This window comes from Psammomys obesus, unplaced genomic scaffold, assembly GCF_907164565.1.
Source record: "Psammomys obesus unplaced genomic scaffold, mPsaObe1.curated_primary_1811, whole genome shotgun sequence".
Classification (NCBI taxonomy): Eukaryota; Metazoa; Chordata; class Mammalia; order Rodentia; family Muridae; genus Psammomys; species Psammomys obesus.
This window is the reverse complement of record NW_026596234.1, coordinates 13,221,340-13,291,622: the sequence shown is the minus strand read 5'-3', so window position 1 is coordinate 13,291,622 and position 70,283 is coordinate 13,221,340. Positions and strand designations below refer to the sequence as shown.

At 45.8% G+C, this 70,283-nt stretch overlaps 4 protein-coding genes across 5 annotated transcripts in view; 2 read left to right on the top strand and 2 right to left on the bottom strand.

The window, feature by feature from the left end:
* Nucleotides 1-9,309, top strand: part of LOC129668149 (WAP four-disulfide core domain protein 6A-like) — an 11,090-nt gene extending 1,781 nt beyond the window's left edge. Inside the window, exons 3-4 of the mRNA XM_055595934.1 lie at nucleotides 1,563-1,733; nucleotides 9,272-9,309. Of these exons, the coding sequence (XP_055451909.1) occupies nucleotides 1,563-1,733; nucleotides 9,272-9,309 (209 nt within the window). The remainder of the gene's footprint in view (nucleotides 1-1,562; nucleotides 1,734-9,271) is intronic.
* Nucleotides 9,310-36,723: 27,414 nt separating this feature from the next.
* Nucleotides 36,724-38,781, bottom strand: Wfdc9 (WAP four-disulfide core domain 9). The gene is made up of 3 exons (XM_055595933.1): nucleotides 38,703-38,781; nucleotides 37,474-37,615; nucleotides 36,724-36,754 (listed from the first exon to the last, which is right to left on the bottom strand). The coding sequence occupies exons 1-3, from the start codon at nucleotides 38,779-38,781 to the stop codon at nucleotides 36,724-36,726; spliced, it is 252 nt and encodes an 83-aa protein (XP_055451908.1).
* A 6,208-nt stretch (nucleotides 38,782-44,989) lies between these two features.
* Wfdc10a (WAP four-disulfide core domain 10A) lies at nucleotides 44,990-46,740 on the top strand. Of its 2 annotated transcripts, none has more exons than XM_055596242.1 (2): nucleotides 44,990-45,116; nucleotides 45,949-46,740. In XM_055596242.1, exons 1-2 carry the CDS (start codon nucleotides 45,023-45,025, stop codon nucleotides 46,230-46,232), a joined length of 378 nt encoding a protein of 125 aa, XP_055452217.1. In that variant the 5' UTR covers nucleotides 44,990-45,022; the 3' UTR covers nucleotides 46,233-46,740. The 2 variants fall into 2 exon arrangements, with proteins under 2 accessions (XP_055452217.1, XP_055452216.1); XM_055596241.1 differs by having other exon boundaries at nucleotides 45,002-45,116; nucleotides 45,952-46,740.
* Nucleotides 46,741-49,200: 2,460 nt separating this feature from the next.
* Nucleotides 49,201-52,320, bottom strand: LOC129668147 (protein WFDC11-like). The gene is made up of 3 exons (XM_055595932.1): nucleotides 52,224-52,320; nucleotides 51,043-51,185; nucleotides 49,201-49,224 (listed from the first exon to the last, which is right to left on the bottom strand). The coding sequence occupies exons 1-3, from the start codon at nucleotides 52,318-52,320 to the stop codon at nucleotides 49,201-49,203; spliced, it is 264 nt and encodes an 87-aa protein (XP_055451907.1).
* Nucleotides 52,321-70,283: the final 17,963 nt, after the last annotated feature.

The window sequence follows — 70,283 nt, the reverse complement described above, 5'->3', positions numbered from 1 at the left end:
CTTAAGTATTTACTGTGCTTAGGATACCCATGAGGGGCTCAACTTTCTCACTGTGGCCAGAAAAAAAAAAAACTTTTCCTTGGAAAGACATGCAGGACTTGGAATCTGAGGGTTGGGTAGTTTGCAGGCAAGCATGAGGAGGAGGAGCTTTACAGACACCAGCAAGTGCTCATGGGAAGGCCTTGAGTTAGGAGACATATGATCAGGCCTGGAAACCCTGGCAACTGGAGAAGGTGAAGCTAAACTAGAAAGAGCACTTGGAGCTCTGGACTTTATCCCCCCCTCCCCGGGCTCCTGACCCCTGACTGGGGTCATCTTAGGTTCTGGGTGTTGGATGACCGAATCACTGGTAAGCCAGGCTGACCCCAACCTTGACATCCTCCTGCCTTAGCTTCCTCACCAGCTATGTGACAAAAGAGTCACTTCCCCCCCACCTCGCATGATCCCTACCTGCATAATGAGGATAGTAAGAGGGCGCCACACAGGAGGAAACCTTAGTGTGGGCTAACCCCCGTGGCCAATGTGGTAATAGCTAAACTTGTGTTACTGTGACGGTATTTAACAGTGCAGAGGTCAGCTGTCTGTTAAATGCTTCTTTGAAATCCTTCTTTCCTTTTTCTGAGAACCTTCCTGAAACATTCATTTCTTGTCAAAAGATCTGCTCAGAACTGCTGCACCAGGCTAAGACACGGTCGTTGCCCTTGAAAAGTTCACATTCTCAGGTCATCAAAAAATATGAGCAAACCCATGATAAGTCTTTATCACAGACATACAAGGCGTGCATGGTGTGCCTAAAGGGGTAAAGAGTGGAGCAGAAGGTGACAGAAAGGCGTTGACCCCTGGGAGAGTTTTGATATTGGAGACACGGTCTTCTACATAGCTCAGGGCAGCCTTGAAGCCATTGTAATCCTCCTGCCTCAGCATCCCAAGTGCTGAGACGTCAGGCAAATGCCATCATGCCTGGCTGTGGGAAGGGTTTTGAAGAGTGACTAGCTGTGTGCCCTGTTAGCAAGAGCAGCTCGGGCACTGAGCAGGCGTGTTGCCGTGGAGATGGGAAGACAAGGTGACTTCCAGACATGAGACTGAAAGGACGAGCGTTGGGAGCAGCAAAAGAGGGGAGCTGTGGAGGTGGACGACATGCCCTTTGAGGTTTGGGGACAACTTTGTCCTGAGCTAGTGGATCAGTTTCTATGGACCCTGGCGTCCAGTAAACTGGAGAAGTTTGAATTTAGATAGTGGCCATTCCTGGCAGAGAGGAAAGAAAGGAGGACGGACCATTTATGAGGCAAAACCATCAAGATGTCATCATTCAGATGCTGAGGAGAAGCAGGGAGAGAGCTCCCGAGATGGTCCTGTCCCCACAAGCACAGTGGTCCTTGGTGTTATCATCTGCGGATAAGAAAACAGAGACCAAAGAGGTTCATGTGACTGGTCACAGTTCTCACAGACCTGGGAGCACAGCTCTGAGCTAGACAAGGGGAGCAGTGGACAGAGGGAGGGGGCAGGATTCTCCCCTAGGGAGACAGCCATCCACATATCTGTCTCCTGTGATTTCCCCACAGATGTATGCAGTCTGCCACAGGATTCTGGCCCTTGCTTGGCTTACTTTCCACGCTGGCGGTATGACCAAGAAACCAAGCTCTGTACCCAATTCATCTATGGCGGTTGCCAAGGGAATTCGAACAACTTCCTATCCAAAGATGTCTGTGTATCCATTTGCATAAACAAAAAACGTAAGTGCTAAAGGTCCCTAACCTCCACTTTTACTAAGTCCAATCAGCCATCTGAGTATTGGTCCTTTCCAAGACCTGGCAGTCCTGGGGGTGGAAATGGAAGAACCTGGGATTGGGAGGATGGGAGGGAGGCAGTAGACAAAGGGAAGCCTGCAAGTCTAAGGTGATTCCTAAGAGTACAAACAAGTGCTGAACTCCCAGACCAACTCAGAGGAGGGGCACGAGGGCTGCCATGCTCACCACCCTGAAACAATGGGTATAGAATGGCAAATCAGAAGGTGTGATCGCTCTGAGTCTTGCACTCACAGCACTTCTGGTTTCCCTGCTTGCCAGAGGAGGTGAAAATGATCCCATCCCCCTTTCCATTAACTGAAAAATCTGGTTCCTAATGTGACTGAAACCAAGCCTGCCCACCCTTACCCTTGTGTCTTGCAGATAGGTCTTCCTGGTTATGAAAAGGATGAGTGGGAGGAATCTCCAGGCCTTGGACCCTAGTCCAAGGCTTTCTTCCTGTGAGCCTAACACATGCTTTGGATTGGCCAAGTCTTAGCCACTAAGACTTGTTCCCAAAACAACGCCAGAGTTTCCTTATTCCCTCCTTGCACCCCAGCTTCTCTTCAGATGTTTTCTTCAACCTTTGACCCTCTTCTCAGTGTAAGGCCCCATCACCTCAACTTTCAGGGCTCTTGTTTATTCCTATGAAGGCTCTAGTTCCTCCCAATAAAGGATCCTGTGAGTTCTGATGTCTCAAGAGTCTGAATAACTCATCTGTTGTCTGCAGCTGTCCCCATCTGTCCGCAGCCCTCTGTGTTGCTGTTATTTTAAATGTATGGTCTAATAATTTTTATTATTATCCCTATAATTATCACAGCAGCATATCTAACCCACTATCACAATCAATAAAAGACACAGACACCTGATCGATTTTTAGAAAAGCCTCAGTTCACCTGGAACAAGGCAGATATTAACCCTCTAAGCTACCTTTACCTCCCAGCCCCATCCCAGGCTACCTACCATCCATAATTCCATAAACACTTGCTTATTCTTTGCCTGGACCACTTTTCTCCATCCACACCGGCCATGTGTTTCTCTCTCCACCCAACCCATTGCTTCCCAACTCCATCTCTGCTTCCTTCCTCTGCCTCTTCCAGGACCAGTCTCCTTCCCAAGTTCCTCCTGTCCTCAAAGCCCTGGAACCTTAGCCATGCCCACTGCTTTCTGCCCTGCCCAAGTGTAGGCCTTTTAATCAGCCAATCAGGGATAATTGGTGAACAGTCCTTCTCATCATGTGGGTATGGGAGATAGTTCAACATTAATAACAATGCCCATGGCTGGGCAGAAATCAAATCTCAAGGTGCTGAAATCAGCATTTGAACCCATAGCACCAGACCAACCCCAAACATCTCTGTATGCAGGTGTCCCCATCTGTCCATAGTCCTCCGTAGACAGATGCTCACAGTCCTCCATGTGCAAATCCTCCGTATGCAAAATCACAATGGTGAGTCAGGGCGTCAGTATCTGTCATAAGATGATAAAGGACTGAGCAAGAGAAGAATCAGTATCCCTAAAGCTGAGAGGCTCATTTTAAAAATGTTTAGAAATATGGTAGAAAATATTTCAAATAAGAACAGAATTCACAATCAACTTTTTAAGGATTTTGTGTGTGTATGTGTGTGCTCGTGTGCGCGCGTGTGTGTGCAGGTCTGCACAGGCCGGAGGTATTGATCCCCTGGGGCTGGCGTCACACTGACTATGAGCCCTCTGAAGAGGGTGCTAGGAACTACACTTGGTCTGCCACAAGAGCAGCGTATGCTCTTAATCACTGAGCCATCTCTGTAACCCCTTAACTTTGTTCTTACTTGTAAAAAAAAAAAAAAAAAAAGAACCGTCTTAATTAGGCTTCCATGAAAGCCAGCTAATGGGGTGTTTGCAAGATGGTTCCTCAGGGTAAAAGCCCTTGCCAGGCATAAAGGCATTTGTAATGCAAACCTGACACCCTAGTTCTATCCTTGCAACACTCATAAAAGCGGGAAGAGAGAATCGACGCCACAAGTGTCACCATCTGACCTCCACTTGTACACTCTGTCTAAAACACACACACACACACACACACACACACACACACACACGTGGCACACACATATACAATTGCAGAGGTGCCCTTCATTCACGTACAGCTATTAATTGCTGAACTAGCAGTGAGCTAAACGCTGACAGATTCCGGTATTGCCATTGCTGTTGAGGAGTCTCCTGTCACACAGCGTGTACTCTTTAATCATAATCAACATGGCTGCCAGTCATGTGGCTGCTTACATTCTGATGAGGTCACCAGCCAAGATGGGAGAGCCACATGGTTGCTATTTGAAAACATCTATTTTTCTAGACCTCTCTCTCTCTATCACTCTCTATATAATATATTCACATATATTATATATTTATAAATATATTATTATTTTTTTAAAAGTAAGAGTTAAATTCAAGTTACATATACACATAGAGAGAGTCAAATCTGAGTTACATATACACAAAGACACATACACGCAGAGTTGAATCCAGGTTACATACACGCACATACATGACTTAAGAAAGAATTGGATCACACACACATCCATGAATAGGTTTTTAATTATAAGCCTTTTGTTAAAAGTTTAAAGCCAAATTTTCTTACAGATTACATAGATTTTTTTTAACCACACCAGATGAACAACTTTCAAATCCTGAGATAAGAGTTTACAGCATAATCTTAAGAGAAAAAATTTTTTGACAGCAGAGTATAAAAAAAATTGTAGGGATAAAAGATTTTTAAGAGTGAGAAGTAGAGAAAGTGTGGAATGGAGCAAGTTTATATAGATGATGTTTGGGGGGTCATTGAAAATTCGTGACAATAGTAGTTGCTAACTATTTGTGAGAATTTGGAAAGCAAGTTCACCATTTTTTTTTTTTTTTTTTTTTTTTGGCTGTTGATTTGTACTGAGGCCAAGCTGCTGTAATAAAATCTGAGTCCGTGGAGGAAGAGAGAGTGGGGCAGCCACAAAGCAGAACACTGCATGGGTGTGTTCCTATAAGCTCCAGGAGCGTGGTAAGAGCCGAAGCTGCCGGACTGCTGGGTGGAGCTAGCGATAGCCAGGAGAGAGCAAGAGAGAATGTCCACGTGCAGTCAGCAGGACGCAGGACGCAGGAGCCAGAGCCACATGGAGGGCACCTGAAGAATCGGACTCTAGAGTTTAGAATCAAGTTCACAAATGATATGTACTTATGTTGGGCGGATTGGATCAGCAGCTCGGTTCTGACTATGGAGCAGACGGTTCAGGGAGAATACGTGTGTTCTGGGTGTGTATAAGCTGCAACTGGCCAGCTCCTCTGTTCTTCCGAAGATTGGGTTCGGCTCCCATTTTGCAGCTAACGTATTGATTCCTCAGCTGTAACTTAAAGACAAGATGCTTATGCAGTGTGGGGAAGGAGGTCAGACAGAAATGAAGGGGAAAAATAGGGAACGGGATTTTTTTCATTCCCTCTGATTGCTCCGTCGGTGGCATTTGGGTTGATTATCTAAGGGTTACTGAGGCCTGATTGGACTTCGAAGGCAGATAAGTTTAGAGGCCCTTACACTGGGATCTAGGTGGAACAGTTGGGGGCTCACCAAAATACATCCCAAGGGGTATCCTGGAGGTATACCCATGGGTGAGGGAGAGAGGGAGGTCCAAGGCCTGAAAGTCCAAGACGTCGCAACGACCCATGGAGGACTCAATAAGGAAGGTTCAAGTAATACAGAGAGTTGCCACCTCACAGCCAGAAAGCCAGTGATAGGAGCCCGAGGAGACACAGACGTCTGGTACCAGGACTTCTGAACAAAGCCTGGAGGTGGAAACCATGTTCAAACACTGAATCCTTATCCAAGAGAAAAGGTCAGAGGAGACCCAGGGAAGCGTTCATGTTGACTGAGAGGGATCACTCACCAATTGCCAGTGATGGATGGGGACCCAGCAACCTGTGGAAGGAGTCTGAGGCTGTTGCAGGTGGACTAAAGATAAAGGAGAGAGTCCTAGTGAGGCTCAGACCCCCAAAGGAGGAGCACATAGGCATCAGGAGAGCATACCTAGTCATTGGCACCAATATGAGAACTATGTGGCAAAAGGTACCCTGTCAGATCGGGCCAGGATGTGCCGCTAAGAGATCACACCACACAATGGATCTAATAAAAGAGGTTTATGGGGTGGGGGGAGAGGAAGGCTGTGTCAGAGTGGGGGCATGAGGGAGAGACAGAAGGAGGTAGAGACAGACAGGAGGAAAGACCAAGACACAGAGCAAGAACAAGATGAGAGAGAAAGAGAGAGAGAGAGAGAGAGATGGGGTGGCTGGGACCTTTTAAAGGGTTGGCAGCTAGCGGCAACTTAGCTACTGAGTCCCAGAGGGCATTCTGGGAGAGCACCTGATTCATAGCAGTTGGGATTTTAGAGAGCATCCCCTGCTGGGCTCTCAAGGTCCCCTTTATAGGAGAGAGAATGTGTTCACAGGGATGAGAGAGGAGGCTGTTATTTGTTGTCAGAAAGATAAAATGGAAGGGAAGGAACAAGAGTACAAGATAAATATGTCAATGGGGTCACAAGTTTAGTGTAGGTTGAAAAACATGCTTTGCAGTTTCTATCACATCTAAGAAACAGGAATTTATTAACTGCAACTAGAAACCTTAAGTTGCAAGGACTTAACACGGGACAAACAGAGACTTATTCTTTAATTGAAATAGAAACCTTTACCTGCACAGGAGAAACAAATAGGACCTTATTCTTCACTGTCTTAACTGCAAATAGAAAACTTAACCTGAAAGGGGTACTGTTCCTGTTTTGGTCTCACGACATGACAGTTTTAAAACAGGAGTTCAACATTCTCTCGTGTGCCTACTGAACAGAACCTTGAAGTCAGCCCAAGACTCCCCAAGACCAAGTTTTTGGCAAAAGGATATTTATTTGCCCCAGAGGGAAAGAGGTCAGGGAAAAAGAAACAAAGATATTTGAATAAATTATCAAAATAAATTAAAATTTTAAAATTTTAAAAAGAGAGAGAAAGACAGGAGATAGAGGACAAGGGAGAAGGGGAAGGGAACAAGGGAGAGGGGGCAGGGATATTTGCCCAGGAGGACTTTTTCTGGATAGAGAGGAGGCAGACATGGCCCATAGGAAAATGGAGGTTTATAAAAATAAAAGGGGAACCCTGTGTTAGGACAAGGTGTTTAATTTTAATTGGTCATGTTAATTAGGTGAGCCAAAGTGGGCTGTCGATTGCTGAACTTTAATACTTTCGGAGTTGGACCTTGGCAGCCAGCCTCAGGAGGATGAAGTGGCAAGTAAGGAATAGACCTTGGTGGCTAGCGTTAGGAATGTAGTCGAATGGTTTTTAGCAAGGAATTGGGTATGGGGGAGAAGGGCAAGACCTTCCAGAGCTATTTGCGAGCTGGCTAGAACCCTTCACTTCCCACCTACAAGTGGGGTCCAGGAGCCTTCACTGAAGCTAGGCATGCTCTGCTTTGACCAATAGGATGAAGCAAAAAAGGTGTCCTGTGAATTATCCCAGGCAGGCAGAGTTCCACTTCCTCTTAGCCCCAGGGGTGGGAGGGAAAGACTTGGGGGAGCAGACATGCCACACAACTTTAATCCTTCTGGCTGGAATACAGACGTGACCTTAATACACACCTTTAATCCCCAACAACGACTGTAAAGCTAGTTTGTAGGAGGAAGCACCGATGTTTGAAAGAGACGTCTGATTGAGAGGCAAAACAAAGTGACAAATCAGAGAACGATTTGACAGAATAGGATATGCCCAACTCCCGTAAAAAGAGAGAGCAGTTATACCAGGAGAATTTTACAGAGACAGGTTGCAGAGAGAACAAGCTAGACACAGTAGAGACAGAATGATCCAGACAATGAGTAGCACCAGAAAATTAGGTCAGATTGTTAGAGTTAGTTTGAGACCACGCAGAGCAATTCAGTCAGCAGCTGAAAGAAGCCAGACTGAATTAGTCAGCTTGGGGAAGAGTCTGAGCCAGAATAGCTGAGTTAAACCAGCCAGCAAGTGTTCAGAAAGAACTAAAAAAAAAAGGAAAAAAATTGAGCTTATTCAGCAGTAAGTCTGATCTTTTCAGTAAGAGGCTGAAAACATTCTAGGCCTCAATTAGATTGTACAGAGGCTAGAAGCTTCCAGCACTGGGCCCAGGTTAGCAGGTGGAGGCAGCAAGCCTCCAAGAGGACAATTAAACCAGGATGAAAGTTACATTTACTCTCCACAGTTAAGATCACTTGTTCTTGAAGAGAACCTGTGCTCTGATCCCAGCAGCCACATGGCAGCTCATGACCGTCTGCAGTTCCAGTTCCAGAGCATCTGCCTGCCTCTTCTGGTTTCTGTACATGTAATGCCAGGTTCATAGGACCCTCAGAGACCACCAGGAGACGACTCGATGCAATGGCAAGAGAGCAATTGAAGTCGGGACCCAAGTGTCACTGACGCAGCAGTAGAGAAGTGGGACCTTGAACTCTGAGTGAACAGGATTTTTAAAGGGAAAGTCTGTGAGTAGGAGGTTTCCATGGCAGCAAGCAGGGGGGCACAAGCCTTAGCGTTATAGAAGTGGGTGAAGTTTAGCAGGAGGGGGTGACCTTTTCTGAGGCACATAATCACAATGGCTAAGGCATTTAATCACAGTGGCTATTTTTCTAAACCATATCTGAAACATTGGGGAGAATTTTCCCACCTGATTTCCAACCAATTCCCATTGAGTATTGCCAGGGACTTTGTCTTTATTTTCTATGAAGCATTTATTCTGTTATTATTATTATTATTTCCTGGAGGCTGTTGCTAGGAGAGTTAACTTTGTTCTCTGCCAGGTGTACATTCTGTGATATTTCCTGGTACCTGAATTCAGCTCCCAGTCAAGATGGCTCTTTATTTTAAAATGGAGTTATACTCAGGCTAACTATACCCAGGCTGACTTAAACTCTTCATACACATGTGGTGCACATATATACATCCAGGCAAAACACTCACACATAAAATAAACATTAATCAGTCTTTAATGTACACACAGTTTGGCCACTTTGTAGGTCCCTCGATCTTCCAGGGCCTATAATTTCCCTAATCAGGGGCTTTTTATTAAGTTTATGGTACTAGACAAAGCATCCTTTCTGTATAGAAGGCTTCATATCAAATCAAATGTTTAGTTTTGAGAGCTGGTTACCCCTGTAACCTTCATGCCACTAATACCCCAGTAGACACATCTAGCCTGGTGAGTCCATATTATAGCATGCAGGGTCCAGTGCTGGGGAAAATGTCTGTCTTCTCCAGCAGCCTGCATAGCACCTTTTTGACCTTACGAAAGCTAGACAGCAGGGAGAGTTTCTCAACCAGATCAAGCTTAATTTGTTTATGTCATGTATCCAAAGTGAGTGGTGTCCACAGCAATAAGATCTCACCATGTCACTGTGGTGGGATCAAAGGCATGCTTGCATCCTGTTTCCTTATAGATGAGCTTTATTGTGTTCATCTCCTTCCAGGCATGTATCAGGATGAGTGGGTGGACTTTGTCAAATGACTTTTCCTTGCCTGAGTATATTAACATGATGTAGTATCTCTATCAGTTTGTGTGTGTTGAACCATCGTTGCATCCCTGGAATGAAGTCCACTTAGCCATTTTTTTTTGACGTATTGTGGAATTCAGTTCACAAGTGTTTTATTAATAATTTGGTATCTATTTTTATCAAGAAAAATAGCTTATAATTCTCTATGTGTGTGTGTCTCTCTCTCTGTCTCTCTGTCTCTATCTCTCTCTCTCTCTCTCTGTGTGTGTGTGTGTGTGTGTGTGTGTGTGTTGTATTGTGTCTCTATCTGATTTTGGAGTCAGAGTAATACTTGATTTGTAAAAGGAGCCCAGTAGCATTCCTTCACCTTCTAATTTGTGAAGAGTCCAGTTGTTGCTTCTTTACAGAATCAGAACGAAAGCACCTGGGCCTTGATTCTTTTCTGTTGGGATACTTACTATTATAATTTAATATAATTACTTATTTTGAATATGTTTAAGGTATTATGCTTTAAACATAAATTACTTTTAGTATGTCTGTCTAGAAATTGATCCATTTTCTTCTAGATTTTCCAGCGTATTAGAATACAAATTTTCAAAATATGCCTCAGTGACCTGAATCTCATTAATATCGGCTGTAATGGCTTCTTTCCCATGTCTAGTTTTACTCATCTAGATCTTCATTCATTTCAGTTTGTTTAGTTTGGCTAATGTTTTCTCAATATTGTTTATAATGTCAAGATCTGACTCTGTGTTTCATTGATAATTTTGTATTTTTATTTTTATACCATTATTTTCTACCTTGATATTCACTATTTCTTTCTATCTAATGATTTGAGGGTTGGCTTAGTCATGTGTTTTAAGGTCTTCAAGTGTGACATTAAGCTCTTTACCTGAAATTTCTCTGGTGTGTGTGTGTGTGTGTGTGTGTGTGTGTGTGTGTGTGTATGTGTCTATGTGTGTCTATAAGTATGTATGCATATGTACGGAGTCTTAGATATCATCCCAAAGATGCTGTTCATCTTGGTTTTTTGAGTGTAGGTCTCTCACTGGCCGGGAACTCATGAAGTAAGCTAGACTGGCTAGCCAGTAATCAGAGACCTGCCTATCTCTCCCTCCCTAGTATGGAGATTGCAAGTTCCCGCTGCTATGTCTGTCATTTTACATAGCAAAAAAACACTCCCAACTGACCTATCTCACCTGCCCCTTGATGTGTGTGTGTGTGTGTGTGTGTGTAAATGTAGGTGTTTGTAGTGATGAATGTTTCTTTCAGAATTGCTTTCATCATGCCCCAGAAGTTCCATTATGTTGTGTTTCTGTTTTTTTTCTCTTTCTTTTTTTATAGACAAGATCTCTGTGATGTAGCCCTTGCTGGTCTGGAACTTCAAAGCCGAGAGCTCACAGAGATTCTCCTGCCTCTACCTGTGCTTAGAGGCATGCGCCACCATGCCTCGCTTCTGTTTTCCTTTGATCCTAGAGATTTACATTTTCCCTATTGATGTTGCGATGATCCGTTTATCATGAAACTGTTTTGTGCCCTGGGGGGTGCACGTGGTTGCACACAGCTGCCTTCAGGTGGGTCATTCAGTCTTCACGAGTGTTTGCACTTTCTATGTTGTCTTTGCTACTGACATCTAGTTTTAGTCCATCAGGATCAGATAGAATGTGAAAAAAGTATTTCAGCTTCCTTTCTTTCTTTCGTGTTTTCCATGACAGGATTTCTCTGTGTAGCCCCTGGCTGTCCTGGAACTCGTTCTGTAGATTAAGCTGGCCTCAAACTCAGAGATCCACCTGCCTCTAGAGTGCTGGGACTAAAGACGTGCACTCCCACTCCCAGATTCAGTTATGCATTAAAACTTGCATTCTAAACAAAACAAAACAAAACCAAAAAAATTGCATTCTGTTTATTTTAGAGAAATCCCGATGTATCGCAGATAATATGTGTTCTGAAGTATTTGGATGGACTGTCTGTTAGGTTTGTTTTATGGCGCCGTTTAACTGTGATGTTACTTTGTTAATTTGTATCTTAATCACCCGCCAGCTGCTGGGAATGGATTATTACTATTAGTGGATTATCAACACCCACTGTTAATGTGTTGGGTCAGTCTCTGCTCTTACCTCTAGTATTGTTTGTCTAAAGGAACTGCATGCACGAATTTGGTCCATTTATGTTTAGGGATATACTATCCTCTTGATGGACTGTTTCCTTGGTGAATCTGAAGTGACCTTCTCTGTTTCCTCCGAGGTTGGTTTGAAGTCTCCTTTGTCAAGGGTTAGCACAGCTACATCCATCTGCTTCCTAGTTCCAGTTGGCTGGGCACCTTCCGCCCTCTCATGATGAGGCTGTGTTTATTTTTTACCAATCAGGTGTATCTCCCACAGACAACGAGAGATGCTGCTTCTTAGAGCCAGTCTGTCAGCGTGTGTCTTTTGACTGAATTCAGTTATTAATAGGTCATGGTGGCGCGTGCCTGTAATAACTTATCTGGGAGGCAAAGGAAGGAAGATGACTTGGAGTTCAAAGCCAGCATGAGTGACAGTGATTTTCAGGCCTCAGCTATGGGACCTCATCTTAAAAACAAAACAACATCAACAACAAAAGAAAAGTTGGTTGTTAGTCAAAGATGGTTAAAAACAATTTAACTTTATAGCATGGTCTATGCTAGTTATGCTGTTTTCTAATTACTGGTGGTGTATTGGTGGGTGATAACCGATTTGAAGGTTGTTTCTATGCCCTTACCAGCTGGATGCTGTTGCTGTTGTAACTTAGATTTGTTTCTCTTCACTGAGTGGCGCAGGGATTGGGGCATCAGGAGTGTGCTACTTGATAAGAAGACTCCCAAATAACACAAGAAGTGACATCAAAACCGCCAGGTGTCCAGAGCGTAGCACAAAAGGAAGGAAGCGTGAAAACGTCAAAGCAGCAGGCCTGCTACAAAAGACCCTACCTCCTTAGCTACGGAACTAAAGGTACTGAACCAGGTAAGAGGACGGGTGATGGAGCTGTGCACGTGGTTAGCTGTGTAAGAACGTTTGCTAGGCAAACGTGAGGGCCTGGGTCTGGCTCCCCAGCACCCAGGTGAAAAGCTAATTGCAGCCCGGCTTACTGTGGCACACCTGCCACCTCAGCGCTGATGCACAGCTGAGACTGGAGGGTTGCTAATGCTCGCCGTCTCCAGCCTGGCTGAAAAATCTGCAGGTTTGGTGAGAGGTGCTAGCTCAAGAGAATAAGGCAGAGAACTCAGAGGACACGTGACCACCTCCTCTAGCCTCTGTGCACACACACAGATGCACGCAGTCACACGCACACACGTGTACCTCACACATACAGACACAAACCCAAAGTTTATCAGTTAAAAATGACTGGTGCAGGGCTGAAGAGATGGCTCAGTAGCTAGGAGCTCTTGTTGCTCTTGCAGAAGACCCGGTTCACATCCCGGCACCTACATGGTAGCTCACAAGCAGTAAATCCACATCTAGGGGAACTGATGCCCTCTTCTAACCTCCAGGAGCCCAGGCACACACGATGTGCACCATTTACATTCAGACAGAACATTCACTCATACACATCACATATATAGATCTAACTTAAAAAGAATAGCCAATGTCTTCAGAAACTACACAAAAGAACACATGAATTCAGTGCAGGACCTGGAAAGGGAAGCCAGCATCATACAAGACAAAGCCAGCAGCATGGGAATGAAAAAAAGCGGCAGCATGAATGAACAAGCCAGCAACGTGGGCGAGAAAAAGCAGCAGTATGAATGAACAAGACAGGAACATGGAAGATACATCTCTCATGGAAATTAGAATTCTTGAAAAAGTGAAATGTTGAAAATCAAAATTTCAATAAAATAAATTTTAAAACATGGTGGAAAACATCACCAAGCGATCTGATCAAGCAGGCGAAAGAATATCAAGGATGGAGGAGAAGGGGCTGGAGAGATGGCTCAGTGGTTAAGAGCACTGGCTACTCTTCCAAAGGTTCCAGGATTGGTTCCCAGGACCCACATAGCAGCTGACATGTCCTTTTCTGGCCTCTGTGGGAACCAGGCACACACGTGGTACACAGACATACATGCGGGCAAAACACCTACACACATAGAAAATTTTAATTATATTTTTTAAATGGTGGACAAGATTGAACAAATTCTACATTCGAATTTTGGTAAAAAGTCAATTGCATTCACTTATTCTCTTGAATCATGTCAAGTGTTCTCAACACGGACCACAGAAGCCTTGGTGTGTGTCTGCAAGGACACACAATACGCCATACACTCACACAGACATACACGCACACACACACATGAATGAAAAATAAATATTTAAAAAGGTCCAGTGTGGCAATAGTTGTCCATTAATTGGTATCTATGGTTATTAATGACAAATCAAAGGACAACGTGTAGCCCTCTTGTGAATGGATAATTGTGATGAACGACATAACGTGTTATCATTACTTCCTTTTTAACTTCAAAAATGTTTTGTATGTATCACATAAAAACGTGTGTGTAACACAGGTGCACGAGAAAATACCCAGCTTTATCCGGATGGAGAGGGCTCTCTCCAGGACGTTCTCAGACCATCGCTGGAAATCAGTGCCCTCTTTGGTCTGCTTAGCTTAGTTCATGACACCCTGCTCTGGGAAAGCCCTCGCCATTATGCTTGGCCATTATTGCTCATGGCAGGCCATCCTGGCAGCTATGTGTTCACAATCTTCTGGGGCTCTGACGCGCCTCATCTGTGAGGGCTTTCTTTGGACCGAGCTGAGGTTCCGCTGCATTTACTGGGTCTTGCTCTCCCACAGTACACCCCAACGGACACCCTCCTTCTGCTACCACATTCCCTGCCAGGCCTCCTCTGATGTGAAGAACTTAATTGTCAAAGCTTCTTGCCTAGGCTGCTCTCATCCCAGTGTGACTTAGGTGTTTATCCTGTGCCAAGCTGTTCCCCCTGTTTCCCACCTCAGGTGGGTGCTTTCTCATCCTCCTCAGGGCAATGCTCCCTCTGAGCTGCTTCCTGCCCCGGCACTGGGCATTCTCCACATCTACCTGGTTCTGCTCCGATTGCCAGCAGCTCTCCCACACAGCTGCCCTCAGACCTGTTCCAGCTCTGCCGCCCACGCTGGGCCCTTTGCACCCTTATCCTTGGGGCACATACCTACCTTGATCTGCCCTATCTAATGGCTTTAGGGTTGACTAGTTCTGTTTCTGAGGAGAGGAAAAGGGCAGAAAGCCTTTTCTGAGAACGTGTGTGAAAAAAATGCTAAAATATTCATTAAAGATTAATGTTCAACCTAACAAATGTATGAGTGCTCCCCTCATTAAGTGATCATTGAGGCCAAAAGAAAGAGTACGTTCCACATTCAAAGAGCTTTGTTTCCTTCCAATCTCAGCTTCTCCCATCTTTCCAAAGGCTCTTTTCTTCATATTTTCAAAAATATATTGTCCAATATATTCAGGTGTTGATGGTTATAATATTTACTACTGATATATCTTTTAGTTAAGCAGCAGTTATTCCTAAACAGCTGTATAACCAAACCACCACACAGAGACTAGAATTTATTTAATTAACCTAGAGCACAATGCTGGGCAATAGTTACTCCATCCTAAACCTCCAAGTCTGCATAGTTTCCTACCATTCAGATTCACCCATTATACTTGCTTTTAGTGATATCTTAGGTCCGGTTCATTTCTCCACATGGTCCCAAGACCTCTCCTCCAGATTCTCCTCCTCTCCTCCCCTCCTGCTTCCTTCCTCTTCCTCCTACTCTGGACCAGGATGTCCCACCCAATCCTCTCCATTGCTCAGCATTATGGCTGGCTGTTTTAATTGACAATACAGAGAACAAATGGTGGCGTGTTTACACACACTTGAGACAGGTGATGCTTAGAGTAAACATCACAATGCAATGTCCAGATTGAAACCAGACAGTGAGGGAGAGAAATCATCATTTAAATGAGCAAGGGTAAATTGTATACATTTCAGAAGAACATTATACCACCATTTCGGCTTTTTGACAGACAGGGTTTTACTATGTAATCCTGATTGTCCTGCAACTCACTCTGTAGACTCTACTGGCCCAGAACTCACAGAGATCTATCTGCCTCTGCCTCCCTAGTGCTGGAATTACAGGTGTGCAACACCATGTTCAGCCAAATCTATCTTCTTTAATTACGGTCTCCTTCTGCTCTGTGTAAACAGAGTCATTTGGAAAATACTCTTTTGTTCCTCTTCCTCTGTCTCTGTCTCTGTGTGTGTGTTTGATTAATTTTTATTCCTGTGCCATCTATTGTACAGATAACCACAATCTTTCTATTCTGCCACCTAGACTGCTTACAGTTCTTTTTGGAGGTGCATGTGTGTGCTGGCATGCATGTGTGTATGCATGTTTGCATGTGTAAGTGAACATATGTGTGAGCGTGTGAGCTTGTGGAGGCCAGAGGTTGACATCGGGCTTCAATCACTCTTCACCTCACATATTGAACAAGGTCTCTCAGCTGAACCCAGAGCTCACTGATTCATCCAGGCTAGCGAGCCAGCTGCTCTACCCATCTCTACCTCCCAAGCCTGGGTCACAAGCAGGACACCACATCCCACCCAGCATATACCACAGAGCCATCTCCCAGTCCTTGGTTGCTTACACTTCTCTACATACTAAACACTGTGAGCAAGCGTGTGTGTGTGTGTGTATGTGTGTGTGTGTGTGTGTGTGTGCTGGGTACTCAGGTGGGGGATCTTGCAGGTTATACAGCCCAGTCTGGGGTGGGTAGATTGCTCGCTTTCTATGGCTTCAGCTTCTAGATATCAAACTGTTTCCCAAAGTATTTACATGAGTTCGCTGGCCGCTGCTGATAGTTGGAGGTTCTGTTGCTCCATTTCTGTTGGAGTGGTGATGCTTGCCTTTAATTCTAGCACTTGGAAAGCAGAGGCAGGCAAATCTCTGAAAGTCCAGTGCAAGCCTCATCTATGCAACAAGATCTAAGCCAGCCAGGGCTACCTAGAGAAGCCTTGTCTCAGTAAAAAGTATGCAAGTGCATAATTATGGGTGTAATTTGAATTTTTAATATTAATGAGGCTAAGTCCCCTGTCTTATCTCTGTTAGCCATGGAGCTATTTTCCCATAATTTCCTATTCAGATGTTTTCTTGCCTTCTCTGAGTTTGCCTGACTCTTCCTTGCCAGCTTCTGGATCTAGCCTTTCGTCAGTTGTAAGCATTATAAAAATTTCCAACAGTCAAGAAGAATCTCTTAAGGTTATTATTAGCTTATTATTTTTATATGTCTAGTATTTTTCAATGTTTGTTTATTGGGTTGGTTGGTTTTTAGAGATGGAGTTTCTCCATGTAACAGCCTTGACTGTCCTAGAACTCACTCTGTAGACCAGGCTGGCCTCAAACTCACAGAGATCTGCCTGCCTCTGCCTCCCAAGTGCAGGGATTAAAGGCGTGCACCACCACACTTGGAGATGCTTTTCTTTTCTTTCTTTCTTTTTTTTTTTTTTTCTTTTCTTTTTGGCGCAGGTAATCAAACCTAGGCGAACACATACTGGGCAAGCACTATAGCACAGAGACACATCCCCAGCCTCTGTGGTTTTGAAAAAACAAAAACAAACAACAAAAACTTACCTTCCCTACCCCAGACACAGGAATTTCCTGATAATAGCATTTCTTCAATACCTGTCGTTTCTAATTATTCCTTTAGTGGTGTTTTGTGTGGCCCAGATCCCAGTGTCTTTTGTCATAAAGGCCATGTTTCTTCTAACTCTCGAATGTTTCCCATTGAGTGGCCTAAGCCAACTGAATGGGGATTTTGAACAAACATTTAGAAACATTCTACTGTCTCCAGGTTCCCACTACTTCTCTACTGAGGACACTTTCCTCAATCAACTAAGTTGCCTTTTTTTTTTAAAAAAACAAAAAACAAAAAACACAGTTATACATAATATCTTTAGGGGTATTCTGCTTGGTGCTTCTAAAATATCTTTATCATTTTGCATTCCTTTTCTCAGCTATGGCATTAATGTTCTCTTTTAACTAATCTATGTTTGTTTCATTCTGATGATCTTGATCTTCATTGTTTTATTAAAATGCTTTTATTGCTGGTGAAATTTTTGGGTATGAATGCTGTAATGTAATGTGGTGTTTTGACCTGTGTAGCCATTAAATCAAGATAAATAAACATATCCAACACAGTTATCTATTTTGGTTGATCATGTTTGGGAGGGGGCACACACGCACCTGTCCATGAGAAGGTCAGAGAACAACTTTGTGTGTGGGTTTTTTTCCTCTCACCTTTGTGTGGGCTCAGGATCTTGGGCTCAGGTGGTCAGGCTTAGGCAGCAAGCATCTTGGCCAGCTGAGCCAACTCACGAGCCCCATCACCCTGTAAATGAGAACTTTAATATCTAGTATTAAAAGATTTCAGGTGCTTCTATTTGCTGGTCATGAATTTCTTCTTCTGAGACTTGTTTGTTCTTTAACCTTCATGTGCATAAATAAAAAAAATATAAAAAAGAGCAGTGCTTAAAATTTTAATCAATGGATTTTTCTAGATATTTTATTCTACCATTAGTTTAGTCACACATGGCCAGTTTAATGTCAACCTACTAGCACTGATTGAGACATTTTTTCAAATTTTCCATATGCTGATTTTTTTTTTGTTTTGTTTTGTTACTGGAGAGATATGTTAAAATTACCTGCTGTTCGGTCCTGCTGTGATGGCAAACCAGGCAACTTTACAACAGTGATTCTCAACCTTTCTGAGGCTGTGACCATTTCACACAGTTCCTCATGCTCTGGTGATCCCCCCCACACACCGTAAAATTACTTCATTGAGACTCCATAGCAGTAAGTTTGCTAGTTACGATTTGTAATGTAAATATCTGTGCTCTCTGATAGTCTTAGGTGACCTCTGTGATAAGGTTGTTTGACACCCCCCCCCCAAAGGGTCGAGACTCACAGGTTGAGAACCACTGCCTTAGACCATTCCAACCAGAAAAACTAAAATCAAATCCTCTGGGGCCTCCTACCCCACCCCTGTGGATACAGATGCCCTGGAGTGTATTAGGTCCAGGCTCTGAAGCAAGACCGCCATAGGCTCTGGATGATCCGTGGTGCACTGCAGGGGAAATGAGAGAAGTGGCCACAGGTGTTTCCCTCAGTGACTTCTTTTTAATTGCTCAACAGAAAACAACCCTTGGCTCCCGCCTAGAGCAAGACTTCAAGCTAGCCCAAGACCACGCTAAGGGTTTGGCCCCTGGTGCCCCTGTCAGTGCTCTTTCCGCCCAGTGCTCTCCCCTAACCCAATTCCTCACCCAGTTCTCTAATCTTACCCTTGCTTTGTGATGACGGACGTCCTGTGAGGGGGTTAAAGCAGGGGCTGCACGTCTCTTCATCACCATCCTGCTGAGTGGTCTCGTGTAGCTCAACCACAAGTTCGCACCTATTTATTCTCCCTTACTATTAAAAAAAGAACTATTTATTCGTTGTTATTTTATCTATACATGTGTTTTATCTAGATGTAGATACGTGCGACAAGTGCCTGCAGTGCCTGGGAGACCAGAAAAGGGTGTTGGGTCCCTTGAGGCTGGAATTAAAGATGGCTGTGAGGCGTCACGTGGCTGCTGGAAACTGAGCCTGCGTCCTCTGCAAGGGCAGCCAGTGCCCTTGACAGCCGAGTCCGCTCTCCAACCCCTGCCTTGCTATTTTTAACAAAATACTTGAGCTGCCCAGATGTATGGGTATAACACTGGAGGCCAGGAGGGAAGAAGGTTGACCAATGAGGATATGTCGTCCACAGCTTGGGACCCAGTTCGTCACTCCCCATTACTCGTAGCATTGTCTGTTGTTGGGTCAGGAACAAGGTGGGAGGAACAAGGGTGTCAACGCCTTTGACTTAAGCTGTCTTGCTCCTCACCCATGCCCTTTCCAACCCCATTCTATGTGTATGACTTTCACTCTGCCATGTAACAATTCTGTCTCCTCCTCCGGGGTAAAATGAAGCATTGCTTCTTCCAGCAGACTACCTGAATGCCACACCCCTCAGAACATCTCTCCCCCTTGGCCCCTGCTTGCCCACACCCCTTTCTAACTTCTACCTGTTTGAATCATCTGACTTTACCCTTCAAACAGCGACACCTAGTGACACCTTCACTCACAGGAGGTGGATTTGGACACAGTCTTCAGATAGTATATTCTTGATAACCTTCTGAATATCGTTTATTCTTTCTTTAGCACTGTCATACATTTGTGAAGATCCTTGCAACCCCCCCCCCGAAACAATTGACTGAATCAGGGTGACAAATAGGCATTGCTTTTTTTGTTTGTTTTGTTTTTTAATTTTATGAGCATTGGTGTTCTGCCTACACGTTTGTCTGTGTGAGACTCTCAGATCTGGGGATTACAGAGAATTGTAAGCTGCCATGTGGGTGCTGGGAATTGAACCCGGGTCCCCTGTTAGAGCAGTCAGTGCTCTTAACCCCTGACCCATCTCTCCAGCCCCCAAACAGGTATTGTTTAAGAGGAAAGCTTATTTAGAGTGACCAGAGTCATCTTTCAGTTATGACTCATTGATGTTGCCAACTGTAGTTAGGGTTTCACATCCGTGGACTGACTAATAGGGGAAGCAGCATGGAGGGGCCTGCTAAAATCAAGGGCCTGACATTATTTAAGAAGGGGTACACCCGTGTATAGAGAATTCAGAGTGCCAGTGTCCTCCCTGGCCAAAAAAAGCATGCCACAAATTAGCGGTTTTCTACGTATGTCATGTCAATAAGCAGAGATAAATAGATCTGGGAGTCCTGGTGAAAGAGACTGAACCTCTAAAGGGTGGGAAGGTACTGAAAATTCAAACCAGGAGGCAGGGTCTGGGGACTGGGGAAGGGGAGGAGTCAGAGGAAGTAGTCCTCTAACTCCATCAAAGGGAGGCTCTGTGTTCCTGGCACAGCTTGTAGGGGAGGCTCGAAAGCTACTACTGAAAGAATTCCTGGAGGAGTCAGTAGGCAGGGGAGACATTGTTCTGGGAACCGTTACCCCTACCCACACCTGATTCAAAAGGCTCTTCCAACCGGAGGTCGTGTTGTGGTCTTCCTAGACATACGAGCTCTCTGTGATGATTTATGATACAACCGAGGCCATCACGGTGCTGATTTCGTGGTTTGACTTGCGCCCTCTAGAGGAGAGAGGGATAGGGTGTTAGCAGTCACACAGAATAGAGAAACAGCAATCTCTCGTTGGAGACTGATCTCCTGGGGCACGGATGGGGGGTTTGAGAGATACCTGTAAATGGCTTCTCGTACGGGGTGATAACCCACCGATCATAGACAGGGGTGTGACACTTGGGGGTGGGGGGGGAGCTTGGCAGGATCAGGTAAGTCTGCAGGTGGAATGGGGGCGCCTGAGATCAGGATGAAGAAACAGGGTTCCCCCGGCTGGACTGGATGTGGGAACTCGGAGGCACGTTGTCTTCGGGAGCCGGCTGGAGAGGGGAAGCGCTTTTCGGAACCTACCCGCCTCTTCCAGGCTCAGGCAGACGTTGCCACAGAAGGCTCGGCAGCAGCGGCCTCCTCTCCGCAGTCCAAGTGCGCCTTGCACGAGCTTTTGCACTGTGCGCTGGTCGGACGCGTCAGGCAGGGCTGCGGTTTGGGCCTTGTTAAAACTGAGAAGGACAGCATAAGCAGCGATTCCCCTGACGAAGGGCATTTCCCACTATGGCCAGCACGCGTGGAGCTCAGAGACGCCCCTCATCAGCTTTTCTTCTTTTCTCTCCCCCTACCTAATATCCTAGGCGGTTCGTTTTGATTCTTGGAGGGAAAGCCCACTCCCCTGACACTCTCCTTACTCCCTGAAGGCACAGTAACGTTGTCCACATGTGGGATTTAAACTCACAAGCCTAAAAAATCTAGTACTTCGCTTTATTTTACAGGGTGTGAAGGACTGAGTCAAAGGGCAGGGAAAGCTACTACCTGCCTCCTGGTGTTTGACTTGTCAGTTCTTTTTATACACACTCAGGATGCTAGACCCTTCGTCAGAGGAGTAGCCTGCAGAGTTTCCTCCCAACCTTTGTTCTTCCTCGCGTTCCCTTTGCCTTGCAGAAGTTCCAGTTTCAGGCCCTCTGCTGGTTCTTTACGCCCTGAACTAGAGGAGTCCTTTTCAGAAAGGGGTTGCCTAAGCCTGCAGCCTTAAGCGTCTTCCCCACATTTTCCCTAGGTCAGTGGGTCTCAATCTTCCTAATGCTGCGACCCTTTAACTCAGTTCCTCTCCTTGTGGCGACCCCCAGCAGCAGTGAAATTATTTTTGTTGCTACTTCATAGTGGTCATTTTTGCTATTGTTACAAACTGTAACATAAATATCTGAAATGCAGGATAAATAAACTGTATATATACAGAACGGGATATTATTCATCCACAGAAAAGATTGAAATCACACCACTTAAGGGAAATTGAATGGAGGTGGCCGTCATCATGTTAAACGGCGGAACTGAGGCTCAGAAAGACCAGGGATGTCTCTTTTCTCCCATATGCAGAGTTCAGTTATTTCAGAGATATGAAAGTTAGAGTTTCTTCCTTGGGGGGGGAAAGACCCCATGGGAGAGAGGATGGAAAGGAGCTGGTGGGGGAGGGGAAGTGACGTGATTAAAGTACCTCATCTACCTTTGTGAAAAATGTCAGGTCAAAACCTGTTTGGTACAAATAATATGCTGTTTTCATTAATAATTTTTTTAAAAATCAAAGGCTTTTCAGAGAGCCAGTGTTAGATCCTCAGCGCCCATGCGATGGCTCACAACTGTCTGTAACTCCAGTTCTGTGGGATATGATGCCCTCTTCTGGCCTCTGTGGGCACTGCACACATGTGGTACACAGGCATTTATATAGGCAAAACACCCATTTAAAAAAAAAAACACAAAACTTCATGGTACTGGCATAGAAACAGAATGATGGATCAATGGAATCAAATAGAAGACCCAGAAATAAACCCACACACTTATGGACACCTGATTTTTTACAAAGATGACAAAACCATACAATGGAAAAAGGATACCATCTTCAACAAATGGTGCTGGTCTAACTGGATGTCTGCATGTAGAAAAATGCAAATAGATCCATACTTATCACCCTGCGCAAAACTAAAGTCCAAGTCGATCAAAGACCTCAATATAAAAACAGACACACTAAACCTGTTAGAAGAAAAAGTGGGGAAGAGCTTTGAACTCATTGGCACAAGAGACAACTTCCTGAACAGAACACCAGGCTCTAAGATCAACAATCAATAAATGGGACCTCATGAAACTGAAAAGCTCTGTAAAGCAAAGGACACTGTCATCAGAACAAAATGACAGCCTATAGATTGGGAAAGGATCTTCACCAGCCCTATACCTGACAGAGGGCTAATATCCAGTATATAAAGAACTAAAGAAGTTAAACAGCAACAAATCAAGTAACCCATTTTAAAAAATGGGGTACAGAGATAAACAGAGAATTCTCAATAGAGGAATATCGAATGGCAGAGAAACACTTAAAGAAATGTTCAACGTCCTTAGCTATCAGGGAAATACAAATCAAAACAATGCTGAGTTTTCACTTTACACCCATCAGAATGGCTAAGATCAAAAACTCAAGTGACAACACATGCTGGAGAGGATGTAGAAAAAGAGGAACCATCCTCCATTGCAGGTGGGAATGTAAACTTGTACAACCACTTTGGAAATCAACCCAGCTCTTTCTCAGACAATTAGGAATAGTGCTTCCTCAAGATCAAGCCATACCACTCCTAGGCATACACCCAAAAGATGCTCAAGTGTACAACAAGGACATTTGCTCAACCATTTTTCGTAGCAGCTTTATTTGTAATAGCCAGAAGCTGGAAACAACCCAGATGTCCCTCAGTTGAGGAATGGATACAGAAATTGTGGTACATTTACACAATGGAATACTACTCAGCAATCAACAATAAGGAAATCATGAAATTTGCATGCAAATGGTGGGAACTAGCAAAGATCATCCTGAGTGAGGAATCCCAGAAGCAGAAAGACACACATGGTATATGCTCACTTATAAGTGGATATTAGAGTATAATATAGGATAATCATACTAAAATCTGTACACCTAAAGAAGCTAAGAAAGAAGGAGGACCCTGGGTAAGATGCTCAGTCTTCATTCAGGAAGGCAAATGGGACAGACATTGGAAAAGAAAGAAAACAGGAAACAGGACAGGAGCCTACCACAGAGGGCCTCTGAAAGACTCTACCCAGCAGTGTATCAAAACATATGCTGAGACTCATAGCCAAACTTTGGGCAGAATGCAGGGAATCTTATGAAAGAAGAGGGAAATAGAAAGACCTGGAGGGGACAGAAGCTCCACAAGGAGAGCAACAGAACCAAAAAAAGGGGAGGGGGTCCAGGGGGGCCTTTTGTGAGACTGATACTCCAAACAAGGACCATGCGTGGAGATAACCTAGACCCCCTGCACAGAAGCAGCCCATGGCAGCTCAGTCTCCAAGAGGGTTCCATAGTAATAGAAATAGGAACTGTCTCTGACATGAACTCAGTGGCTGGCTCTTTGATCACCTCCACCTGAGGGGGAGCAGCCTTACCAGTCCACAGAGGAAGACAAAGAAGTCAGTCCTGATGAGATCTGATAGAGTAGGATCAGATGGAAGGGGAGGAGGACCTCCCCTATCAGTGGACTGGGTGCGGAACATAGGAGAAGAGGAGGAAGGGAGGGTAGGATTTGGAGGGCGTGTATAGGGGGCTACAGCTGGGATACAAAGTGAATAAACTGTAATTAATAAAAATAAAATTTAAATTAAAAAACATACATTAAATAAAAAATCAAGAAATCTCAAAAGACTAAAACGGAAAGAACCTGCCTTCCACCTCTACTTCTCCATTTCTGGCTGAAACAGCCCCCCCACCCACCCCTGCCTCACCCCTGAAACTCAGCTTTCTCTTGAATTGTTTCTCCTTTCAGTATTTACCCATCATCACCCTTCAGTTCTACAGAATTTCTTTTCTTTTTTCCTTAAATTACTTCAGGACTTCTGTCAAACACACATATTAATTTTGCTCACTGTGGCCAACATTTTAAAAAACTCAGTTCCCTGTGTGGATGTGTGGAGTGTACAATGAGAAATCATGAGAAGCCCTTATGCCAACTTGTGGTCGGTTTCTGGAGCTCATAGCCGAGAATTCTAGCCCCCAGCAGCCTGAGCTAGATACCTTCCAGGAAACCTCTGAACCTCCAGGAACTGTTCACAGATCAGTGTCCTCCTGGACAGAAACTCAGTGTGGCTGCCACATAAAAGCAGCATCTTCCTCGCAGCATCAGGGACACCCTCCAGGCAGAGACCTGAACATTGGGTTTCCCTCCAGTATCCTGGCTTTCAAAAGGAGGAATGCTCTGGGTGCACCAGCCCCCCCCCCCCGCGCTTCCTCCCTGTGTCAGGATGTGGGAAGGGTTAGAGTTATTGATTTCCTCTGAAGCCCCAATCCGAAATACCTACTGTAATCTGGAATTTGAATTTCAGAAAAAAATCTGTCTTTCCATTTCGCCACCACTGGCAGGCTCAACGCCTCAAGGAGCAGCAGCAACTGGAGAACAGGCCACTTCATGAGGCCAACTGTGGGCATCTGGCTTCGAGGCTGGCAGGAGACCCAGTGCATCATCAGATCCTGCTGGGGCACAAAGGGTTCCTGACAGGGAGGTGGACACACCGGTGTCCGGCCTCTCAGTGCCCCGCCTGGCTGTGTGCCAGTTACCCGTCAGTTCATACCATCTGGCCTGAGGTCAGCTATTTGCGAGTGCAAGAGCCGGTCACACCTTGACATGTTTGTGTCCTGGAAATTTTAAAAGCAGGAGAGCCCAAGTTAAAAAAGAGGCTCTTAGTTACTCATTACCCAGGGACGGTTGCTGTCGATCAGTTAGAGGCCACGGGTCCAGGCTTTCTGCTCTATCAAAATGTAGATCCTTCATCTACAACTAATTATTTTACACTTTTTTTTTCTTCATTAAATTGTCATCACATCACACCTGCTGTTTCTAATATTTGTCATTTCATCAAATATTTATTTTCTGGAATATGATTTGGGGGGACAAGTGCTACCTATATATTTTTTAATAACACACACACACACACACACACACAAATACATAATCCTTAACTGCATTTTCACTCAGTGATCACAGCCCTGTAGGCATCCCAAGGCTGTGGGTTTAGGCCCTAGGACTGGAAAAATAAAATCACATCAAGTTTAAGGCACAAGTCTGTATTGATGTAAACACAGGATGTGAGTTTGATGAACAAAGGACATACATAGGGTCAGGTGACAGAATGGTGTGGCACCCCAGGATAGTGTCTATGGCTCTCTAAGGAAAGGATGCCAGGCTTGAGCTGGCTTGCTTGTTCTGTCTCACCATGCCATGCCCGGTCATATGTTTGAAATTTTCTTTCATTAATTCTTTGAGAATCTCATACAAATGCATTTTGATCACGTTCACCCTTAACTGCTCCCAGGTCTGCCCCTCCCCCACACCACTAACCTCATGTCCTCTACTTCTTTTGCCCATAATTCTTCAAATCCAGTTTGCCACTCAGAGCTCTTGGATGTGGGGCCATCCACTGGAACACAGTTGGCCTACCAGGGACCACAGCCTTAAAGGCACAGTCCGTAGCTCTTCCATTAGGAGTGGGAGCTTGTGGACTCTCTCCCACTCCGTCCCACTCAGTGGTAGAATGCTGACTGGGTTGCTGTTGTGCAGGCAACCACAGCTACTGTGCATTGGTGAGTGAGGAGCCCTGGCATGTCCAGAAGAAGGTTTTACTTGGGCCTTTCCCAACCTCTGATGATCTAATACACCAGCACCCTGTCAGGAAGATAGAAGTGCTTTTGAAATCCACAGCCTCCAGAACCAGGAGCCAAAGAAATTGCTATTTTTTTTTCCAACCTCTGAGCCATATCTCCAGCCTGAAATTGCTATTCTTTATGAGTCACCTAGCCTGGGATACTCAGCTACACAACAGAAAAAAAACAAAATCAAGACAGTAATGGTAAACAGGTAATGGACAATTGGTAATGGGACAAATAATGGGCCAACTGCCAGGATGCAATGGGGTCCCAGCAGCACTTCTGTGATGGCCACGCCTAAGACCAAGCTCAAACCAATCGTGAGGAAAACACCAGACACTCTCACTCAGAAGACGTGACAAGGAAGTGCCATGCACAATTCTCCATAGGTGTGAAACTAACAAGACTGTAGAGTCCAGGATGGCAATGCATTACTTTCTTGTGCTGATGGTTGAATTGTGGCCATATCAAAAGTGTGTTCCAATACGGGGGAGGGGCACTAAAGACCTAAGATCATGACGAGTCACTCTGGTAATTATCAAATGTTTCCAAAAACAGTTCTCTACATTTTGTTTACAGCATTTCCAAAAACTTGAGACTGCTTCAAACGGGGAGGGGGGGTTGAACAATCAAAACACGGAGTTCAGACATATAAAATGCTGTATGTGGCGTCCACCATATAATATCAATAAATCCTCAAATAATGTAGAAAGTTCTTCTCTCTGGAGGTTTATACGTGCTTAATGTTTCCTATACAATTTTACTCCTTTAATGCTTCTTATTTATTTCTGGGATTGAGGATTGGACCCAGGACCTCTCTCCAGCCTTAGGCATGTGTTCTACTAATATGTGTTTGCATCCTTTTCTATTTTCTTTAGAGACAGGCCCTTGCTAAGTGCCCAGGCTGGCCTGGAGCTTGCCTGCAAAGCTGGGATTACGAGCAAGTTCTGCCGTGCCTGGCTTTTCATTTCAAACTCATTTGACTTGGTTTGGGCATACAGACCTGGGTCCCTCAGCCTCAGTGCAGTGAGTTCTTCAGTCAGATGGCTTTGCCGTGAGGGTCCGCCCTTGCTCTGCAGAACGCCCCAGGTCACTGGCCTCCACTCACTTCCACGGAAGCCCTGAGCAGGTCCCCAGAACTCAGGTGAAAACCCAGGCACAGCATCAGGTGGAAAGCGGAGCCAGCCAGACTCCTGGAGCTCACAGCCAGTCTAGCTGAGTCAATGAGCTTCACGTTCACGGAGGGACCCTGCCTCCAAAAATAAAGGTGGAAAAGGGTCAAAGAAAAACACCCGATGCCAACACACACACACACACACACACACACACACACACACACACACACAGACCACTAAGTACATATACCACACACGCACATATATGCATTCATGCATACACACACAAACACATACATACAAATCCACACATAGCAACTGCATGTGAGTCCAGATGCCGCCGCAGGTGCCTAGGGACGTTGGATTCCCTTGTGAGCTAGCTGTCTTCCATGGGTGCGGGAAACACAACTTGGATCCTCTGGCAGAGCGGCTAGTGCACTTAACTGCTGAGCCATCTCTCTAGCTTCCTTCTCCTGTGTTTTTTAAAGCTCCCCCCGCCCCAGTCATTTTCATTCTCCCTAAAGAACTCTGGGCATTTCTCATTTGCGGCGATACAGATCCCAGGTTGGCGGATTTTTGTACTCTCGCATGGGGACAGACACACTGGCCGTAATTCTTTTTTTTTTTTTTGAAAAAGATTAATCTTATTACTTTTAATGATAGGTGTTACAGATGGTTGTGAGTACGGAGCCTGAATTCCAGCCTTATGTAAGAACTGTAAATGCTCTTAAACCACTGAGCCATCTCCCAGCCCTCGGTGCTGTTCTTATCTTTCTGCCTTTCTGGGAAAATGTGTTTCTTTCCTGTACTAGCTTTCAGGAGGATGTGTGTTTGTTTGTGTTTGTTTTCTGGAATTAAAAAATGGCATGCTTAAGGATAATTTTGGTGGTCGTTGCCAGTGGCATTTGCCTTGTTTGGTGATCATCCTGGATCTGTGGTGTGGTATCCATATTAACTTGGGAAAACTTTTCTATTATTAGTTCAGATATTTTTCTGGGTTTTTTCCCCCCTCTCCCTCGACCTGTTGACAGTTTCATTACAAAGAGCTCACACGGACCACAGTCTAGGAGTCAATCAAATTGAGTTCGTTTTCTCTGTCAGTTAAAGAATTAAAACGCAGGAGAAAAATCTCCAGTGCGGCAGTTGCTTACAGACTGAACCGTAGGTGGAAAGAAGAACAGCGTCCTTTTGGGATGAGGAAACAGTCACACAGCCGAAAATGCAAAAAAAAAAAAAAAAAAAAAAAAAAAAAAAAAAAAAAAAAAAAAAATTGACCCTTCCCAAAGGCTGGGGGTTTTAAAGCTCCTAAAGAATCTTGTTTCCCCAGTTCAGGGTTGGATTTGTGTAACATGTAACCTGTGTATTTTTTCCTAATCCAGCCTTGAATTTGTTGAGCCAGTCCACCAGTAGGGGGCCGGCTGCTGGTGGACAAAAGCCAGCTAGGCCTCTGTTTGAAACTGCTGCACGCCTTTTGTCTCAGTCAGGAGGGCGAGGAAGAATCCAGCCGTCTTGGAAACTCGCTACTCTTGTTCCCCAAGCACGGCCATGCTCGTCATCTGCCTGCCCGCCAGCCGGCTCTCAAAGCCTGTGGGAGTTTCTCCTTTCTTGGATATTGCCCTCTGTTGATTGTCAAAGATTTTTTTTTACAAACCTTATGTTTTTGTTCTTCTTGCTTTTCAGCTATGTAGTTTTGCTCTGAGATATTCTCAAAGACAGAAATTCTTCATTTGTCACTCATCTGCTGATAAACACCGGTGTGGTGGCTTGAATGAATTGTCACCCACAGTCTCAGGCCCGTTTGGTCCCCAGTTGGTGGTGCTGTCTGGCGAGGCTTCGCGGGTGTGGCCTTCTTGGAGGAAATGTGTCACTGGATGGGGGGCTTGAGAGTTTAAAAGTCTTGTGCGGTTGCTGGTTTCTCTCTGATTCCAGCTTGGGATTCAGGATGTGCGCCCTCAGCTGCGATCCCAACTGCCACTTCCGCACCTCTTCCCCATGCTTCCCCCACCACGATCCCAAACCTAAGCTGTGGAGCTGTCTCCTCTGGCTCCCTCTACTGCCTGTCTTCCGAGACTGCAGGGGACTGCTCTGAGTGGCTTTATTTTTAGCTCATCATCCCCACAGGGTGTGTACGCTTGGTTCTGGGGAACTCCAATAGTGCCTGGGGCGAACCCTAATCCCTAGTGCATCCCCTCCAAACAATCTGGAATGCCAGAAGCATGTTTTTTGTTGTTGTTGTTGTTGTTGTTGTTTTGGTTTTTTTTTTTTTTTTCTTTTTAGTTTTCTCTTTCCGTCTGCAGGGAGAAGCTAAGGGCTGGCAGTTTGCAGAGTCCAAGCATTGTGAAGAGAGGGTGTTGGAAGTGCTCCTAGAAGCGTGTGGGGGGGGGGGCTGGTTTTGCCCTTGCCTGGGGTGTCAATGCCTTTCGGCTGCTTTCTGTGTTCCTCGAACACGTACTTAGTATGTGTATGGGTGCTGAATGGGTGCTCTGTGGAGGGAGGACCCAGGCTCAGGACTGCGCCATCTTTCTGGTGTCACTCTCTGGTTGGTCCGTTTTAACACCTTCACAAGTGTGCAAGCCCTCATAAAGGGCTGTCACCATTTGGGCTTTGTTTCCTGGCTGCCTTAATCTACTCTGCCCCTGAGTTCCTTCATTACTATTTCTGCATGAGCACTTCGAATTTCATTTCACGTCATTGTTTTGGTTGCCTCTCGGGTTTTAGTTGTTTGTTTTCTGTCATTATTTCCAAAGCCGTGTTTTAGCCAGTCCAGTTTATTTATTCTACACTGGGAGGCTGGTATGGATAATTCTGTAGAACTGAAGCTTATCTCTGCACGAAAGACGTATACTTTTATGTCTGCACCATGGGTGTGCTGGCTGCTGTGATGTCACCGAAGACGCCAAATAATTTATTACTGAAGAAATTCATGGACTGAGAGATGGCTCAGCAGGTGAAGGCACTTACCACCAAGCCCAGGGCCCTGAGTCATATGCCCATGAACCAAGATGGTGGAAGGAGAGAACTGATTTCTGCAAGTTGATCTCTGACCTCCTCACACAAGAGGTGTGCACCCCTCTCCAGTAACCCCAAAACAGATCGATAGAGAGAGAGATAATAAAAATTTCACAGAGAAGTGCTAAATCCCACAATAGTATGGAGGACATGTAGGGAGCCAGAGAACTGACCCTTAGCCAAACATGTAGTCCTGTCCCGCATGACTCTTGGGCATCAGAGTGGATTGTTCCCTCAGCGCACTGTTTCCTTCAGGCTTGGCTGTTTGCTCCCTAGGCCACGATGTAGGCCTTGTTGGCAGTTGCTGTCCTTCTCAGGCTGTTTGGGGCTGGAATAATTCACTAACTCTCTGAATTGTGTTATTGCCTGGCTACCTAGAACTTGAGTTCCTGCCTCCAGATTCCTGCCTTTGATCCCCTGACAATGGAACTGTAAGCCAAATAAACCCTTTCCTCTTCAAGCTGTTTTCAGTTAGTGTTTTACCACAGCAATGAAAACCATGCTAAGGCAAAAGGGACACACAGGGTAAAACCACTGAGAGGCTTTTGAAAGTTGCCCTCTGACTTCCAGTGAGTTTCCCAGGAAGTGAGGTGGGGTGGGAAACAAAAATTTCAAAAAGAATTCAAAATAAACAGGATGAAAGAAAAAAAAAAGTTTATTGGCACTTGAGGATTCACAGAAGCACAAGCAGTTACTGAGCTCTTTGTCTCTCAGAAAGATGATGATAAACTGGTTCCTTCAGGCTTGGCTGTTTCCTCCCTGGTGCATGCCTGATGGCAGGTGCTGTCCTTCCCAGGCTTCCAAGCGCTGGAATAACTCACTGATTCTCTGAATTGTTTTATTGCCTGCCTATCTGGAACTGTGGGCCATGCATGCTAGCCTTCTCCCTGGTGTCGCCACCTTTCTGATAAACTGAGAACTCAGTTACTTCCTACAAGCCAAACTCATGGAGGCATTTTCTTCAGTTGAGGTTCCCTCCTCTCAGACGGCCCCAGCTTGTACCCAGTGAACAGAAACTAGCCAACGCAGAGCCCTCCTCTGTTTCCTTGATCCAGGGTGATCAGATGAACCCGTACGTTCCTGGTTGTAGGTGATGACTTCCCACAGACACAGTCCTTGAATTGTTCGAGGCTGCTTCTGCTTCTGCTCATACTGTAGAGGCAGAGGAGGGACAGTGAGGATTTCATGGCCGCATCAATCTCTGTCATCTTGACTCGAGAAATTCAGGCCTTCTCCCAGTAATTCATTTCTTTCCCTCTCCCTTCCTTTCTTCTCCCCTCCCTTCCTCCGTTCCTCCCTTCCTCCTTTTCTCCCCTTTCTTTCATTTTCTCTTTGGTCTCTGTAGTCCACATACAATAGCATTATTCATTTTTAAACGTGCAGTTCATTGACTTATTAAATGTTCCCATGGAGATACAGTCCACTCTGCTCTCTCTAGAGCATCGGCAGGAACCTTAAAGCAATCGCCAGCTCTCGTTCTGCTTTTGTCTTCTGCCTAACCTAAGCTTGGCAACCACTATTTATTTTTCTGTCTTTGTGAACTTGTCTATTCTGGGTATTGTCATTAAACCTGAGACATTTTGTGTCACCCATCTTTCCCTTTGCGCAACATTTTCTTAGTTCATTGAGGCTATGGCACGCCACTGCTTTTAATGGCTGACCGTTCAATATCAATTCATGGAGATGCATTTCCCAATCCATCTGCCACTTGATGGATATTTGGCTTGTTTCTTTGGTGCTACTTTAAACAATAATGCTCTTGGGGAATGGAGAGATGGCTCAGTCATGAAGGGCACTGGCTGCTCTTCCAAAGAACCCTGGGGTTTGATTTCCAGAGGACAGCTCACAACTGTAACTCCAGTCTCAGGGGACCCAAAACCCTCTTCTGGCCCCTACTAGCACTGCATGCGCACTATGCACAGGCTTACAGGCAGGCAAAGCACCTGTATACATAGAAATAAATAATTAAATAATTTTAAATGCTACTATGAACATTTGTGTGCAAGTTTCTATGTAAATGTCTATTTTAACTCCTGGGTAAGCGCTTTGGATTACAATTGCTTGGTCATACTGTGATTCTCTGTTTAGCTTTCTGGGATTTTCCTCCAGGTGTCTCCCTCAGTTCCTTCCCATTCTTTCCTGTGTATCAGGTTCCACTTTCTCCACTTGTTATCAGCACTTACCAGTATGCGTGTCTATGAAATTCTACCAAACCAATCTGTACGTAGTGCTATTGATTCGAGTTTTTAATGTTCATTATCCTAATGGTTAATGACGTTGAACACCTTTTCATGTGTTTATTATTCATGATTTATTCATTGACAAACTTTCCATTCAACTCCTTCACTCATTTTTATGTTTGGAGAATTTTGTTTGTTTGTTCAGTTCTTGGAATCAAACCTAAGTTCTCATACATGCCACTCAAGAACTCTATTGCTGAGCCACACCCCCAGCTCTTCCACCTAATTTACTTTTAAATTTTAAAATATTTTATTCATTTATTTATGTGTGTGTTCGCACATGCGTGCATGCATGCGTGAGTGTATGTGTGTGTATGTGTGTGTGTTGCATCGGAAAGCAATGCATGCACCTGTGAATGAGTGAAGGCCAGAAGAGGCTATCAGGAGTCCTACTCTGTCACTCTCCTCCTATTCCTTTGAGACAGGATCTCTCTCTAAACCTGGGCTAGCATTTTCTCAGCTGGGCTGGGAGCCAGCAAGCCTCAGTAGTTTTCTTGTTTGTGCCTCCTTTGGAGTTGGGATTGTAGATGTGCCTGGCTCAGTACATGGGTGCTGGAATCCAGACTCTGAGCCTCATGAGTTCAGGGCAAGCACTATTTTTTTTTTTAACTTTTTATTGCTTCTTTGTGAGTTTCATAGCATGTACCCCAGTCTCACCCACCTTCCCATCCCCTCATATCCACCCTTCTCACCCTTGCAAACACCTCCCCCAAATAAAAAGACAAACAAAAACCAACGCATAGAAAACATCTCATCATGGAAGCTGTAGTGTGTCACAGTGTGTCCCACAACATATCTCCCTGTGCACACATCTTCACTTGCAAATGTTCATGGCAGCAAACTGAGACACTGGTCTGGTTCGAGATCTCTGGCTTCTGTGACACCATCAATATTAGATCCTCATTGGGTCTTCTAACAGTTATTGCCCTGTGTCATGGAGATCCTGCAACTTTGGATCTACAGGACTGGCCTTTTCACACGCTCCAGCAGTTTGTAGATGGTGTAGATTTGGGGGTGGGCCAACTCAAAGCAGGGTAAGCACCCTGAGCCATCTCTCCAGCCCTTTTTAGTTAACTTTAACTTTATTGTTTATTTTATTGAAGAGTTACAAGAATTTTTGTATATTTTATATACTGTGACCTTACAGATATGGGTTTGAAAAATACGGGCTGTAGTTTCACTTTCTTCACTGTGTTCTTTGATACACAAAGGTCTTTAATTTGGAGAGTTTCTAATTTTTTTTGGTTCCCTGTACTTTAAATATTATATCTAAGAAAAATATTTCTTAGCCCAAAATTATAATAATCTACATTCCTAAGGCCTGGGAGTGTCAAGCTCAGTACAGAGTACTTGCTTAGAATGTTCTAATGAATGTTCTGCTCCCATTTAATGTTCTGCTATTTAATGCTTCTTTCTCTGGAGCCTCAACTGACCACATCTCCAGGCAGCAAAGTTGAAAGCTTAGTTGACTCTCAAGCTGTACAATCCACAACCCATGAGTATTATATGTTCTTTGTAGCTGACTAAGGGGCTGTACTGTCCACCTTCTGATGCTTTGGGTATCCTTTAACTTCTCTGCACAGGATCATGATAACCATAATTATTAGTGCATATAAGTTGTATAAGTTAATAGTACTTGCTAGTACAGTTCCATACCCTCATAGGTCATGCACCTCCTTCCTTCTGGCACTTCCTCTCCTTCCTCTTTCCTCCCTATTCCCAGTCCCTTACACTTCCTCTTCTTTCTGGATGTCTTCATTTTTTTTCTTTTAATTTTCCCATGTGAGAGAACTAGATTATTTAACTTAACATGATATCCTCCAGTTCTGTCTATCATCCCCAAAATGACAAGACTTCAGTCTTGTTTCCACTTGAGAAATATCCCACTGTGTATAACACTAATTTTTCTTCTTTGTTCATCCAGTAACTGGGCACCAAATTATTTCCTGTTGATATTGATCAAACAGCATCTTCTGTCCTTTACAGGCCTCAGGCTTGGCAGATAAAGGCAGGACCAGATACTTAAGCAGCAGGACTGGATACTGAAGTGGAATGCCCAACCGAGGGCAACCCTTTCTTCCCCAGAACGTCTCACCTTTTGTTCTCTGTTTTGTATCAGGAAGGAACAACCATTGTCCTTCTAGAGGGCTCCAGGATCCCTCTCCCCCATTTCTTATGCCACTGAACCATCCATCGTTTCATTCTCTTGAGTTGTAAGGCACTAACTGGTCTACCATGGATCTGTGGCCTTTGTCTGGCATTGGTCTTTGCTGAACCAAATTCTAAGCTGCTCCTTGGCCTGTAAAGTAGACAGGGGCAACACTGTGACTCATCCACCTAGGAAAGACTATCTTGGGCTGAGGAGATGGCTCCACAGGTAAAGCGCTGGTGGTTACAAGCCTGAGGGCTGGGATTCAGGTCCCCAGCACTGATGTAAATGCCTGGTGGCTACGGAAGCTCCCTGGAGTGCCAGCTCTCAGGAAATGGAGAATCCATAGAACAACCTTGATAGTTAGACTAAGAAAATTGGAGAGCTCTGTGTTCAATTGAGAGTCCTTGCTTCAATGAATAAGGTGGAGAATAGTTGAGGAAGCTACCTGACATCAATGCCAAGCCTCTGTATATGCATGCACAGAACACACATATGTGCATGAATGCTGTGCACAGACATACACATACACACACTTAGACACACATACACATATATGTATACACACATATGCACAGAACACTCTCTCTCACACACACACACACACACACACACGCGCTACCTTCTTCTCTGTTCCTGGACGGGGCATAAGGTTGAATACATAGATGATCATCTATGATATTCTCATCTAGGTCAAGTCACATCCAGGCACAATCCAGACAAGCAGCAAACACAGGCAGCAAAACCCAGACTGTGTGACCTGAAACCTTGGGAGGAGAGCATGATTGCACAGATGAGATAGCCGGCCAAGATGGAAACTGTGCATGAGAGAAGGAGAAGTCACTCCCAGAGGCTCACGGTACCCATCTCAAGGGCAGGAGTATTTCCTCAAATAACCAAATACATCAGCTTCTTACTAACATGGTGCTTGCTCCATCAGACAGATTATGTGAAGGACAGTTTTGGGTGTTCGCCGAAGAGTTTGGCTTTCATGAACACACAGGTCACTGAACTTCTGAGTATTCACCAAATCCTATTTTCTGCTCTTGGGGATACAAGTGGACTGTATCCTCAGTTTCATGTGCAAATAAGAAGAATCACATGGCTACACAGTGACCAAAAGAATGTAGACAAAAGGCGAACTAAAACAAGTGACAAGCCTAGCCCCTAGACCCAGCCCCTAAAAACCCTTTCATGAGGGGCTGGAGCGATAGCTTCCTGATCAAGTGCACATGCTGCTCTTTCAGAGCACTGGGAATTGACTCCCAGCACCCGCATTAGGCGGCTCACAACTCCCTGCAACTCCAGCGTTCACATGCACATACATACATACATACATACATACATACATACATACATACATACACACACATAGTTTAAAAAATGTTAAAGCTTCTTAGGAATCTCCCTACTACTTAACTTCTCCTATCTGCTGGCAGATGAGGTCCTGGGAGATGACAGAGCCACAGATAAAAGATCCTTGCATTGGGGCCTACATGGCCACCCTCGGAAAAATGTATTGTGAATGTAAACTAACTTAATTTGCTAGCCACACGAATTTGTTGTGGTGGTTGTTGCTGCTGCTGCTGCTGCTGCTGCTCTTGACCTTGAACTCACAATCTTCCTGCCTCAGACTCTTAAGTGCTAGGACTACAGATGCGCAGCACCATGCCTGGCAAATCCATGGAATGTTTATAAGCCTCTGTGTGTGTGTGTGTGTGTGTGTGTGTGTGTGTGTGTGTGTTTATGCAGTGATTGGTAAACACACAGGAGAAGACAGACTTGCTTCAGTGTCCACCCATCAGTGTCCCATCAGTGGGATGGGAGCAGCTGTTGGCACTTGTGGGCTTTCTAACAAGAGAAGCACTCGTCTTTAATGGCGTACAAGAACCATAGAGCCCTCGTGATGCCATATCCATTTATTTGACAAAAGCTTAAATGTCCTCTGACTGAAGACATCAAAGAAAGGACAGAGAGGCCCTCGGCTGGAGCAAGTGGCCCTTCAGGGACGCCAACACCATTCCTCCCAGATCACAGCCGCCCCGCAGCCCACACCGGCAGTGGCCCACATAGACACTAGTGTTTCATCAGGCTTTTAAAGGGTTCTCTGGAAGAGAGAAATTAGATCGTTAGACACCAGTCTCTCCGGGAGTAAATTCACGTCTGAACAACAGTACCTCAAGCTCCAGAAATTCTCTGTTACGTCAGGAGTTACCCTTTCCAACATCAACTCTCTGTGCCAACAAGATGGCTCAGTAGATAAGAGCACACGACAGCAAGCCTAAGGAGCCAAGTTCGATCCCAAAGACCCCATGATAGAGGGGACAGCTCTCACAAGCTGCCTTCTGACCTTCACACACACACACACACACACACACACACACACACACACTGTGGCATACATATGTGTACATATACTAAATAAATAAACCTGAAAACAAATTAAAGCAATTTCTCCCAAAAGGTTTGCTGATTGGCAGCTGGATTCAAGGTCTTCTGGGGTCTAGCCGAGAAAAGGTGATCAGTTTGTTTGGATAGAGGAGGGACATATGAATTGGTGGGTGGTGTCATATGAGAAGCAAAGAGTTGAATGGTAGTGGTGGAAAAAAACAAAACACAGACGGATGTCACTGCCTTGATTTCTGTGTAAATGGTAATCTAGATTTGGAGATAGGCGTTTCCTTGCTTTATTTGACTGTTTCTGTGAGTGGATTTTAGATGACCTCAGTCTTCTGCAACTCCTAAAGAGTGGCTTGAAGAGTGAACAAGGAGCAGAATTCGAGTATGCCCATGCCCTCATCCTCCCCCGCCCCCAGGGCCACTCACGCATTGTCCAAACAGATGTTTCCACAGTATGTCCAGCAGCACGTGTGGTTTGGGCTCACACAGTTCTGCACCTTCGTGCACCTTTTGCCACAGAACCTGGTCGGAGGCTGTACCCAGCACTGATCGATTTCTGGGATCTTGTCTGGAATTGAGATGCTGGAGGTTGGCAGAGTGTATTTACTCAGGACGTGAAGCAGAAACCCTTTCAGACTGAACCAGCCCTTCTGGAACTCAGAGGCCCCATGTCAGGAAGTATCTCTGCCGTCCATGAAAACCCCTCCAGCTATAGGCAGTGTTTCTACGAGAGAGCATCCCTGCACGACATACTTTTCCTCCTCCTGTGTGTTACCGAGGTACTGTGGGATTCTGGGTCCTCAAGGACCAAATTTATACTGATAAGATCTTAGATTTCAGAGCCTGCAATCTTGAGTTCTAAATCCTATACCCAACTTGCAGAATGGGAAAACTGAGCCAAAGACGGTAGGAACCTCACCTCCTACTTTTCTATTTGCTTCCTATTGATAGCCGCTGAAGTACGCCCCATCCCAATCCATATACTCACTGTACTGGTACTTTTCTGCTCAGTCCTTCCGTTGCTCTCACCACCTTAGCAGGCATACATGATTTTCTAAGGTGCCCTCATTTGTTTGTGCCGTTTTTCAGGCTCAAATCACGATGGTGATATTAGTCATCTATGTCTCACCTCACCAAAGTGCAGAGATTTTGAAAATATGGGCTCAAAGGGAAAACTTGGTGTTACTAATTCCTCTCAATGATTCTAACTGAGCTGGTCAGATAGAAAATCGGATTTCCTGGTGCTCTGTGAGGTATAGAAACGGCTCTGTTCTCTTTCCAGGTACCTGGTATTGCTTTCAGAGACGCAAAGGGAGTTTGAAGGCACATCAGACTGCAGGCATCCACTGTAACGAATGTCTCTGCTTAAGGATAGCTCGGATCTTCTTTCAACTGTGTACTGTGTGTATGTGTGCGGTGTATGTGTGTGAGCGTAGGCAAGCATGTGCCACGACACACATGTGGAGGCCAGAGGGCAACTTTTGAGAGTTAGTCCTCTCCATCGCAAAATCCCAGGGATCAAACTCAGGTTGTCAGTCTCTGACCTCCTGAAGTCTGTCTGGTTTTGGAAAGCTGGGCCCTAACCCAGCCGTGACAGACACGCCAGGGATGGGCAGAGCACCCCGTTGTCATGCTATGACTGTTACCATGTTTACCCCTGAGGCTTCCCAGAACATGCAGAAACACCACAACTCCATGGACGGACACTGCGAGAAGGAAGATCTGGAGCCTCATGTCAGACCTCGGCGGTTGCAGGAAGACAAATCTTCACCCACTGCCGCTAGAAGCAGAAAAGACATGAAGGCGCGCTGGGCGAGGAGGACTCGTGGGGATGCTATCCCTTCCTGCCCCTTCCTTGGCCCCCACACATATACCAACTCCCTCACCAGCCATCATTTTCCTCACGCTGCTTCCTGCCTCTCGTGGCATGGCCCTTTCTGAGGTTGCTTCTTTTTAGAAGGTACTGCTCCCCTTGAAGAGCAGAGCAAATCCTTAGATTGTACGATTTTTTTTAAAATACAAAGAGGAAATGGAGAAATGTCAGTAGTTCCTCTACCTGATGACCGCCAGCCAGCATATGTGCCTACTTATGCATGATGCTCGATATTTTACCAAATTAGATAATCAGGGGTCCTGATAGTTTGTCAAGAGACATCTGTTATACGTTAAGGCTCAATAACGTGGGGGCGGGGGGAGTGTGTGTACAAAAGTAGAAGTATCTTTGTTTTCTCAAACACGCCAACATGCAGTGTTTTAGTCATTTTTCCGTGTCCTGATGACACCGCTGTGCACGGCTAGAGCCACCTTGCACTCTGCTCTCCTTTCTGTTTTAGTAACCTGTGCATGTGTGCGTGTTTGTTTGTTTGTTTGTTAGTTTTTTTAATGCCGTTGTGTATTGTTAAAGTTACACATTCTAATGCCCTGCTCTTCCGCTCCTTTCTTGTTCAATTCGTACCTTGGTTCCGGGTAACGTGTAGAAGGCAGACTTGGTTGAGTTCCGGAACCCGTAACTGGGCAGCAACAACTGTCATCACTCTCTAACATAGTGTTCGTCAGCCACTCGAGACTATTTAAATTCACTAAGTCAAGTGTCAGTTTTCAGTGATTTCAGACTTCAATAGCCACGTGCAAGTTAGAGCCGTTACTCTGACAGTCCATAGGACACAGCCATAACCATTAAGTGTTTTCCTGACTGGTGGATATATGCGTGCATCTACCAAAAAGCCTCTGCAGGAAAGCCAGGGTAACGCAAGAGATCGTTAAAGGGCGAAACCGCAGGGCTGAGAGGGAGGGATGGCTCAGGGGTTAGGATCACATACTACTCTTCTGGGAGACCTGAGTTCAGTTCCCAGCATCCATGTTAGGGGTTTTACAACACCTGTAACTCCAGCTCCAGGGGTCTGATGCCCTCTTCTGGCCTTGAGGGCACCTGAATTCTTGCGTGCATGCCCCTCCCCCACCCGGATACACTTAATTAGGGAATAAAATAAAACTCTTTGGAAGAATGAAAGATAAAGTTGCCCCAGGTCTGTGTCCATGCACAGAAACATGCATACCCATGCACACACATATATACTCATGTATACACACACACACACACACACACATGCAACCATGCCCGAGGGACATGAAAGTTATGAACAGTCATGTTGGTTGGCTTCCATTCCTTTTTTCATAAGTTTTTTATTTTATATGTATGGGTATTTTGCCTGCATGTATTTCTGGTGCTTTCAGAGGCTAGAAGACAGCACTGGAGCCCCTGGAATTAGACTTACAGTTATGAGCCACCACGTGGGTGCTGGGAATCAAAGCAGATTCTTCTGGAAAAGTGGCCAGTGCTCTTAACTGCTGAGCCATCTTTCCAGCCCCATTCAGCTTCCATTCTAAGATGCTCGTGTCAGCTCTCCAGGCTTCTCCATTCAGAACCCACAACCCACTATCTTGCCTCAGTGTGGCCAGATGATGGAGATGAGGTTTTTAAGACTCCATGTGCCACTGGGCAGTATTCACACCCAAAAAATGCAGCTTCATTGTTGAGGTGGGGGGTGGGGTGGGGGCACTTCCAGAAATCTCACGGCTAAGTTACTTGAAATAACACAACCAGCTAGCAGCGTCGGGCTGTCCATTCCCTGAGGATCTGGGGTGGGGCAGGGGGTCCTTCTGATCCCGTGAAACCACCACTACATGGCAACAGGTGCACAATATGCTCTACCAACCGCACACAGGCTGGGAGGTGAGACGAGAGCTCACCGGGTGAGTACGGGCGTAGACGGTAGTGTGGAATTGGGGTGCCTCCTCCCGCATAAAGGACAAAGAGGACGTGTAAAGCGACTCCACCCACTGAAAGCCGTGGGTTCTTGGAAGCGGTTTGTTTGTATTAAAATATTGCCCTAGACTAGAGTTATTAATCTGTTCATTGAAGGGCATCATTCTTTTTTTCTTTTTTGTCTTGATATTTCACTTGTATGTGTGGGTGTGGCTGGGTGAGCACAGGTGTTCCACGCAGATGCCTGCAAAGACCATGGAGGACAGACACCAAGTTTCCCCAGCTGTCTGGTGTGGGTGCTGGGAACCCGTCTCAGTTCTCCTCTCTGCTGAGCCACCTCTCCGGTCCTTCACTATCTGTCACTTACCCTTCAATGATGTCATAAGTGTGCAGGATGTACCTTGGTCATATCCACCCCCAAGCCCCGCTCCCACTCCCCTGACCCGTCTCCCCGCCTCCACGCCCTCCCCTTATCCTGGAGTGGAGAGGACCCACTGAATCCAATCAGTGTTGCGCGCTTGAATGCCGAATGGTGACTATCCACGCAGCAAACTCAGGAGCCTAATGGACACGGACCATGCGGTATACAGAAGACAGGAGTTCACAGCGCTCCTTCCCACCCTTCAGATCTTTCCTTCCGTCAGCCCTTCCTTCCATAATGTTTCCCGAGTACTGACACAGATGTCCCACTCAGGGCTAGGCACTCCATAGTTACCTCTTCTTAGCGCTTTGACTAGTTTTGAATCCCATTACACAAGTCTGTCTGGCCAGTGCGGAAAGCAATACAGATCTAAGATCACATTCTTTTTTTCTAATTAACTTTTTATTTCTTATTTAACATATATGTACTTCACGCATGTTTGTGCACAAGCAGAGGGCATCAGATCCCCTGGAGCGGGAGTTCCAGATGGTTGTGAGCCACCCACCTGTGAGTGCTTGGAATGGAAGGAACTCCAGTCCTCTGGAAGAGTAGTCTGTGGCCTTAACCACTGAGCCACCTCTCCAGAACCCTCCCATCTCATTCTTACTTTAACACCTGGGTCTCCAAAAGGTTCTCAGGATCCTGCTGATGCCCAATTGTCCTCCCTTGCACACTTCTAGTGTTGGAAATCATCCCGGAGAAGGGAAGCAAGATCTGCCCCAGTATTTCCCCTTTCAAACTCAGAACGCCTCTCACGTTCAGTTTTGGTTACCTGAGGGGAAGTTTAGAAAACGGAAAGGCCTGAAGTCACCATAAAGATTTCGACTTTAGTAAAACCACTAATGCCCCAAACTGCAAATCCTGGGTTCTTCCAACAGTGTAAAGAACAGGGCTAGGCGAGACTACAGGTGACAGTGTCATCTACATGACCTTTCCCTGTGGGGTCTTGGATAGATCAGTCACGTCGCCTCTTCTTCGGTTTTCTTACTTGAACAAAAAGGACACCACTGCCCTTTTCACGGGAGTAATATTGATGCTGTTCCAGGTGGCAGCTCATCTCAGACAAAACTCATGCCTCAAGACTCTCTCACCACACACACACACACACACACACACATCCCCTACAGACACTTGTGAAATGAACTGACAGCGCCTTTGTCCACACCCCCGGGGACACAGCACAGGAGAGCAGGCGGGAAAACCAAAGTCCGGAAGCTTAGGCGTTACAGTGACTTCTGGGGCAGCAGAGCATTAAATTCAGCCGTCCCACAGACTGCTTCTTTGGCATTCGTCCATCCTGAAAGCACTGGACCGTGTTGACACAGGCGTGACCCTGGGTGGGCTGGGGACATTGTATGCCTGCTCTGCAGCTCTAGTGCAGAATTACTGGGCTCAGCCACAGGAGGGAAGGGAGTCAGTGGGACCTGTCTGGGTTGGCAGTGGTGTTCTGAGGAACGGTCTCACTCTGTAGCCCACACCTGCCTGGGACTCAGCGATCCTCTCGCCTCAGCCTCCGAATGTTAGAATTTACAGGAGCATCACACCACACCCAACTTTGGGCCACGATCTTTATCTTCGCGTGCTGCTCAGCTTCGATTCTCCTTTGATCGTCCAGAGTACAGCCGCCTGCCACAAATGCCCTCCAGCGAAGAAGCTGGATAGGAAGGGTTTTTAGAAAGCTAGATAGCCATCTAGCAAAGGAAGGAAATGGAGCCATCAGACCTAGAATTGGAATCTTGCCACAGAGTTGTTGCTTAGGTAAGTGGAGACGTTTGTCCACCAGATATCAAAGAACAGCATGCTAGAACCTGGAGAGAGGGCGCAGTGGGCAAGAGAGCTTGCTGTCCAAGCATGGGTTCTGAGTTCGGATCCCAGCCCTCACAGTTAAAAAAAAAATCCTAGCAGTACCTCACATGCCTGTAATCCCAGTGCTGGGGCACATGGACAGAAGGGTCATTAGTTCTCGCTGGCCACCTGGCCAGGTTGCAAACTTCAGGTTCAGTGAAAGACCCTATTCCTTGGGGAAAAAGCAGGGAGTTACAGAGCAGGGCACCCAATGTCTTCCTTGGCCCCTCCACCACACACACATACATACACACACACACACACACACGCACACACACACACACAGAGACAAAGAGGTCAAGCACTCTCAAAGAGCAGACTCCTCTCAAACTTGGCCTACTGGATTTCTTTATGTAGATGTGGGAACAATCCTTCCAAGACTCCACACACTTGGCTAAGGAGGATGAGCCACTACAAAGACAGAGGCCAGGGTTTGAAAGACCCAAATCCAACATTGCCCCTTGGGGCACATTGAGGGGAAATTGGTGAGGAGGAAAAAGGTACCTGCTATGGTTTGTAGTTTGTTCCCCAAAGATTCCTGTGCTGGAGTGGTGATCCCCAGAGAAGCAGAGTAGTATGCTAAGAATGATACAACATTTAAAAGGTGGGGGCCTAACCAGAGATAGAGAGGCCTAACCCAGAGGGTGGGGATGGAGGGAGGGAGGGAGAGAAACAAGGAGGTGTACATATGGAGGAGGGACTAAGGATTCAAAGGCAGTGGAAAGAGAGGGTTGAGTATGGATGGGATCAATATACACTTATATACAGGTGTGACGTTGTCAACAGATGAAGGAAAGATAGTTTGAAAAGCCAAGAACAGAAGTCAGAGTCTTTACTGCACTGTAAAAGGAGCTGGGTATGTCGAGAGGTCTCTCCTTGGCCCTCCTAAGTCTGTGCTCAAACCTTCCTCGTTTGCTCCCCACAGACCCACTTCTGCAGAAGAGCATAAACTAGGGCAAATACTTGACAGTGTGTGTGTGCATGTCTGTGTGCATGTGTGTGTGTGTGAGAGAGAGAGACAAATTTAAGCGAAAGGAGTGCAGTTATGGAAAGGTGTTTGGGACACAGGTACACAATTAAGTAAGAAGGGTGGAAGGCAGGAAACAGAATGACTGAGCCAAAATGCGATTCTGTGTGAGGTGCCTGGAGAAGCTGAAAGATGACACAGCGAAACAGGGCTGGGGCTGGGGAGGTGACTCGGGGGTTATGAGCACATGCTGGTCTTTCAGAGGACCCAGGTTCAGTTCCAGTGCCTGTGGTAGGCAGTTCACAACTCTAGTTCCAGGAAATCGGACCTGATGTCCCAGTTGTCATGTGTGGTATACACACACGCACACACACACACACACACAAGTGAAATAAGTAACAATGAGTCTATTGTTGTTACTGGTGAGACCATAATCTTAATTGTTTTCTTTTTTCCATAAGATCATTTATAACAAAAAAACAAAAATAAGTTGTATATTTTTCTTTGTGTATGTAGTGTGTGCATGTATGTACATATGTGTTTATGCTTGTGCATTCACATGTGGAGGCTAGAGGCGGACGTCAGAGTCTTTCACCGAACCTAGGACTCACAGGCTCAGCTCCAGGCAGCTCAGAAGACCCTGGGGTCTTCCTGTTTCTATCATCACTCCCACTTCTGGCTTGCAGACGTTTGCCTCCAGGCCAGCTTTTACATGCAGATGCTTTACCAAAAAAGCCATCTCCTGAACCCTGAATTATACATTCCATGAAGAAATTATGTTAACAAGAAGAGAGGGCTGATGATGAGAAAGGAGATAATCATTTCCGAGAAAAGCCACCCAAGAACAAATCGGGCAAGAGGAGGGAACACGTCGTTTACCGCTTTGTCCAGATTTAGCCAGTAGAGGCAGCAGAGAGCCCTCATCCTGCCGTGAGAAGTCCAGACCAGATCTAAACTCATCGCTCTGGTCACAGTCATGTCCAGGGCTCTGCTGCTCATTCTTGGCGTTCTGCTGCTGCTGCTATCGCTAGCCCAGGGAGGGATCCGCAGGAAAAAGCCAGCATATGAAGGTGAGTGTTGGATGAGGTGGTATGTGGGCAGCAGGCAAGGAGGGACTGCGAACTGATTCAGAAGCGGCATGCTGCATAGCTCCTTCTTCAGGGTACTGTGCAGGCTCGGAGTGGTTTCCAGCAGTAGACATAGTGATTCCCCCCTTTCCCCGCAGAAACAAGTAGTGGCGAAAGGGGCACCGTGGCTGAAAATCCGATGGGCAAACAAGACAGTTGTTCTCGATTGATGCATATTTGGAAGGGCTAACTATACACAGATGTTCATGGAGGAGTTGGGGGTGGGGAGGATAGTGGAAACGGGTGAAGGAGCAGAAACAAGAGACATAAAAGAGGGAGGAAGAAATTGCCTTCTGGTGTTGGGGGTAGGGGCCGGAGGGGGAAGTAAAAGGTAAACTTTGAAAGGGACAAGATCCTGGAAAGAGTGACAGCAAAGAAAGCCGAGAAAGGCCAGAGGCTCATCTGTTACCCCGACGGACCCTGCAAATTCTCAAGAGTTGAAAGAAGGGTCTGAGAAATGCCCAGGTCTCTGCAAGCTGAGTATCAGTGGACATCCCACAGAGATGATGTCATCAGGGCTCTCTCGACTAGGAGAGACTAGTCCTGGGTTCGGGACTGAGGAATAGGAACAGAGTACCCAGACACTGATAGCTCAGGAGAGGTGATGCGATCAGCACGGGGCACGGGATCTAACACAACTCATCGCCAGGACTTGGTGAGTGACGCAAAGAGGGTTGCCCGGGTGAGAGTGCTCAGCACACCGAACGTTTAAGCCTGAGAGGGAGTCTCTCTAGGCAGCCACTCTGCTCACCTACCTGGTCTCGTTCCTTTTCAGTAGAACGAGGCGTCCCTGTCATCAAGCCGTGTGAGAGAAAGCCCAAGTTGTATCTGTGCCAACGCCACTGTGAGGCTGACGAAGACTGCCAAGCCAATAACATATGCTGCTCCGCCACCTGCGGGAACATTTGCGTGAACCTGTTGGATGATTCAGTGTGGGAAGAGCCCCCTGCTCTCCCTGAAAACTTCTATCCAGAGGGTCAGTCCTTCTCTCAGGTCATCTTTGACGATGTGGTGTTTCCGCCCACAGCCACTTCAAACTTATCAGTCTATATCCAATGAAAACCAATGGCGCCCCCTATGTGTGCCCTTCCAGGGTCGGGCTTTTCTCTCTCTCTCTCTGTCTCTCTCTCTCTCTCTCTCATTAGTAGTTTGCCTTTAGTGACATGGGTAGGCCAAGCATGGCAGGGTCTCACAGACCGGAGGAGAGTGTTTCCTCTGGACTCTTCGCTCAGGTCTCTGTCACATACCTTCACCAAATCTCCAGTTGTTCGTCCCTGTTGTATACGGACACACCAATGCTGGGGCCTAGTTGGGAAGTGAGACTCCAGTGGTTTTATTAACTGAATGTTCTCCACCAACCCCAAACTACCCTCTTTTAGACTCTTCTTTTGATCCGCAGACATGTCAGAAAGCGGTGAAACAGGTGATTTGTACTGACATTACAAAAAAAAAAAAAAAAAAGATTTGGTACAAGGTGGCTCCAAGCTCCTGCGCTGATTAAGTTCCTGTCCTGACTTCATTTGATGATAAACTGTGATGTGGAAGCAAAAGCCAAATAAACCCTTTCCTCCCCAAGTTGTCCTCCAGTCATGGTGATTCGACGCAGCAATGGGAAACTTAACTAAGACATTTATCAATGTTTCGTTTTTGAAAGATGACCGAATGAGTTTGGCCCTACCTGATATTTATAGATTTCCCTGTGTGGACTGTGTCACCCTCCTAATGTTGAATGATCTTTTCTCCTCGTGTGAGAGTTTGTTGGTATGTTGTCTGGAGTTTTGCATCTACTCAAGGTAGGGTAGGGTAGGCTCAGGCTCTGTTTAATTCTGGAACCTGGGATCATTCAGATTTAGCCCAGAACCAAGAGAACTGACTTGTAGCGGTGTTACCTGGTGCTGGCCTGAAGCTGTGTATTTAGATGAGGGTCTAGGCAATATCCAGCCTGGATACTGGTTTCTCTGGAGCCAGCATGGAAATAAGATACATAAGTGTAGCTGTGTAGTCTAGGTTCAGCTCTGGAGTCTAGAGATAGGCTTGGAACTTGGGTCTGCTAGAATATGGGATTGTCAAGCTATATGGCTTAGGGGCTGTGTGTGTGTGTGTGTTCAGGTGCCAAACTGGTATCTAAGGCCAGGGCTGCTGAGATGTGCCTGAAATCTACAGCCAGAGAAAGTAGCTTAGATCTTTATGAGATGTGCCTGAAACCTATAGCCAGAGGAAGTAGCTTAGAACTGGGTGGGCCTGCATCCTTTCTATATGGAGACAAGCCTACACAGTGGGACCAGAGGTGCTACCCCAGTACATAGGGGTGAGAGGGTCAGCCTCATGCTGGTATGGGCCTTATGCCTAGGGAAATAAATGGTATTGACACTGGTCTAAAGCCTGGAGTTTAGAATCTAAGTTGGCCATATAATGGACTGGGGGCTGGCCTAACACAAGCCTGAAGCTTGGGGTCTTTGGGGTTGGCCTGGTCCTACAGAAAGCCCAAAGAGAGTCATCCAGGATGCCCCAGTCCTTGAGATATGGTATCTCCTTAGTGTCCAAGGTAAGTTTAAAGGCTCAGTCTGAAGTTCCTGGCCTTGGGGCAAAGGGCCTAGCCTAGCATGCTGGGAGACTATAGGAAGTATTTTTATAGGACATCATGAAGCCTGGGTCCACAGTGCTGGCCTAATGACTAGGCCTTTGCAGGCCAGCCTGGTCCTAGGAGCAGCCTGGGATGACTGCCAGCATTGAGGAAAGTCTCCAGCTGTTGATGACAGCCTCCTTGTAAATGCCCCCCACCCCAATAGTTAGAAACCTGGCTCCTGTCATGTGCCAGTTACTCATTCAGGTGTTTGTTTTGTTTAGTGTAACATGAAAAATTACCTCCATATACCTAAAAACAAATATGAAAGACCTGCTCTTTAAAAAAAAAAAAAAAAAACCGTAATAAAATGAATCACTTGGCAATTTCTCACATTAAAATGGTACCTGAGAAAGTTCACAAAAGTAGCCTGTAAACTCTAAGACACCTGGGTGGCAAAATCCCTACAATTAGGAGTTGTAAGAAGTACAGTCAAGAGTGGGAGAGGAACCTGGTGGGGTGGTGCACCCCTTTAGTCCCAGCACTTGGGAGGCAGAGGCAGGAGGATCTCTGTGAGTTCACAGGCCAGCCTGCTCTACAAAGGGAGTCCAGGATAGCCAGGGCTGGACAGTCAAGGCTGTATAGAAAGACCCTGTCTCAAAAACAAAAAAAAAAAAAAAAAACAAATAAGCTATAGTGATAATTCTGGAATTTTGGCTTCTTTTTTAAAAATCACAGAAATATTATAAGAATATGTTTTCATTTTAATCCCAGGTGTGAGGACACAGGGCTGCTTCAGCCTGTGTGAAACAGCTGACTATGATTTGCCTCGTGCTCTAGCAGAAGTGTGGTTTTGCCAACTGCAGTTTTTGTGACTATGTGATGTTTGGAATTCTGGGAACTTCTCAGAGGGTATATGTAATACTAGGCCCCAGAGAGGTGGTATTGATGGTTATTCAGGAGAGTTGGTTGCAGCTTTCGTCGTGCTCAAAGAAGAAACAAGAAGAAAAAAAAATTAGATTCAAGGATCTCCAGCTCTCTCTCCCCTCATCTCTCTTCCTCTCCTATCTGGTGATAAGGGGTGAAACTGGAGCCAGGGAATAAAGGGTGGGAAAAAGAAGAACCCATAGTGCAGCAAACACTAGCTTCAATAAACAAACAAAGAGTCGGAGAAGAACTTTGAAAGAAGGGACTTGGTGGAAATTTAAAGGAGCTAAGGGGTGATAACAGGGTGACTTGAACAAAAAGCATGGTGTATAATATGAACGTGTAAAAGAGCAGATAATTTTTAGAGCAAGGTATTCAGGGAGAAATAGTAGAATGATGTGAAAGGAAAGGAAGGGAACACTGGAGCCTGATAGTAAGTGGTTTATTTTTCAAGTATGTTTGCCTTTTTACCCCCCCCCCATAAACACAGCATTTCTGAAAGTAAACTCCCCCACCCCCTGTTCTGTGAAGTCAGGGTCATTTCTTTCTTTCAAAAAATTTCTGTAAAAGAGAAAGTTTAGATTCTTAGAGATACAGTGTCTGAGAAACAAACGTTCAGCTCCAAGCAGTGTTCCTGTTCCCACCGGCTGACACACCCCATGTCCCATACCATAGCCTGCCAGCTTCTGGGCAGAGGAGGCCCCGAGTTCCTTGAGGAATCCCGCTGAGCTCAATATGTCCACAGAAAAGTGGAACTGTGGAGTCAGTGGTTAAGAACTAGGAAACAGGCATTTAAGAGAGGCAGGCCAGCCGGTATACCCAGCACTGGGGACTCAGAGGCAGGTAGTGGTCTATGAATCTGAGGCCAGAACGGGCCACATATCGAGTTCCAGGACAGTAGGGACTGTTGGGAACAAGCAGAAGAAACTTATTCTAAGTACCATGATTTCGTTTTCAGACTCCATTTAACCATAGGGAAAAACTAAATTCAAGGTCCCAGGCCCCTTAGGGGAGCTGGGATCTTCCCGGTGCCTGAACAGCTTCTGTTGTAAGAAGACAGTTGCTGAGTCCAGCCATCTCAAGGACAGCTTCTCTATCTTGCTGGCAAGCTCATGTTCCCAAGCCCAGGAACAAATTCCTATCCCACTTCTTCAATTTTTTTTCCCCAACTGGTAAAGAATAAAGAAATTGCTGTTATCTACACCAAGATACAGAAGTTCTAAAAATATTTTACTGTTCTGCCCTAATTAACTAAGTGCAGCTGGCCCACTCCTTCGCTGCCTTATCACTCTGAGCTCTGGACCAAATGGCCTTGGGGCAGGTGTCCTGGATCAGGCCCAGTCTCCAACAGATACTCCCTTGCTTAGCCGGTAATGTCAAAATACAATTGGATAACCCTGCTGCTCACCCCACCCCTACCCCCCACCCCCGCTTTGTGTTCCCACCTTTTAAAAATGTTAAAAAGTGTTTTCACAATCTCCCTTCTGAGACATGGTTCAGATTCTGAACCAATGCCTCCCAGGGCTCAGAAAACAAAGCTTGTTTTAAACTTCTGTATCTGAAGTGAGTTTTCTCAGCCTCCACCCTGAACCCAACAAGGACTGCATAGAGAGACCCTGTACCACTGAATTGCAAATTGCATTACTGATTTGGGACCTTGATCCCTCTCCTCTCCTCCTTCTCCTCCCTTTCCTCCTTCTCCTCCCTCTCCTCCCTCTCCTCTCTCTCCCTGCCCCTCTCCCTCTTCCTCTGTGTGTGTGTATATCTACATGTGTGTCTATGCGTGTCCACCTGTTTGTGTGTTGATCTATGTGTCTGAATGTGTCTTTGTGTATGTGTCTATGTATGTGGTGTGTGTGCATGTTTCTGGGTGTATAAAAACCTATTTGTGTGTGTATATGCCTGTGTGTTTATTATATCTGGATGTGTCTGGGTATGTATAAGTGTATGTCTGTGCATGTCTATAAATGTCTGTGGGGAGTGGATGTGTCTATGTATGTCTGGGTGTGTTTGTATGTTTGCGAATGTCTCTTCATGTCTGGGTGTATCTAGGTATGTCTGTGTATATGTTTCTCTGTGTGTATGTGTGTCTGTGTGTATAAGTGCTCTTCTGTGTGAGGGCCTGTGTCTGTATGAGTGTGTGTGTACATATGTCATGCCAATCATATGTCTGTGTGTGGCCCTGTGTCTATGTGTGTATATATGTATGTATGTGTGTGTGTGTCATGTGTGGGCCTGTGTCTGTGTGTGTGTGTCTGTGTCTGTGTCTATGTGTCTGTCTGTCTGTCTGTGCCTCAGATTTGGGCAACTGTGGTCCTCTGTTGGGGAATAACCTCTTAGGAAAGGGGTCACAACATCCCACACACATCTGCAGCTCACCCCAATTTCTGCACAGATGTTTCCACAGTAGGTCCAGCAGCATGTGTGGCCTCTGTGTACACATTTGAAAGTTCTAGAACACTTCTTGGCACAGTCATTAGCTTTCGGCTGTCCCCAGCACTCCTCCAGTAACAATTCCCCCGCTGAAATTGAAATTGAAATGGTGAGAGGCTAACAGAGACACACAGAGCCAAGCGCCCTAAGACAAGCCCTTTCTGAGTTTAGGGCTTTTTCCTAGAGTCTGAGCCCCATACCCCTGCCAAGGTGTCTCTCTTCCGTGTTCCCTCACAGAAAAGTCATTGCCTTTGCCTCATTCCAATTCCTGGCTCAAGGAGACAGAATATGAATGAGCATTCTGATTTTGTTTTTGTTGTCTTGAGATGGGATCTTGTGTAGCCTGGGCTACCCTTGAACTCACAGGAAGCTGAAGATGTCCCAAAACCCCTGCTTCCACTTCCCAAGGGCTGGGATTGATTATAGACTCGCTCAACCGTGCCCAGCTTGAACCGGGCTTTTTTTTGTTTTGTTTTGTTTTGTTTTTTTCTACACTCCTTTCTTGCTGACTGCTCCAGGACACGTGTGTGGAGGTCAGAGGACAGCTTTGTGGAGTCTGTTCTCTCCCTCCGTGTTTACATGGATTCCAGGGATCAAACTCAGGTCCTCAGACTTTCGTGGCAAGTGTCTTACCCACTCCACCACTTTACTGACCTCTCTCCAAATGCTTCTCTCTCTTCATCCCTTCCACTGGGTAGATTCTCCTCACAGGAGCCACAAGTTCCCCCTACCAGGACTCTGTGTCTTGTCGCTTTCTAACAGATATGTTCTTCAAGGTGTTAATGAAAGTATGAGTCTGATGAAACAATGGGTATTTGATAGACACCCATTTGGTTCTCATGAAAGGAACCACAGGAGTTCTGTGAGTATGGAGGAGGAAGGGAGCTCTGCACTGGCTCTCCATCCTCAGAGGCACTGGGAAAAAATATTCTGTCTTCACTGCTCATGGTATTTGGATGAACACTGCTGTTTGGGAAGTTTCCCAGCTGGAGAAGTCCTCGGGTTCTCCAGTGGCTTATCTGGGAAGGGGGAGCCTCAATCAAAAAGTCGAACATGACCCCTACCCCCCTTGTCCAGAAGTGAGCACAGCCCCTGCCCCTGGTTCACAAGGCGTCCTCAGCACCTACGAGCATACTTTTGCTTCCTCCCTCCCTGGGCCAGTGGCGGCAGCAGCAGCAGCAGCAAGCACAGGAACACCACAGAGGGGAGTAGTGAGTGCTTCATGATGTTGGCCTCGAGCAAGTAAGCCTTGTCTGGATAGGCCTTGTTTTTTTCCTTCTCAGCTGCTGATAGAGATCAGACATATAAGTTAGGAGATAAAGATATTGCTTGTAGCTCTTCATCTAGGGGCAGGGCCTTGTAAGAGCTCCCTTTTCCACGCTGGCATGCCAATCAGCATTGTCACCGTGCTGACTTTGTTTACTGGTGAGGTTTCCCTCAGCAGTCATGCGTAGAAGACACTCTCTTGCAGTGGACATCCTGGGCCTCTGGCTCTTACAGTTTGAGTTCTACCTGTTCGCCTCCAGTATTCTCCTTTGCACTTTCATGTCTCGTGTATTCTATTACCTCCCCCACTCCTTTTCTTTAGAACCTCTTTTTCCCTGCTCATGGCTTCCCTTCCATTTTTACGACCTACCCACACTTATTCACACATAAATGCACGTAAATAAAATGAGAATCTGGGCCAGAGAGATGGCTTCATAGTTAAAAGAACTTCCTGCTCTCCCAGGGGACCTGAGTTTCATTCCCACAATATGTCCCTCACAACCACCTATGACTCTAGCTCCGGGGATCCAACACCCTCTCTGGCATCCGTGGGCATCTGCGGCCACATGCCATATGCACAAAGACGCGCGTGCACACACAAAAGCTTAAAGATAAAATCCCGAAAATAAACCACAAGCTGGTATCCACATACGAGAAGAAACATATGGTATTTGCCTTTCTGATTCTGGAAGACAGCTCTCGGTATAAAATTTCAAGATCCATCAACTTCCTGAAATGTATACAGTTTCATATTTTCATGGCTGAATAAAATTTCACTGTGTATATTTACCCCATTCTCATCATCCCTTCATCTGTTGATTGGTATCTAGACTGAGTCTCATTTTCTTGCTATTGTGAATAAGCCAACAATAAATGCGGGCATTCAGGCATCTCTGTGATGGGAAATATAGTCCTTTGGGTAAATGTCTGGGGTGGTATAGCTGAGTCATAATTTAGTGTTCTATTTTTTAGTCTTTTGAAAAAATCTCCACATTGATCTCAATAGCGGCTGCAGGAGTTTACACTTTAAATAGCCAAAGCCATAAGCAAAAGTTAAGAGACTGTTTCCAAATACAAAGATGGAGAGTGATGGAGAAAATACACGCAAATTCAACCTCCAGCCTCTATGCCCATGTGCACACACATATATACAAATGCCACACACATACACAAAGCTCACACTCATACAAACTCACGCACAAATGCACACACAGACCAAAAATTCTTTAAAAAAGGAAAAAGATAAGAAGCAATACCAAATGCTGGCAAGCATGGGGGGAAGAGAAAAGTTACACACTGCTGGTGGGAATGTAACCTTGTATAGATGCTACGGAAATCACGTGGGTTTGGGGGGGGGAGGGTCCTAAAAACCAAACATAGAACTACCATATGATCTAGCTACACCGACCTCGGCTGTGTACTAAAAGAATTACACAACAACATAGCACAAAGAAACCTGGGCATCCAGTACAGTGGTGTACTAGTTGCAATTGACAAGAAACAGAACACCCCTCGCTGAGAAGGAGCTTTCATAGTATCAGACGGTACCAGGAGAAAAGCAATCAGCAATCCTGTCCAGCTTTGACACCTATGGACTACAATGACTAGCATGGTATAATAACCTTAAGGATGCAATAGTGCCATGCATACCTTGGTGGTAGCCTGCAGGTCTCTGATTGGGCTTAAGACCCACTCAACAAAAGGAACCTCACGCCTGGCACTGGAAACCTAGCCGACACCCAGCCTTCATTTATTCACACTTCTTGGAGGTTAACCTACAACTGCCACTTTACGAAGCCAGAATAATCCCTAACTCTACTCTAAATATTTATCTTTATACCCACAGTGAAGTGGAGCTCCCACCCCTCATCAAGGAAACAAACAGAACACTGCCAAAAACTACAGTTTATCAAAGTGCAGAGTCCTGGATCTCAGGCACAACAATACATCTCCAACACAGCTCCTGCATCTAAGGCTCAGGGATCATCTCAGAAGAGGGTTTGGAAAGACCGTGACAGTCAGAGGAACAGGAAGTTTGCTGTGAAAGTATGTCTGCTAGAAATATCAAGGAAACTACAGCCATGAAATCTTACCAACATGTCTGCCCAAACATGACCTGGACAAGAATAACATCAATAGACATCCTATCTTAGGGTGGGGAAGACCATAGGGCCTCAATCCTAATCACAGAACTACAGGCAACGAAGGAATGCTGAGAGTGGGAGAAACAGTCCTCCCCAGGGAAGAGCACTCCAATTGGTTATCCAACTGCAAATGGTCAGCCCTGAAAACATACATACAAGTAACGTTATGCATAGCAGGTTTGATTTATATATACGGAGGAATATATACGCTCTTAATATATATAAACTTATTAATATAAACATTCATAAATGTCTATAAGTAAAAGAATCTGTGAATTTGAGAGAGTGCAAGGGGTACATTGGAGGGATTGGAGGGAGGAAAAGGAAGGGGGATGATGTAATTATAGAGATTCTGTCTCGAAAAAACACACACACTAAAAGAAAAAAATGAAATGGAACCAACCTAAGTGTCCATCAACACATAGAGAAATAAAGAAAAGGCAGTATGTATACATAGTGAGATCTTATTCAGCTATAAAAACGAAACTATGACATTTACAGGAAAATTGATACAACCAGAAGGCATTACATTAAACAAAATAAAGCTGAGAAAGATATATTCTGTGTGGTTTCTCTCACATGTGGAATCTGGATTTTAAAATCTTGTGTGTGTGTGTGTGTGTGTGTGTGTGTGTGTGTGTGTGTGTGTTTTGAAACTAGTAAGGGGATCCTGAGAGGGAAAGAAAAACCTTAAGAAGGGGTAAAAAGGGGTTAATACAACACGACAACAGAGAGGAGAGTGTTTGTGAGGGAAAAGTGAGCCAATCAGAGGGAGACGGAAGGGAGGTAGCTCAGAAGGGAGGTTGGGGGGAGATTAGAACAAGTGTAATACATGAAAGCGGCATAATGAAGCCCATTCCTTCGTATTCTAACTGAAAAATTAAACAAGAAAGAATATTTAACAAAAAGATCTGAAACTCTGAAGCCACTAAAGAATAATAGAAGAATATTATTTCAAGATGCAGGCACAGGCAGACCAGGGCAGATGCAGGCACAGGCAGGTGCAGGAGCAGGCAGGATGAGTGGAGGAGCAGGCAAGGTAGGTGCAGGCACAGGGAGGAGCTTTCTGTAAGGTACTCTGGCATCACAGAAAACAACCTCAAGAACTGACAAATAAAATTAAGAACCTCTGCACAGCTAATGGGAAAAAAATCACTAGAGCAAAGAGGGAACCTGCAGAATGGGAGACAAGCCTTTGCCAACCATGTGTCTGACAATGGACTAACTCCTAAAATGTCATAATAAATAGTTGGATGAACTGAATGGACATTTCTCAGAAAGCAAAATGCACACGACCCATGAATATTTGAAGAAATGATCCACATTTGTGCTTGTCACCTTCCTCATTACCATCACGAAAATGCCAGACAAAAGCAACTCAAGAAAAGATGGGGTAATTTTGCCTCACAGTTAGTGGGTACAGCCCATCATGGCAAGGACAGTGTGCTGTTGTAGCTATAGTTACAGGACTGTCATGTAGCTGGCCATGTAGGATCCGCCGTCAGAAAGATGAATGCTGGTACTCGGCTCCCTTTCTCATCTGCCCCCATTTTTTTTTTTTCAGCACAGGTCCACAGCCTATGGCATGGTGCCACTCATACTCACATGAGTCTTCCCTCCTCAGTGAAGCCTCTGTGAAGATTCTCTCAAAGAGGCCAAGAGCTGTATCTCCTAGGTGATCCCAAAGTCAATTCAGTCAGCTATCAAGATTAATAATCTTTAGCCACCAAAGAAATGCAAATCAAAAAATTAAATTAAAAGCAATTGTATTGCTTTACAATACACTTTATGTATAATGTTTATATGTGTATGTTTCTATGTTATATGATGAAATCTTTTGTATTTTAAATATAATGTATTGTTATATTTATTATATGATGTTATAATAAATATGATAATATAATTTATAAATATATAATTTTATATGGATAGCATGAAAATTGAAGGGATATGATAAAGAGGAGGGAAATATCTAATGGGAAGGGAGGGGGAAACAAGAGGGTAACAGACTAAATATGACCTCTTATACCCAGAATATAGGTTAAATTATGTTCTCTGTGTGTGTGTGACATATAATTAAAAAAGGGGACTATAAAGGAGGAGGGAAAGTTCTACAGGGAGGGAGGAGAAGAACCAGAAAGGTTAATGTGGGGATAGATGAAACATCTCTTTAGAGGGAGGAAGCAACTTAGCAAAGGGAGGAGGGATGGAGAGGGCATTGAGGAGGAGATTATCAGCAAAACACAGGGAGAGATGGCTCAGTGGTTAAGAGCACTGGCTGCTCTTCCAGAGGACTCAGGCTAGAGTCCCAGCGCCCACATGACAGCTCACAACCATTGGTGACGCCAGTTCTAAGGGCTCCTGGTCCCTCTCCTGGCTCTATGGACACTGTGTGCACACAGCATATAACAGAGATGCAGGTGGAACACTCAGATGCATGAAATAGAACCTCAGAAACAGAATAAATTAAAAGAGCAAGGTGCGTGCCAGGCATGGTGCCACACATCTTTAATGCTGGCACGTGGGCGGAGGAGCAGGCAGATCTCTTGTGTTTGAAGCCAGCCTGATCTACAAAGCAAGTCCCAGGTCAGCCTGGGTTATATAGTGAGACTCTGTCTCAAAAATGAAACAAACAAACAAAAAAGGGGCAAGGTACAATTTTATGTAACTGTGGAAGTTTCACAAAAAAGGAAAGTCTATTAGATGTATTGTTATCATTTCTAAACACTTCAGGGAAAGTCCTTTAACAAAGCCCATTCTCTTACATGAATATGACATATTTTCCAACTTCACTGAGTTTGACATTGATAAAATAGACCAAGATCTCATCCACCTTGAATATTCCATCTTGTCAGGATACGCAGAAATGCTCTCGACTTTTATGACCTTGACATTTTTAAAGAGTCAACTTTTTCTTTTCTTGTCTTTTTTCTTTTTTTGAGACAGGGTTTCTCTGTGTAGCCTGGCTGACCTGGAACTCACTCTGTAGACCAGGCTGGCCTCTGCCTCCCGAGTAGAATGACGGAATCCACCACCTCCCAGTCTTGATGGGGACATGTATGTGACGTAAATGCCCTTAGCATATTGTATTTGAAGCACACTTGTATCATCCTATCTCAGTTTCTTCATCTGAACTATGAAAGCAATAATTTACTCCATGTAGAGACAGTGCTAGCATGATTTAAATAGGAAAACTTTTTTCTTCCTTCCTTCCCTCCTTCTTTCCTTCCTTCCTTTCTTTTTTCTTTTTCTTTCTTTCTTTATTTTTTTTTTTTGAGAGGGGTAGTGATTTGAGATGGGCTTTCTCTGTGTAGCCCTGGCTATCCTGTAAAATCACACTGTAGACCGGACTGCCCTTGAACTCACAGAGATCCACCTGCTTCTGCCTCCAAGTGCTGAGATTAAGGGTGTGTGCCACCACCCTCCAGCAAAGAAAACCTTCTAGGCTAGCTGTTTTTAATCTTTGGGTCCAACGACTCTTTCACAGGGGTCACCTAAGACCATTAGAAAATATAGTATCTTTATTTTGATTCATAAAAGTAGCAAAATTTTACTTCCAAAGTACCAAAAATAATAATAATAATTTTATGGTTGGGGGAATTGCCACATCATAAGGAACTGTATTAAAGGGTTACAGCATTGGGGAGGTGGAAAACTGCTGATAAGCAATCCCCAAATCACAGTCTCTATTGGTTCTCCACTTACCTCTGATTTGTCTCAGCTAGAACTGCCAATAATCGCTTGGATGGCGACGCTTTCTTGTCAGTTCCAGAAACAGGGGAGCCTCTGCACACAGGGCCAAGTAGTGAGAGGAATAAACATCAGTGATTTGAATTTTGATTGTGCTTTGAATTGGGCCAGCTCTATCTCAGATCTTCAGGTGGGTACACACAGGACCTTGCTGCTGGCTTCTGCTTTTCATCTTGCTGTGGGCAGAGTAGATTAAGCCAGAACGAGAGGCACCCACCTGCCTCTTCCCCATCACACACAAAGGCCTGGGTGACTGTGGGAGTGAGAAAAGTTCTGTAAGTCTGTTTCTCTGAAGCACCGTGGAATGCCTTTGGAAAGCCCTGCCTGCCTTCCTGCTTGTTCCTCCATCAACAGTACTACCCTAACAAGTCTCTTGTGGGCGTCTCTTTATAAAAGTCTCTCTTTATGCCAATGGGGGAAAAAATGACTCATCCAAGAGAGGCTAGAAATCCGGATATGCCATATAGCCAAAGAACCTAGACTTGGGGGGTGGAGAGATGGCTCTGGGATTAAGAGCATTTACTGTTTGTATTTCTGCATTTACTGTTATTACTTTTCTTTTGCTGGGATAAAACACTGTGACCAAAAGCAACTTATGGGAGAAATACTTTAGTTTGGCTTATGGTTCCAGAGGGATAAGAGTCCATGGCAGGAAGGCATGGCAGCAAGCAGCAGGGAGGACCAAGAAGCTGAACGGTCAAATCCTCAGATGGGATCATGAAGCAGAGAGAGCTGACTGGAAGTAGACCGAAGCCATAAACCCTGACAGGGCACTATTGTGAGCAGTGGCATCCTTCCTCCAGCAAATCCACACGTCCCCATGACATTCCCCAAGCACCACCAACGACTGGGGATGGAGTGCTCAAACACCTGAGCCTGTGGAATACACTCTCATTCAAACCACTACACTGTTCTTGCAGAGGACCTGGGTTTGGTTTCCAGCACCCACAATGCAGCTCACAACCACCTGGGCATCTGATGCCTACTTCTGTTTATGTGCGCTACGTATGTGCTGTGCCCACGGAGGCCAGAAGATGGCATCGGAGTCCCTGGAGTTGGAGTTAAGGTCAATTGTGAGTCACCCCACATGGGGTGCTGGGATCTGAACTCATATCCTCCGGGAGTACAGCAAATGTGCTCGGAGACAACTGTCCAGCCCCTAATTCTGTGAATATTTTTAATGGAATGCATGTGGTAAATATTTTCTATAGCTCTAAATACATTTTACTGCATTTAAATAGTCACAGTCACCTGCCTCAGCCTCCTAAATGCTGGGATTTCAGGTGTGTGCCACCAAATCCACCTTTCTCTGAATATCTTTTAAATTTTACTTATTCCCTTATTTTATGTGTCTGGGTGTTTCGCCTGTATGTATGCCTTTGCACCATGTGCATGCCTGGCTCCCCTGGGACTAGAGTTATATATGACTGTGGGCCACCACGTGATTGATGAGACTCAACATAGAGTCTTCTGGGAGTGCAGTCAGTGCACTTGACTGCTGAGCCATCTCTCCAGCACTTCTCTGCATAGCTTAATAGGATCTGTGGCATCACTCCTTCTACCATAGATATTAGCCCCTTTATCAGGTTTGGTATTTTCAAGTATTTCCTCCCAACCTCTGCCCTGTTGCTTCCTTTGCTGGGCAGAAGATTTTGAGTTCGCCGATGTAGATAACTTGTTGGGTTCAAGAACCCAGTACCCCCCTGAATCTCTGCAGGACTGAAGAATTCACCAGATGAGTGGTGGCAGGAAAGGATGAACCACACAGAAACCCAAAAGATAAACACTCACCAGTAGGCAGAGACCAATAATGAGCCCACCAGAGCACTTAGAGCTGTCTGAGACTACCTTGCTTGCCTAGTCTTGCTTTTGTTGTCTTTTGTCAGATATATTATCTTTTTTTTTCTGCCCAATGGTAGCCTGGGTGGTTGTTTTTCATTGGACAGGGCCAGTGGGGGGTGAGGAGGATGGAGCATGGATGGTCCCCAGGACTCGGGTGTCATCTGAAGTTCTCCCTAGCCACCGCTGGTACAGAGCTTGCCCAGGTTTCCACGCAGGAACAAGATCAAAGGTTCCAGATCTCTCAGGAACAGCTAGAGCACATTAGGATGAGGCCCCTGCACTAGGTTAGCCTCCGGTCTCACCGGAGGAGGCTTGAAATGAGTTTTCCACTGGGCGTCACAGTTAGCTCTTTTAAATGAGATTGCCTGTATCAGAGGCAGTAAAAGTTCAGGAGTTCCAAAAGCCTGTGATGATACCGAAGTGTTACAGCCCTGTGGCTAAGCCTCTGTGTTCACAGCAGGGGTGCAGAAGAAAGCCGTGCCTGGTCAGCTTGCACCCAGAACACAGGCCTGACCAGGCTCAGGCCCAGGGGGCCAGAAGGCAGGTCCAGTGAGGCACAGACCTGGCAGGCTGGAAGGCAGGTCCAGGCCCAGTGGATGCTTCACAGGAGGTCAACACCAAGCTCTTGGAGGTGGAGCAGGCTCCAGTCTGCCTGGCTGGCAGCAGCCAAGCCCCAGGAGTTCAGCAGCGAATCTCCAGGGAGAATGGGAGCCCTCCCTTCCCCAGAATAAATGGAGTCTCAGGCGGTCATGGTGGAAAGCTGATGGTATCATGCAGCAGCTTTATTTTGTGTGAAATCAGGGATTTATAAACCTGGGACAGTGGGAGGGATGTCGAGAGTAAATGTGTTTGATTCACTGGTTCTAGAGATGCTTGGGATACGTGATTCACATGCAGTGGCACAGGACCTCACTTACCATGCAGTAGCATGGTCCTATCACAAGGAGGAGGACACAGTAATTATCCTACGAGTGGAGGAAAATCTCCAGGTATAAAATTAAAGGTCGTTGGTTGAAAACACAAACACCAAGACATCTTACTAGCAGAGAGTGGGTATCTCCTGGAATCCGAAGGTGCTTGAACAGGTTTCTGATGAGGAAAGGGTTGGGCTTGTAATCTTCCCTGCGGGCTATGTGACACTCCTTATAAGATCTGGGGTTCCCCAGATCAGGCAAAGAGAGAACCCTGATGAAAAAGGAAGTCTGCCATTATAGATTGAGCTCAGAAGCTATCTGGAAATATCAAAATTTGACCTTACCAGTGGAGTTCCATACATACATAGTGTGTGTGTGATTGTGTGTGTATATCTGACAAGAACAATGACATGATGCATTCTCCTGTTTTCTTTTAGGAAGTGTGTAATGCCAGGCATGGTGGTGCACACCTTGAATCCCAGCACTTGAGAGGCAGAGGCAGGTGGATCTCTCTAAGAGCCCAGCCTGGTCTACAGAGTGAGTTCCAGGACAGACAGAGCTACATAGTGAGACCCTGTCTCAAAACAGACAGGAAGATTGCATTTCATTCCTGAGAACATGCCAATCGTTGTACATTGATTTTTAGGTAAAGGATGACACAAGGATCCACTCTGTTTGGAGAAGTTCAGATTGCACACACCATTCATTGGAGGTACTTTTCTCCATGTGTGTTCTTAGATAGATGGGAGAATGGGAGAGCTCCCCCCCCCATGCACTTGGCAGATGCTAAGCATCACTGAAACATGTCAAAGACTGTTCCTATCAATGTCAATGTCAATGAAATCTTGTTGTGGGAAGCCAAGCTTCTGGAGATAAAATGACTTCTTATCTGACGGCAGTTTAGGCTTCTCAGGCAGACTGTCAGTTAACAGTGACCTGAACCAGCCTTACACCAGTGCCAACCATTTTAAGCATTGTGCACACCGTAGGAAAGCTGTACAGCAATCACAGCTGCTTGCTGTCACCCCAGACACAGCTCTGTCAACGAGCTTATGCTGAACTTCTTCTGTAACAGTTTTTCCAGAGGCCAGAGGGACGGAAACTGGCCCCAGTGGACTCTCAGGGCAGCTGGTGTGAAAACATCTTGTCACAAGGTACACCCTTCGAACAGGCTTAAACTCTATATACTGTCCTGCTGTGCTTTGCCCTCTGGTGCTGCAGCACTAGGCCCAATTAGGCTTTCCTTTGGTGGTCCTGATTACATTTAATTCTTGATTGATTTTATGTGTCTGGATGTCTGTGCATCGCATGCATGTAGTGCCTGTGGAAGCCAGAAGAGGGGTCAGATTCCTTAGGACTGGAGTTACAGATGGGAGCAGCCACATGGGTGCTGGGAACCAAACCCCTGTCCTCTCGCAAGAACAGCTGGTGCTCTTGACTGCTAAGCCGTCTATCTCTTCAGCCCAAGGGGCCTTTTTCACTTTGATACCTGACCATGAGAGCAGACCAAGCTGGTTAACGCCAAGAAAGAAGTGACGGCAGGTGGCAGGAGAGTAGCAGTGGCAGAACCACAGATGTGGTGGTGCTGAGGGGGCAGCAACGGCAGCTACAGCAGGAGCCAGCAGCAGAGCCCAAGGGTGACATCTGTGACAACAGTGACAGTGATGAGATGCAACTGAAAAGTTCTGTATAGTCGCCAGGGCAGAAGCAAGAGGAATAGCGGAAGGGAAGGGGAGCCAAGGCGAGGAGCTAAAACCAAAGAAGGCCCAAAGGCTGGAAGGAGCCAAAGAGAAACTTCAGGCCTGGTTAATGGAAGAATTTCAGAGAGCAGTAAACGGTCCATCTCTATATGGCCCCTGCAAGCAACGCTTCCTTTCATTTCATTTTTATTTCTGTGTATGTGAGTGTGTGTGTGTGACATATGGGTGTGGATGCTCAAGGAGGCCAGAAGAGGGTGCTGGATCCCCTAGTAACAGGACATACCGTGGGTCCTGGCGGTGGAAACTGAGTCCTCTGAAAGAGCAGGAAGTACTCTTAACCCCTGAGCCATCCCCCAAAGCCCCAGTGCTACTTCTTTTCTCTACTAGAGTACTGGGCCATGGCCTGGAAAGATGCTTAGTGATGAGGCTACCTGGAAAGACAACAGGGTAGATTCCTGGGAGGGCCAGCCCTGGATGTCCACCTACCTCTGGTGATGGTGTTATCTGTGTTGGTGTTGACCTTGATCTTTTTCCCAAGGCTCCATGTGCAAGGGAAGGTTGGTACTGGTGAGAATGAACCTGAAATGTCCAGAGATGCTGTAATGTTTGAGGAGGTCAGAGGCTCTGGTCTGATAGGGGAGGTTTCCTCCTCTGCTGTGTCCCCATTGAGAGTCCCAGAAGCACAGCCCTGGGCACTGCCTCCAAGTAAGGCTGTAGGTGTACTTTTTAACTCTATTATATTTACAGTTCTTATGCCTCTACCTCCCTTCTCCACCCCAATCCCTTTCAACACCCCAACACCAGGTAAGGAGAGAAAAAAGGTTAGGGGAGAGAAAGGGTAGAGTTTTTCTCAGCTACTTCCTGCCAGTTAGGGTCGGTCAGGTGCCTTGGGGCAAGTCCGATCTTCATTTCAGGAGATCTCCAACTTCTCATCAGACTGCATCAACAGCAACAAGGGGGAGGGGCACCAGCAGCCACCTTCTTTCTCAGAGCTCCTGAACACTCTCTGTGGCTTTTATTCTCTCTCACAGAATCCTCAAATTTAAACCATCCCAGCTGGCAAAAGGCCTCTCTTGGAGCCTGCGGGAGGCAAACAGTTTGCTGCTGGGACCATCTGAATCAGTCCCATATCCCACACCTGCGATCAAAACTAAAACATGTTTACGTCCACATTTCCCCCTTTCTGTTTTGTTTTGTTTTGTTTTGTTTAGGCATCTCTTTTAACATGAATAAAAATTGCTGCTGTTTTCTTTAAAAAGAGATGATCAAGGAACCAAACGCTTTTTGGATCAATAGTTTCTCCTACAACCTGGTAGCTCTTGGCTGCTCTTTTCTGGGCCAGCTTGTAGTTTTTGCTGTTGAGCCTTGAGTTAGGCCTCTAAAAGTTGTTTCCTAATGGCAACAAGTTACCTCGTATGTCTCTGTTAGACACGCATTCACTAGTCAAGTGACCCCCTTTATCACAGCACCTACAGACTCCGGGTCTTGCCGAGAACGCAGAAATGGCTCCTTTGCCTCTCTGGCGGAACATACCGTATTTCTCAGAGCGCTACTCGCTTCCCAACCGTTCCCATCTCCCTAGTTGCACAGCCAACCCTGCAACCCTTTCAAAAGCAAAAGCACGTGATCTTATTCCATCCGCTTTTTGTTTCTCATATCCCTTCACAGTCACTCACAACTTTTCCAGTTGTCCAACCATTCTCCCAACCTTTTTTTAGAACGAATGCAGAAAGACAAAGAAACAAAACCGGAAAACCCCCTGTGGCAGCAAAGCGGGAGAGGAACCAGCGGTAGAAGCCACAGCAAAGCTTTGCCTCGTATCCTGAAACGGTATGTTCATGTCTCTGTACCCTGCTGTCTCCTCGAAGACGTTAGCCATCATTCTGAGCCCGACCTCTGGGTGCCACTTGTAGGTGATAGCTTTTCAAACGCTACTTTATTTTGGGGTTCCTTAAAGCTTACAGCTCCCGCCTTGTAGTCCCCCAACCCCAGGTAGGGGAAGAAGAAGGTTGGAAGGGGAAAGGGGTGTCACCCTATTTACTTCTTCCTGCTGGGTGGGGTCATAGGATTCTTTGGGGGTCAAAACCAATATCTGTCGTCAGAAAATCCAGAATTCCAGGTAACCAGCAAGCCAGCAACTGCAGCAAGCAGTCCTCCGCCTTCTCCAAGTCGCCTCCGAGCCTTCTTCCTCTGGGCCATGATATTTAGACCCCTCAAAGTTCTCAGGCTTCAACCAATTCCAGCCAGCAAAGACCACGCTCCGCATGAGACAATTAACAACGGCTGTGCACAAACTAAAATTCCCCACTTGGGATTATCACAAAAACGTGTTTACGTAAAACATCCACAACAACCTGCCGGTCTGAATTCTCTTCACCTCCGAAGCCCTGCTCCCAAATCCCTGATCGTCACAAATCACTCACCTCTGCGTCGGGCTCCAGGATCATCTCAGAGGGGCTGTGGCTGCACAGAGTAGGAAGGACCCCGACTCCTTCCTGACTGCTTTCCACAGATATGGGCAAGACCCAGAGCCCCCCAGTGCCAGCTCATCTTCTCGAATCACCTGCTTTCCCCTTGGTGTTCTTTTAGGTCAAAAACGAGGGAAAAAATGAGACCAGAGGGGGAGTGTTGAGAGCGAGGGGCACAGTCAGTTAGTGAAATGCACTGACATCTTTGAAGGCAGCCAGCCCAACCCAGGCCTTGCTCCCAGAGTGGCCACACAGAGGAGAGATGGGCAGAAGAAGTTGGTATAGGTGTTCTCAAGCTTTCTTCTGGGTTCAGGTAATGCAAAGAAGTGAGAGATCCTGGAGAAAAAGCCCACTTCTAGTCACATTCGTTACACACACACACACACACACACACACACACGCCTCAGGCTAGTCACCTCCCTGAATTCATTATTTATCCTCACTATGAATATTTTCCATTTGAGGTAGAGTGTCACTACATAGCCCTTGCTGGCCGAGAACTCACTGTGTAGACCAGGCTGGCCTGGAGTTCTCGAAGATCCACCAGCCTCTGCCTCCCCAGCGCTGGGGTTAAAAGCATGTGTCAACGCTCCTAGCTTTCACAACCGTCATGATAAGCCGGCTTCAACCTCGCTGGGAAACCAGGCCTCGGCTTCCCCTGGGCCCCAGGAGAGGAACATCAGACTGTCAGAACATGGGCAGTTCCCCCTTGGGAGGGCTGCCTGTGCGAGCAAAGCAGCACCTCCCGGCCACCAGGACCACAGTGAGAGAGCTGAGAGAGCAAGGCCCAAATCTGGAAAGGGCAGGAATCGTGTGCAAGATGCATTGGGTTCTCAGCGGTTACCAGTAGCGGGAGTTGAAGGGCCTGGGCCGGCCATCGGTTCTGCTCCATTTGACAGAAACAAAGGTCCCAGGCCGCAGGGTGGGTGTATTTCTGCTGGCACTGTGGCTTGAGGTCCTCGTGATTCTGACGTGAGCTCCGTCTCTGCGTGGGCTCCGTCTGAATGCAGGTACAGGGAGCCCACACTCCTACTCACAGGAGCTTCCTGCAGAGATTCCCACGGAAGGGAGAGATGCGTGCTGTGTGCTTGACACTTTCAGAAAGATGAATAGTAGCGGTGACGAACATCAGTGCCCGGGCCTTTCTCACCCGCGTGGCTTCCTGACAGGGAGCAAGAGCAACTGAACGAAATGACCACAGGATTGGTTCCCACTCACACTACAGAAATTTCCTTTGTGCCCTTCACCAAATCTTAGCACTGGGTACCAGGGCAAGATGGTTATAGGTTGGGATGGCCCAGAGCCAGACCGGGGCTATGGGCAGAACTGAGTGTTCAGTGAGAAACCATCTTTCCAGGCCCTCCTTGCCCACCACCTACCAGGCATCTTCTTCCGTTCTGGGTGCCCTTCCGGGTGCCCTTCCTGGGGCAGCGACAGCAGCAACAGCACAGAGCTGCAGAGTGGGCGGCAGAGCCAGGAACAGCAGGACTCTGCGTAAAGCGGTCAGCCCAGACCGCGCTAGATGGCACAAGACCGAGTTAGACGCGGGGAAGGCAGGAAAAGTTTGCCTGGGCTCTTTGCTGCCCCCTGATGGCCACGACAGAGCAGAGCAAGAGCCCGCCTGTTTCCCTCCACTGCAATGGCCGCCCTCCCCGTGCTGTGCTCCACAGAACTGAGCATCTGCCAAAACGACACCTCCTGTCACAGCGTCAGCCTTCGCTTCTAGCTAACAGACTTTTCCTTTTCTGAAATATACTGTTATTTATTATTTTAATTACAAAATAGTGTATAGAAAAGAGGATAGGCAGACAGACAGACAGACAGACAGACAGACAAATTGTGTGGGCTGGAGAGATGGCTGAGTGGACAAAAGCACATACCACTCTTACAGAGAGAGGAGCTGAGTTACAATCGCCTGTAACTCCAGCCCTGGGGGACCTAATCCCCTCCCCCCCCTCACACACACACAGTCACATAAACAAAAATAAAATAAAAACAAAAACCAAATACATAAAACCTCATTGTGTATACTTATTATGAGTTAGCTGTCTCATCCTTAAATGTCCCTGTATATTTAATAAGAAAGAATCTTTTCCCCGCTTTTTAAACTACTTCTGTTTTTCACCTGTCTTCCGCCGTCCTTGCTTAGCCATGTAAACATTCCAATGTCACTATTCCTCAAAAAGAAACCGCATGGCTTTTCATAATCACATGTCCCTCGGTATGGCCCCCCTGCCGGTGTCTAAGTCATTGTGAACATTTTTTACGTGCAATTCCTTGCTCAAAGTAGCAAGATGTTGCAGTCTGCATGTAGACTGTTCCCCACAGGCTCATGTGTTTCCACACATAGTCGCCAGCTGGTGGCGCTGTTTGAAGAGGTTGTGCAAACCTAGAAAGCAGTGCCTCTTGGAGGGAGTGGGTCAGCGGTGCCTGGCCTTGAGGTGTTATTGCCCAGCGCCATTTCCTTCTCACGCTCTGCATCCTGCCTGCAGATGAGATGTGACCCTCTGACCTTCTGCTTCTGTCGCCATGCCTTACTCATCTGCTTCCATGTCTTCCCCCACCTTGGTGGAATGATCCCCTCTAACTGAGAGCCAGAATTAAAGCCTTCCCCCCTCACGTCGCTCCTTTCAGGGTGTGAAGAATAATGAAAACAGAAACACAGCTAACATCCATAGCTAAAAGATAAACTAACATTTCATAGGTAGCATATGTGAAAAGAGAAAATGATGTAAAAAAAGAGCCAGTGAATTTTTCAAATAGCAAACTTAACTTAAATAATGTTTATTTCCCCAAATCCTCAGGATACTGAAGTATAAGTGGGAATCATGACACAGAAACATCAAGTTGCTCTGTCAATACACATTTAGGTAACAAAATTGTGTTCATAGGTTTTGTCGCCAGGAAGATGTGAGGTTGAATCTAAAACCCACCAGCTTTGCGATGCTGGGAAAGTTCTGGTGTGCTATGTGCCACGGACCGGCCCAGTCGGATTCCCCGCGTCCGTGGGGAACAAGGCTCTGGACAGGAAGATGCGGTTTCGGCACCTTGATGGTTTTGACTCTGCTGCACTTTACTGAAATCAAGCTAGTATTTTTATAATGATTTCATTTAAAAAAGCACCTTAAAGTTGGCAAACTTCCCAGAACATTTAGACTTTACCAAGAATACAAAGTTTACATTTTAACATAGGGGAGTGCCCACAAAAAATCTTGGCCTGAAAACTTTTGATCAAAGCAGACAAAGGGAAAGAAACCTCAAATGCAGTTTTATTATTGCTAACCAATGAAGAGGAAAGTCAGGACCTAAGTCAGATGCCTGCCAACATCTTTCCTGTATCAAAATCTAATTACACCTTTGTTAACCATCCTCCCATATGTCCTGCTAAAGATTTACGATCTTCCCTAGGAAAAAGGCACTGAAGGGAGGGGAAAGTCCCGCCAGCTGTACTTCTCATGCTATTTTTTCTTAAGACGGAGCCCGTTATTTTTTTACTATTCTTATAATGCCTATTGATACTGAATCTGATTTATTACTTTTCTTAAGCTTATTCTTTTTACATTTTATTCTTATTAAAGCCTTTAATAATTTACTAATGATAAATTTCTTTGTAAAATTATTGTGCTATTTCACGAGTCACAGAGAAAAATAAAAAAAACTCATTAATCCAGCCCCACAACTGCAACTGAAAAAGCGTAGAGACCCTAGACTGCGTCTTTTTTTACTTAGGTGATCGGGAAGACTTGCCAGTGGCCTCCAGGGAGCGAATTTCCGAAGAAAGCGTGTCTCCCGCCCTGTAGCACAATCTATTGATATGCTACACTGTCGACGCTGGAGTGAGTGTGGCAGCTTCCGTGATGTCTGCGCACAGCAGGTGCACAGTGTCCCCTCCTCAGGCTCGTTTCCCGACCACATTTTAGGAAGCCCGGTGGTTCTGAATGGCCCCTTTACCATTCAGTTTACATTGGGTGTTAATTTCCATCCCTGGCAGGATTGTGAGCCAAAGGACTTCCCTGTCCATCAAAGAGAGGCCATGGGCTCTGTGTAAATTGGGGGATTGGTGGAAGAACCAGAGGTAGAATCCAAGCAGCCAGGCATCAGCCATGTCTACCTCGACTGCCTCCAAGGATGGAAAATGCAGGAAATAATTTGGGGGGTGTGTATCGTGTGTGTGAGTGTGTAAATGTTCATATGTGTATGTGTTCACATGCCTGTGTGGCTGTGTGCATATGGAGGTCAGAGGTCTTCTTCAATAGTTCTTTTTCGTTTTCTGAGCTAAGGCCTCCCACTGAACCTGGATCTCTCGCATTTGCCTAGGCGATGGCCAGTGAGCTCCAGGGACATGCCTGTCTCTGCCTTTCCAGCCCTGAGATTAGACATGTGCCACCACACAGCTTTTTGGTCACATGGGTGCTAGGGATCCAAATTCAGATCCTCATGCTCGCGTGACAACCACTTTACTGACTGAGCCATCTTCCCCAGCCGGTTCCGGTTTTCTAGAATAAGCAAGTGAGTTCTGTGTCTCAGGCTTTTCACCATTCCATGAGGTTGAAAGTCACTCATTCCACATCATCCTCTCCTTGAAAGTATTTTATTTCTTCCTGTGTGGGGGTTTTATTATCACCTTATTTGGTGGCTCCCTCCTTCCTCATTTTCTCTTCTTCTCTACAATTTTCCATTGCGGTGACCTCTTGAACACACACACACACAGAAGTGCATGCATATACACTATATAAATATATATTGTATACAGTGTATACTCCATGAAATATACACACTGGAGGACTGCCTGTCAAATACGGAGCACACGGTGAAAGTTGTAGAGCTCAGATACAAGTAGAAGCATGCCAGTCACAGGCTTAGAGATAGTCTCTAAGAAAATGGACTGTAGGAAGTGACAATGTTTATTCTTCAGTAAGAGACAGGGGGATAAGCCATTATTGATGTAGTGGCAAACACCAATAATCCCAGCACCTGGGAGCCAGAGGCAGGCGGATCTCTATGAATTTGAGGCCAGCCTGGTCTACAAAGTGAGGCCAGGACAGCCAAGGCTACACAGAGAAACCTTGTCTTGAAAATCAAAATCCAAAATCCAAAATCCAA

What these genes read in the sequence shown, in the direction of transcription:
- Wfdc9 (XM_055595933.1), bottom strand. Translation starts at nt 38,781, where the DNA reads ATGAGGCTCCAGATCTTCCTTCTCGCAGTGTCCGTCCATGGAGTTGTG. An exon ending in TGTTCTGGGAAGCCTCAGGG is followed by an intron (nt 37,616 to 38,702) that starts GTAAACATGGTA and finishes TCTCAATTCCAG; the next exon opens with ACAAGATCCCAGAAATCGAT. An exon ending in AACATCTGTTTGGACAATGC is followed by an intron (nt 36,755 to 37,473) that starts GTGAGTGGCCCT and finishes TCTCTCTTCCAG; the next exon opens with AGAACCCTTTAAAAGCCTGA.
- Wfdc10a (XM_055596242.1), top strand. Translation starts at nt 45,023, where the DNA reads ATGTCCAGGGCTCTGCTGCTCATTCTTGGCGTTCTGCTGCTGCTGCTA. An exon ending in GAAAAAGCCAGCATATGAAG is followed by an intron (nt 45,117 to 45,948) that starts GTGAGTGTTGGA and finishes GTTCCTTTTCAG; the next exon opens with TAGAACGAGGCGTCCCTGTC.
- LOC129668147 (XM_055595932.1), bottom strand. Translation starts at nt 52,320, where the DNA reads ATGAAGCACTCACTACTCCCCTCTGTGGTGTTCCTGTGCTTGCTGCTG. An exon ending in GAGGAAGCAAAAGTATGCTC is followed by an intron (nt 51,186 to 52,223) that starts GTAGGTGCTGAG and finishes TTTCAATTTCAG; the next exon opens with CGGGGGAATTGTTACTGGAG. An exon ending in ACATCTGTGCAGAAATTGGG is followed by an intron (nt 49,225 to 51,042) that starts GTGAGCTGCAGA and finishes TCTCTTTTACAG; the next exon opens with AAATTTTTTGAAAGAAAGAA.